General features: G+C 51.7%; 2 protein-coding genes across 2 annotated transcripts; both read right to left on the bottom strand.

Annotated features, from left to right (window-relative positions):
- Positions 1-9,289: 9,289 nt before the first annotated feature.
- C4H5orf15 (chromosome 4 C5orf15 homolog) lies at positions 9,290-27,765 on the bottom strand. Its single transcript, XM_062189165.1, has 3 exons — positions 27,591-27,765; positions 14,475-14,986; positions 9,290-10,738 (listed from the first exon to the last, which is right to left on the bottom strand). The coding sequence occupies exons 1-3, from the start codon at positions 27,724-27,726 to the stop codon at positions 10,607-10,609; spliced, it is 780 nt and encodes a 259-aa protein (XP_062045149.1). The 5' UTR covers positions 27,727-27,765; the 3' UTR covers positions 9,290-10,606.
- Positions 27,766-31,054: 3,289 nt separating this feature from the next.
- VDAC1 (voltage dependent anion channel 1) lies at positions 31,055-58,966 on the bottom strand. The gene is made up of 9 exons (XM_062189164.1): positions 58,882-58,966; positions 48,533-48,605; positions 47,702-47,751; positions 46,060-46,212; positions 45,917-45,969; positions 39,642-39,869; positions 33,963-34,113; positions 32,762-32,819; positions 31,055-31,943 (listed from the first exon to the last, which is right to left on the bottom strand). Exons 2-9 carry the CDS (start codon positions 48,597-48,599, stop codon positions 31,852-31,854), a joined length of 852 nt encoding a protein of 283 aa, XP_062045148.1. The 5' UTR covers positions 48,600-48,605; positions 58,882-58,966; the 3' UTR covers positions 31,055-31,851.
- Positions 58,967-70,646: the final 11,680 nt, after the last annotated feature.

The raw sequence follows: 70,646 nt of genomic DNA, 5'->3' as shown, positions 1-70,646 counted from the left end.
AAGACTCCATACACACAACCTCAAATACACATGCAAAATTTTCCAGGTGAGACCACATGTCAGATCACAAACGAGGCTCATTATATCTTTAAAAATTTAAATCTTACAAAATATCTCCTCCAACCACAATTGAATTCAACTAGAGATAAAGAGAAATCAGAAATTTCACAAAAATATGGAAATTAAACAAACACTCTAACCAGTGGGGTCAAAGAAAAAATATCACAAGGGAAAGAAGAGAATACCAAAGGAGGAGTAAACACAACATAATATACGAAAGTTATGGCTTGCAGAGAAGGCCATACTCAAGTGGAAATTTATGACTGTAAGTGCCTGTATTAAAAAGAAATATCTTGGGGCCAGAGCTGTGGCATAGTGGGTAAAGCCACTGCCTGTGGCACCAGCTTCCCATATGGCTGCCAGGTCAAGTCCTGGGTGCTCCTCTTCCGATCCAGTTCTCTGATATAACCTGGAAAAGCAGTAGAAGATGGCCCAAGTGCTTGGGCCCCTGCACCTGCATGGGAGACCCAGAGGAAGCTGCTGGCTCCTGGCTTCAGATCAGCCCATGGCTGTTTGGTGAGTCTATCAGTGGATGGAAGACTTTCTCTCTCTCTCTGCCTCTCTGTAACTCTGCATTTCAAATAAATAAGTAAATCTTAAAAAAAAAAAACAAATCTTAAAAAAAAATCTTAAATCAATACCCCAACTTTACACTTTGAGGAACCAGAATAACAAAGAGCAAACTAAAGCCACCAGAAAGAAGAAAATAATACAGATTGAAGAAACGAGAAATAAAATAGAAAAATAACATAGTCAATAAAACCAAAAGTTTGGATCGTTGAAAAGATAAGAAAGTGAACATCAAGGGTGCCACCTGTCACCACTTCTCCGCGCGTGACTCAGGCCTAGCCAGGCGACCAGTCAGGACAGAGAAACAAAAGGCATCTAACAGGAAAGGAAGAAAGTAGATGGCTCCTGTTTGCAGACAACATGATCTTATACACAGAAAACCTAAAGGTTCTACCATAACAAATGGTTAGAACTAAAAAAATAAATTCAACAAAGTCATGGGAGGTAAAATCAACATACAAAAACCAATAGCATTTTTTTATCTTTTTTTTTTTAATTTATTTGACAGGCAGAGTTATAGACAGTCAAAGAGACAGACAGAGAGACAGGTCTTCCTTCCGTTGGTTCACCCCCAAAATGGCCGCTACGGCTAGTGCTGCGCCAATCCGAAGCCAGGAGCTGGGTGCTTCCTCCCAGTCTCCCACTTGGGTGCAGGACCCAAGCACTTGGGCCATCCTCCACTGCCCTCCCGGGCCACAGCAGAGAGCTGGACCGGAAGAGGAGCAACCGGGACTAGAACCCGGTGCCAATATGGGATGCTGGCGCTGCAGGCAGAGGATTAACCAAGTGAGCCATGGCTCCGGTCCCACTAATAGCATTTTTATAAACTAGCAATGAACTGTATGAAAATGAAACCAGGAAAACAATTCCATTTACAATAGCTACAAAAAAAAAAAAAAAAAAACAACTTAGGAATACATATAACCAAGAAGAGTAAAGACCTATGCATTGAAAACAATAAAACACTGATAAAATAAATTGACAAATACACAAATAAATGGAAAGATACTTCATGTTCATAGATAAATATTGTTTAGATGTCCATATGACCCAAAGTGACCTGCAGATTCAATGCAATACCTATCAAAACTCCAATAGCATTTTTAAACAAAAAAAAAGAATTAAATTTATATGGGACCACAAAATAATGCTAAATGATGAAAATAATTTTGAACAAAAAGAACAAAGCTGACTTCAAACTATGATGCAAAGTTACAGCAATCAGAGCAGCACGGGGTGGGTGTTTGGCTTCACATGGCACTTGGAATGCCCACATCGCATGGTGGAGGGCCTGGATCTGTTACGGCACCAGCGACCATTCCAGCCCTGTGCATGCACAGTCTGGGAGGCGGCAGATGCTGGGCCAAGCAGTAGGTCCCTGCCACCCAATGGGAGACCCAGAGTGAGTTCCAGACTCCAGGCTTCAACTCGGTAGTGTGGGGCACCTGGGGAGTGACCCAGTAGATGAGAGGTTTATCACTGCTGCCTTCTCTCTGCCTTTCAAGTAAGTGAAACACAAATAAGGAAGGAAGGAAGGAAGGAAGGAAGGAAGGAAGGAAGGAAGGAAGGAAGGAAGGAAGGAAGGAAGGAAGGAAGGAAGGAAGGAAGGAAAACCACAGGGGCCCCGCACTGTGGTGCAGCCTAAGCCTCCACCTGAGGCACTGGCATCTCATACGGGCACCAGTTCATGTCCTGGCTGCTCCTCTTCTGATCCAGTTCTATGCTTATGGCCTGGGAAAGCAGTGGAAGATGGCCCAAGTGCTTGGGCCCCTGCACCCACGTGGGAAACCCAGAAGAAGCTCCTGGCTTCGAATCAGATCAGCTCCAGCCATTGCAGCCATTTGGGGAGTGAACCAGTGGATAGAAGACCTTTCTCTCCATCTCTCCTTCTATCTGTCTGTAACTCTACCTCTCAAATAAATAAACGCAATCTTTAAAAAAGAAAAAAAGACACGGGTGTGCGCTGTGGCACAGCAGTTTAAGTCACCTCTTGGGTTACTCCCATCCCATACGGGAGTGTCTGGGACTGACTGGCCTCTGCTCCTGACCCAGCTGCCTGCTAATACACCTGAGAGGCATTAATGACGGCTCAAGGACTGAGTCCCTGTCACCCAATCAGAGTCCCAGATGGAATTCTGGGCTCCTGGCTTCAGCCTGGCTGAGCCAAAGCTATTGTGACCATCTGTGGAGTGAACCAGTGGATGGAAGCTCGCTCTCTCTCTCTCTCTGTCGCTCTGCCTTTCAAATAAATAAAAGTGAATAAAAAAAAAAAAAAACATGGGGCTGGTGCTGTGGCGAAGCAGGTTAAGCCGCCAGCATCCCATATGGGCGCCAGTTTGAGTCCCTGCTGCTCCACTTCCAATCCAGCTCCCTACTACGGCCTGGGAAAGCAGTGGAAGATGGCTCAAGTCCTTGGACCCCTGCACCCATGTGGGAGACCCAGAAGAAGCTCCTGATCAGTGTAGCTCCAGCCATTGCAGCTAATTGGGGAGTGAACTAGCTGATGGAAGGTATCTCTCTCTCTCTCTCTCTCTCTCTCTCTCTCTCTGCCTCTCCTTCTCTATGTAACTCTGACTTTCAAATAAATAAATAAATAAATCTAAAAGGAAAAAAAAAAAAAAAAAGCCAGCATAGTCCTGGCGTGAAAACACATCGCCCATCGAATGTACTGGGACACAGAGCTCAGAAGCAAAGCCTCCCACCTGCAGTCAGTTCATCTTCCACAAAGGAGCCCAGAGCAGACAAACAGAATGCAGACAGCACAGCGGGCCATCGCCTCGCACCTGTTAGGCTAATTCCAAAAAGAGAAAAGCTAACAAGAGTTAGTGCGGCTGTGGAGAAAAGGGAACTCCTCCACACAGCTGGTGGTGTTGTAAGTCAGACCTGCTGTTTCGAAAAACAGCACGAAGTTTCCACCAAAAACTACAAAGGCTGTCAGTGCACAGCTCTCCAGCCCCACTCCTGGCTGTGTGCCCAGAGGCAGCCGAACCGCTGGCCCACACGTCGGCGGCTGAGCGCTCACAGCAGCGGTATTCACAAAGGCCGAGAGGTTCACAAAGATCCTCCACGGCCACCAGCGGATGAATGGATTTGTAACACGTGGTACAGTTTTATACACGGCCTTAAAAAAAAAAAAAGGCAAAAGAAATGCTGTCACCTGTGGCGAGGAGGATGAAGCTGGAGGACATGGTGCAAAGTCAAATAAACCAGGCACTGGGAGATGAACACTATGTAACGGCAGGGCTACGCGGAACCTTAGAGAGCTGCACATCTACAGGTGGCGAGTAGAAACCAGAGGCCCCGAGGGTGTGCAGGGAGAGAGACCCCGATCGGAGGGTGCAAAGCTCCCCCAGACTGCAAGAACACATCCCAGTGTCTCACTCGCCGCGTGGGACTATAGTGTCGTTGTCTACTTTAAAATACCTCATCGGACTTCAGTTGTTCTCACCACAAAGAATGATAAATATTTGAGGCGACAGATATGCTAATTACCTTCCTTTCATGATTCCATAATGTATGCAAGTGTTGAAACAGCACACTGTTCCCCATAAATATATAAAGTTACCCTCTGCCTATCAAAATAAAAGTTAATGATTAAAGGGCAATAAAGCTCACAAGGCGGCACTGTTCCCGGCTTCCTGCCTCTTTGTTGAGATCCCTGGTTCAGGAAGTTTGACCTCCCCCAGGCTCCTCGCAAAACAGATAAGCGGCATGGGGGCAGCTTGTGAAACAGAGAAGAGCCAAGTTCCCAGCAGCTCCTCAGAAACCCCCTGCTCCCCCCGCAGCAAGCCCAGCCCCACACACGCCCTGTGCACCCAGTTCAGAATGCGAACTCCCTGCTTCGGCAACACAACCTGCATCCGCTGAGGTCGGTCTCCATCTCCTTCCGTCTCCTTTCTGGGGGCTACAGAAGGCCAGAACCTCAAGATATTCCAAACCTAACAATGACAATATCATCACCAACCAAGGGCCCATATCCAAGCAGAGAACTCCCACAAACCAGCAAGAAGGCAGACAGAGAGACAGACAACAAAACCAAAGATCGGAGCCAGCATTCACAAAGAGAAGTCCAAGAGACAAATGAAGAACCATGAGCACGGTTCATCACGTGGCAGGAAGTCCAGCCACAGCTACAGCCACAGCCACAGCTACAGCCACAGCCACAGCCACCCGGAGAAGACGGACCACGCGAGCTTCAGCAGGGACAAGCGGCAGCAGGAAGCTCACGGCGAGAAGCTGGCTCGCCCACTCTAGAAAACCGGCATTAGCTACTCAAGTGGGATACACGCTAAGTAGAGACACGAGCCAGAAATGCAAGCAAGAAAGGACACCTGAGAGAATATACTGGGAACTTGAAACAACTCAAACGCCCACCACCAGCAACCTGAGTCTACAGCAGCACTGTAACAGAACCCAGCCACACCCTGACCTCACGTGCTGCGTCTCACCAGCCAACACACTGAATGCAAAGAAGCCAGCCACGAAACTGTACAACGCATACTACAGGAGCCAACTTTATGTACAGTTCTAGAACTTAGGAAATGATCCAGTGTGAGGGAAATACGATAAAACATTACAAGAAAAACAAGAGCAAGCACCGTGGTATGGCAGGTTAAACTGCCCCCTTGGATGTCCGGACCCCACTTCAGTGTGCCCAAGATTCAGCCCCAGCTCTGCTTCCAATCCAGCTTCCTGCTACTGCACCTGGGAGGCAGCAGGTGCTGGCTCAAATATTTGGGCCCCTGCCACCCACAAAGAAGACACTGACAGATCTCTCTCTCTCTCTCTGCCTTTCAAATAAATTAGTAATCTTTTTTAAAAATCTATTTATTAATTTGAAAGGTGAAGCTACAGAGAGGCAGAGAGAGACAGAGAGAGAGAGAGAGGGAGGAAGGGAGGGAGGGAGGGAAGTCTTCCATCCACTGGTTCACTCCTCAAATAGCCACAACAGCAGGAGCCGGGCCGATCCGAAGCCAGGAGCTTCATCCGGGTCTCCCATGTGGGTGCAGGGGCCCAAGAGCTTGGGCCATCCTCTACTGCTTCCCAGGCCACAGCAGAGAGCTGGATCAGAAGTGGAGCAGCCAGGACTCGAACCAGCACCCACATGAGATGCCGGCACGGCAGATGGCAGCTTTACCCACTATGCCACAGCACCGGCCCCATAAATAAATCATAAAAATATAAAATATACTTTAAAGAAAATAAAAAAACAAGAGAGTGATTGCCATAAAGGTCAAAGTGGCAGCCCCTGTGGCGGGGTGGGGGAGGGGGAGTATGGGGGAGAGGGGCTGGAGTACTGACGAGGTTCTATTTCTCTCCCAGGGCAGCAGCTACACAAGGCCTGGTTTTGTACTCATGTGTTAGGCTGTACATTGGTTTCCTGTGTTTTCTCGAGAGCGCTGTTATATTCATAATTAAGAGAATTTTAAAGGGAAGAAACAGATCACCTTCAAACGCTGAAGACCGATGGGGCAGAGGAACGCTGGGTAATCATTTTCCTTCTTACCTTTTTGTAGCCGTCTGGTTGCCACAGCAGCAGGGAGCCTGGAGTCACATGGGGTCTTCATTCAAATCCCGGTTCTCTCACCAGCCACATGACCTTGGGCAAGCTGCTTCAGCTCTCTCCACTCTCTGTCCTGCTCTGTGACATGAGCGTCACCATAGTTGGTTGCTGTCCATGTAGGATCTGAAGGAAGCTCTACTGGAGTGAATCCAAATTGCCTTTCTCATGCAGGCAGACAACGGCGGGACAGGGCCGACGCTGTGGCGTCACAGGTTCGGCTACCACACCAGCATCCCAAACTGCAGTGCTGCTCCAAGTCCCAGCAATTCTGCTTCTGACCCAGCTCCCTGCCAATGGGCCTCGGAAGCCAGCAGATGAGGCTCAAATCCTTGGGCCGCTGCCATCCGTGTGGAAGACCAGAATGGGCTTCCTGGCTCCTGGCTGCAGCCTGGCCTGAACCTGCACGTTGCAGCTCCCTCCCTCTCTCTCTTTCCCTGGCCCCCCTGCCTTGCAAATAAGACAAACCTTTAAAAAAAAACAAAGACGAAATGCTGTTTTCAGCTCCGTCTCTCTCAGTGAACTTTGGTGACTGTGGCCAAGCAGCAGGCACCTCATGCAAAGCCAGCGTCCTCCTTGCGAGCTCTGACGCGCAGGCTGCGCGGCGCCTGGGTGTGAGACGTCCAGGTGTTGGGCTTTAACGCTGTTCCACCACAGCAGACTGTGTGCACCTGGGAGTGAGGCCGTGGCTGAGCCCCGCCTCCATCCTCCCGCCCTCAGAGGGGAGCCCCAGGCCTGCCTCACAGCCTCAGAGGGGCTCTGTCTCCTTCTCAGCCCTGGTCCCAGTGCCTCTTGCCTTTTCAGTTCTTGGGCACAGCCCAGGGCATGATGGGAAGGGCCTTCTTGGCCTTGTTTCAGGAAAAGGATGAGGATGGAGAACAAAATGGAGTTGGGAAGCTCCAAAGAAGCCCCGTCTGTCACCTGGCGGGGCCGTGTACACCCAGATGGCTCAGGGTGGACCCAGCTCTGACCGGCTACATACAAGGGAGCCCCAGGGGAAGCAGGGAAGGCACCCCCAGCAGCTTCGCAGCCAGCCCTCTGGTCAGTGACACGCTGGGAGCTCCTCCCGGCACACTGCTTTCACAAGCACCGATCCACTTCCTCTTTGTAACTTGTAGGAGGGGGAAACAGACACCAAGAGCTCAGACCCGCCCCCCACCTCACCCTCCTCCAGTGCCTCCATCTCCCCCCGCCCTCATCTGTCTTCCCTGGAGACAGAAAAGGGCAGCACAGACCAGAAGGACCTCGGCCCCAGCAAGGCCCGGGACCAGTCCTCGTGCCCAAGGAACAGTCAGGAAATGCGTTGGGCTCCTCCCAGAGCAGGCCCAGAGCAGGAATCCAGAGGAGATGCGTGTGACGCCAGGGCCCAGCACAGCTCTCACGCCTGCAAGGTTCAGCCTCCTCGGAGAGGCCTCGGGTGAGGCCAGCGCACCAGGCGGAGGCCTGGGAGACAAGCTCACGGGCCCGGCGAGGGCACCCAGAACACAGCATCTCCAGGTTTCCCAGCACAGAAATGAGGTTTGCGGGCTGGGAGAGAAAGCAGCAGAGGCTTCCAAAGTAGGAAGCAGGGGCTGTAGCCATCCAGGGCCTCGTTAACGGCAACAGCTGGGTCTGGGACTCGGTGGCGGAGCCGGGAGAGAGGTGACTAGCGCACCCGGCGGGAACTGCTGCTGACTCAGCCAAAATCAGGCTGGGGCGAGTCACTGAAGTGGCCGGTCAGCAGGCCAGCGCCACTGCTGGAACTGTCTGTCCCAGCTACTTCCCGCCCAGTGTCCCAGGGAAAACGCCGCTGAACAGAATCCAGCTGATTGGAGAGAAACATATATTCTGGCTGAGACACAGCTGGGTCGCGTCAGACCGCCCTGACCCGCAGAACAGCCCTCTGCTCTGTTGCTTTCAAAGACCTGTGGCGCTCTGAAGACCTCAAACCTCTTTCAGCCTGTGCAGCCTGTGCAGTGCTGAACCCAGAGGGAGGTGAACTTGCACACCAAGCCAGGCTGAGCGCAAAAGGGCAAAGCCGCTCCCCCGCCCCCGACACACACACACACACACACACACAGAGTGGGGCAGAACTGGAAGACAGGCAGGTGCCCGCCGTGACCTTCTGCACCTCGACAGGCAGCCGCTGCTCAGAGAAGCCGGCGTTCGGAGGAAAGGGTGATACCTGCAGCCAGTGTGGGCCCCACGTCGGGGTGTGGATGCGCTGGTGAGGACACTACACGCTGGCCCAGCCTCCACGTGCGCTTGTGTCCAGGACGCCACAGTTGTGCAGAGCTTGGGCTGTCACTGTTTCTCCTCGCCTCATCTCGCATGTTCGTCATTCAATAACAACTTAAAGGGTCCATGGGGGCCGGCCGAGTGCTGAGTGGGCGGCCAAGGCGGAAGAGCCAGCACTCAGTCCGTGCAGCCAGCACACTCCACACCTTCTACACAGGGCTCGAGCCCACCCGCATCAGTTCACACCTCACATGAAGAAACCCCCGTCAGGACACGCCTGCCTGGCTGCTTCGGCCCCCTCCCAAGATTCTACCCGGGCTCCTCTGCAGCTGAGACAGCGAAGTGGAAGAAGGGCAGGCTACCATGCCTGCAGTGCCGACGCTGTGTGTGGAGCCCAGTCACGCGGAAGGCAAGCGTGGCAGAGGGCAGACATCACCACAAGAGGCCCGGACGCGCCGTGAGACCGCGCAAAGCAGGGCCAGCACCTTGCCAGGCCCCAGCAGCGTTTTTAACCAACGTAAGAGCGGAAGCCCCGACATCGGAAGCTGCCTCGCTGCAGCCCTGGAACTAGGAGGGCAAACGCACCCCTGGGAAAACCAGGCCGCCTGGGCTCACTTCGGAGGACCCTCCTCCAGGCTGGAGAAGCCCAGACCACAGGGAGCCCCTCCCCCGCCCAGTTTTCAGGGACCTTCAGCACCCAGCAGTAAACTGGACCTGAAGAATGGACCTAGAGAAGGACTGGGACTAGGAGACCCTGGAGGCGAGCTCCACCGCTGAGGGGGACAGCTGTGGCCGGCCAGGTGGGCTCCCTCAAAGACCCAGCACCCTGCCCCTGGCACCACCCAGATGTCCCCACTGGAATGAAGCACACTTAGAAAATCATGGATTTATATCTTTGCCATTTATTTTTTTAAAATCTTATTCAAAATATTAAATAATACAATTTCCGATATGAAAAACCCTCCTGCAATAGGACAGTTGCGGTGTTTCCATTGTGCTTCCCTCCTCGTCGGGACAGCAGGTCGTCCACCCCGGAGGAGGACGTCGGCCCTGCTGCCGCCGCTGCTACACAGAGCGCACACGCCCACCGGCTCACCTGGGCTTTGCTTAATGGACACTGGGGGATGTGTTTTCTGAGAAGTTGTGGTGACACCTGTCAGTCAACCGTGGTTCAAATCACATATTTACATATTGATCAATTTTTAAATGAAAAGATAGGCTAAAATATAGTAACTATTTCCCAGTTGCTGTTACCAAAAATAAAAAAAGAAAATAAAACAAGCATTGGGGTAAAGTCATGGTACATGTTTATCCTTGATGTACACAAACACTTCATTCAAGTATAATTTTAATTTCAAAGAGTTGGAGACAACATTAAGTGCTAGCAGCCCCTGCGGTCCATTCCAATTTCCATATAGTAACCCAGTGAACACGGCTGAGAGAACTTCAGTACCTGCCCACTGCTTGAAACCGTGGAGGAACACATGCTATCACGGCTGCCCAGCAAAGTCCACGTACTGCCTTGTTTACCTCAGTTTCTGTCTCTGAATTCAACTCAGTAATTCAAACCAACAACTGGCATCTATGGACCACGACACCCACTGCAAACTGCAGAGTCCTAGTGCCAGAATCCCTAGACACACTTAATGGCCTCTCCAAAAATGGGGTCAGATTGAACAACATCATTGTCTTAAGTCATGTTTAAACTACCTAAAAATATCCAAAGCAGTTTTCTTGAAAGAAAAAAAGGTTACTTAAATGCAAAGCATTATCACATATGTCCTAATTCATTATAGTTAGGGGCCACAGAGAAATGTGCACTTAAAACTTAGTACTTGGATGGCACAGAGTGACTGAGTCAGCAGTACCAGATACGCTAGAATTCCATTACAAGTCTGGGATCTTTTACAAGTAGCATTACTTTTAGAAAAAAGTACAATAAATCTAAAACAATAAAAACAGCATAAATATAAGGGAATGCTTAACTCACATTGTGAACACCTGATTGATCTCAGCTCTACAGGTGAGGAAAAAATTATACACCCTTCGCTTGTGACATTTAATTTCCAAAGCACCAAGGGAAAAGAGAGATCCATTTCTCATTTCAGTACCAATTCCTATGGCAAACATCTACACAATATCATATAAAAAAGTCAAGCAAATAAAATTACATAATAAGCAAACTCAAGTCACAGTGCTTTAAAAAATATAATCATTGGTAATCTTCAGAGAGGGCATTGCCTCGTTAACATTCTGGTCTAGACGATGGTATTCCACTGTTTTGGAACAAAGGCCGTCACGCCATTTCCTGCTTTGCACTAGAAGGAAAATCTGGAATAAAGCAAAATGAATGAGATACACAAAAGAGAAAACAGAAGACACGGCAGAAGTTTTTATGACAAATGAAATCTCAATCAGGCTCCCAAAAACAAAAAGTGATTATCAAAAACACAAAGGTTATTTCGCTTCCCCTCTCGCACACAAGGTTAGGCAGTGCTTTAATTACTAAAGACTGAGGTTCCGGAGCTCCCTCTGCAGAGACTGAGTCACTCAGCAGCGTGAGGCAGAGCCCAGGACCCTGCGTGCTCACGTCCCTCAGTTGTTCATGACAAAGCCGAACACATCCCAAACCCTCTCCCCTACAAATACGCACAGAGCCAGTGCCAGATCAGTCACCACAAATAACCGGAAGAGTTTGTTTACCATTCTCTATTATTAGATTCACTGATTCTCAAAGAAGGAAGACATTTTGAAATGATGGGGTCCAGTTTTGCCATTTCTCAGGTAAGAAAATCAAGGCCCCAAATAAGAGTACCTTGCAGGGAATCCCAAAGGAAGTTACAATAAAATCAAGAATTGAGATTTCCCAACCGCTAAGTATTAAAAAACAGACTGTGCTGTCTCTCTACCTTTCTGCACTGGAAAGGCATACCCACTCCGTCTGGGACTACACACTCCAGGCACACTACACAACCCATTCACAACTCCTTGGCCTCACAGAATCCAGCAAACTAATTCCAGCATAGAAATGGTCATCACAATACCATTTCTGAACCAAAAATTAGAAACCATTTCAATGTCCAATAGGAAAATAACTGAATCAACTATGCAGCTATCCAATCACGTTTTAAAGAATATTAATAATATTAATTTAAAAAAATTAATGATATGGAAATTGCTCATGATTTGTTTCTATGAAATAGAATCCACTTAAGGCTGGCACTGCGGCTCACTAGGCTTATCCTCCGCCTGTGGCGCCGGCACACCAGGTTCTAGTCCCAGTCGGGGCGCCAGATTCTGTCTCGGTTGCCCCTCTTCCAGGGCAGCTCCCTGCTGTGGCCCGGGAGTACAGTGGAGGATGGCCCAAGTGCTTGGGCCCTGCACCCCATGGGAGACCAGGAGAGGCACCTGGCTCCTGCCTTCGGATCAGCGTGGTGCACTGGCTACAGCGCGCCGGCCACGGTTGCCATTGGAGGGTGAACCAACGGCAAAAGGAAGACCTTTCTCTCTTTCTCTCTCTCTCACTGTCCACTCTGCCTGTCAAAAAAAAAAAAGAAAGAAAGAAAGAAAGAGAGAGAAAGAAAGAAAGAAATAGAATCCACTTAAAGATTTTTTTTTTAAAGATTTACATATTTATTTGAAAGGCAGAGTTACAGAGGCAGAAGCAGAGGCAAAAAGAGAGATAGGTCCTCCATCCTCTGGTTCACTCCCCAAACGGCCACAACAGCCAGAGCTGGGCTGATCCAAACCCAGGAGCCAGGAGCTTCTTCTGGGTCTCCCACGTGGTTCCCCACTGGGCTCCAGCATTGGCCCCTGGATGAATATATTCTTATTTATAGATCAAATCTACACCAAAGTGTTCATAATGTTCTGAGGAGTAGTTTTCAATCTTCTAAACTCTCCTGTTTTCTGAATTTCCTAAAATAAAAGTGTAATACTTTGATAACCAGAGAAAAATTTACCAGAAAATCTTCTAAGTTCAAGCTTAATTGAAATCCAAACTGATTAAATGAACATTTTTCTGCATGAGTGCTTCCACTGAAGCAGCAACACTAAATTAAAACATAAAACCTCGGGGCCGGTGCTGTGGCACAGTGGGTTAACGCCCTGGCCTGAAGCACCAGCATCCCATACGGGAGCCAGTTGGTGTCCCGGCTGCTCCACTTCCGATCCAGCTCTCTGCTATGGCCTGGGAAAGCAATAGAAGATGGCCCAAGTCCTTGGACCCCTGCACCCGCATGGAAGACCCAGAAGAAGCTCCTGGCTCCTGGCTTTGGATCGGCACAGCTCCAGCCATTGCAGCCAATTAAGGAGTGAATCAGTGGATGGAAGACCTCTCTCTCTCTCTCTGCCTCTCCTCTCTCTGTGTAACTCTTTCAAATAAATAAATCTTTAAAAAAAAATAAATAAAAAAAAAAAACCTTAATTAAAAAAACATCACCGGGCTTTGGGGGTCAGCGCTGTGGCTCAGTGGGTTAAGGTTTGGGACTGGCTGCCCACATCTCGTATCCAACTGCAAGTTCAAGTCCCAGCTACTCCACTCTGTCCCAGCTTCCTGCTAATGAACGCCCTGGGAGGTAGCAGATGACGGCTCAAGCACTTGAGTCCCTGCCTTCCCTAGAGGAGACCTGGTTGGAGTTCCTAGCTCCTGACTTCAGTCTGGCCCAGCAACAGCTATTGCAGACATCTGGGGACCAAACCAGAGGATGGAAGATGTCAATCTCTTTCTCTGAATCTCTCTTCTCTCTTCTTTTGTCATTCTGCCTTTCAAATAAATTAAAATAAGCTTTTTTAAAAAAAACCAATGGACTTTGGTTTTGCCCACTAAGAAATCATCGAATTAACTATATTTTAGATGTATATATAAGGCCGGCGCTGTGGCTCAATAGGCTAACCCTCCGCCTTGCAGCGCCAGCACACCGGGTTCTAGTGCCGGTCGGGGCACCGGATTCTGTCCCGATTGCCCCTCTTCCAGGCCAGCTCTCTGCTGTGGCCAGGGAGTGCAGTGGAGGATGGCCCAAGTGCTTGGGCCCTGCACCCACATGGGAGACCAGGATAAGCACCTGGCTCCTGGCTTCGGATCAGCGAGATGCGCCGGCCGTGGTTGCCATTGGAGGGTGAACCAACGACAAAGGAAGACCTTTCTCTCTGTCTCTCTCTCTCTCTCACTGTCCACTCTGCCTGTCAAAAAAAAAAAAAAAAAAAGAAAGAAATATATATAGTCAAACTTTCTGTCTGTAAAAGTTGTTAAAATATACCACAGGTTTATAAAGTTATTAAACATCTCAATATTTTACCATTAATTTAAACCTAGCTAAAAATGGAAAAATCCTGAATCAAAAGCATTGATAAGAAACATGACTGACTGGGGCTGGCGCTGTGGCACTGGCATCCCATACGGTGCCAGTTTGTGTCCTGGCTGATCCTCTTCTAAACCAGCTCTCTGCTATGGCCTGGGAAAGCAGTAGAAGATGGCCCAAGCACTGGGCCCCTGTGCCCACGTGAGTGACTAGGAAGAAGCTCCTGGTTCCTGGCTTCAGATTGGCCCAGCTCCAGCTGCTGGGGCCATTTGGGGAGTGAACCAGTAGGTGGAAAACCTTTCTCTCTGTCTGTAACTTTGCCTCTCAAAGAAATAAATAAAATCTTTTAAAAAAAGAAACATGACTGAGGGGTAGGCATTTGGCCTGGCAGTTAAGATGCCTGCATCTCTACTGGGATTCCTGGGTCCACTCTCAATTCCAACTTCCTGCTAATGCACACCTAGGAGGCAGCAGGAATGGTTCAAGTGCTGGTGTCTCTGCCTCCCACTTGAGAGACCTGGATTAAGTTCCTGCTCTTGGTCTCAGCCTGGATCAGCCCTGGCCACTGCGGGCATTTGGGAATAAACCAGCAGACGGGAGCATGCACTCACACACACACTCTCTCTCTCTCCTCCCCTCTCCCCTCTCCCTTTCTCCCTCTCTCCCTCTCTTTCTCTGTAGGTATACAAGTCTCCCTGCCTCTCAAATAAATATTTTTTATAAGATAATAAAGAGCAAGTGGAGGCACTGAAAGACCCCAAACTTACCTTCCTCTTATTGTGATATGTAACGTAAACAACAGCGACACAAAAAGCGAAGATAATAAGATGGAAAAAGAAATGGCTATCTTCCTCTTCCATATTTGAGGACGGGGTCTTAAAAGACTTCACTGACTGTTCAATTTCCATGTAACCCCTGTTTTCTTCCAAGCTCTCGTCAGCCTCGTCGTCCCTGGGGCTGGTGGTCCAGTCGTAGTCTGGCTCCCCGTAGTCACCATTGTCCGGAGAGTCTCTGGCGGTGGACGGTGAACTGTTGAGTGTGAGAAGATCCTCGTCCTCTATGCGAGGGTCCTCATTGCTCTCAGGATCTTCTCGGGACAGAGAAGTGGTGGGGGAGGCATGGGGGGCCGCAGAGGCTCCTCTGCTCTGCTCAGCACTGGTTGTGGGGGGCAGCATGGTACTGACATGGGCAACAGGCTCGCTTTGGTTTCCAGGTGCTGAGTCACGGAGGTCCAGAGTAGAAGCATCTGAGAGGGGTCCAGGTTGGCTCTGTGACACAGCTGAAATAAATGAATAATAACAATACACCCCAGACCTAGCTAGATGCCTTCTTACCTACATTTTTGCCATGCACTTTTCTCTCTGCTAAATTTCTGTAACTCTCTCTTGAGAACTCGTTACCAAGTCTCCACAGCTAGCCATCAGTTCCAGTTCTCAGCCAATTATTCACCAAACAGCAGTGTGCCAGACAGTGACAACTTCAGCAGCATAAAGGACCGACTGTGCTACACAGCCTGAAACCCAGAACACAGGGAGGGAGCTGACTGTAGGTCACAGTGGCCAAGTCCACGCACAGCCCCGCCCCAGCCCCGCCCCAGCCCTGCGGCTGCGCTTTCACAGCAGGCATCATCATTCAGACTCCACCCCAAACCCACAACACAAAGACCAGTGGCTGCTCCTGGCTACAAGTGTGTGTGTGTGTGTGTGTGTATATATATATATATATCTCCATCCTTAGGAAGACGAAAGGGAACATCCCAAAGAACAAGAATCAGAACTGGAACTTGGAAGCTCAATGACAGACTATTTTACGGATTGAGGAAGCCAATCCTAGGTATTGGAAAGTAGGTATCACAAAGAGAAGTTCTTACTTCCCTATGCTATCACCTACCCTGTAACACTTACTTAAGTGAAAGTTTCCTATTTGCATAAGAAGCTCTATAAACCAAGAAGAATGAACAGAGGAAGATCCCACAGAGGAACACCTGTTGAATTTAATGATCCTTCTCAGCTATAAGCCAAAAGAGGAGCTGTTGAAGAACCTCAAGGTAAAGCCCAGAAAACACTGTCCTGGGAGGTCCGAACCCCTCCACTGAGACCATCCGAATCTATCAAACTACACGAAAGGGCTTTCTAAGTACAAGACTGCATCAGCTCCCTGCAGGGCTCTCACAGCCTGGTGTGGCACACCAGGTGCCAGCCTAACAGACAGCTCTCTGCTGATGTGAATACTCTGGTTTATGGATCACAGTTGACAACCTATACATAAAAAACAAATAGCTGACCTCAACTGCACTGAATATGAGAAAAAGTAATTTAACAAACTAGTAAAACTCTCCTGAAACAGGTTCAATAGTTGCATTCATTGACATTTTAATAAATACAACTTTCATGGAGTATATTACTCAGAAGACTTTTTTTTTAAGATTTATTCAACTCTTTACTAAGTAAAGATTTTAACAGTCTGCACTCACACGAAGTATAAAGTACCGTTTGAAGACAAGTTTCACCGTTAAATCAACGGTCCCTAGAATGAAAAGCATTTTTCCTCTCATTTGCCACATGAGTTTGGGAGACAGCCATCCTCCTCACTGTAGAACCATTAAGGACAGAGGTCCTACATAGGGAGTAAGTGCACAGTGACTCCTGCTGTTGACTTAACAACTGACACTCTTATTTATGACATCAGTGATCACCTGAGGCTCTTGTCATGAGCTGCCAAGGCTATGGAAGTCTTTGGAGTCCACAAGCTCTGTCTGTATTTAGACAGGGCCGTAAGCAAAGAGGAAGTCCTCTCCTCCCTTCAGAGAAAAGTACATCCTTCAGAAAACTCTTAACGGGAACTTCTGAAAAGAATTTTTACAAGGCCAGCGCTGTGGCGCAGCACATTAAAGCCCCAGCCTGCAGCGCCAGTACCCTGGCTGTTCCACTTCCTATCCAGCTCCCTGCTAATGTGCCTGGGAAAGTGGTGGAGGATGGTCCAAGTGCTTGGGTCCCTGCACCCACATGGGAGACCTGGAAGAAGCTCCTGGCTCCTGGCATCAGATCGGCTCAGCTCCAGTGGGTGTGGCCATTTGGGGAGTAAATCAGTGGATGGAAGATCTCCCTCTCTCCCTCTCCCTCTCTCCCTCCCTCCCTCCCTCCTTCACTCTGTAACTCTCTTTCAAATAAGTAAAATAAATCTTTTAAAAAAATTTTACATTTATTACTTCAACTTTGTTATGACTCAGGAATTTAAAAATTACTATTTCTCTCATAAATTTAATTTTCTGTCAAGGTGGACGAAAACACATTTAAAATAAAAGTTAAAAAAACTGGGAATCAACCAACCAATCTTGACTTTTAAAAGAACTGTTGGCATAGTGGGTAAAGCCACTGCCTGCAGTGCTGGCAGGCAGCATCCCATATGTGCCCATTTTTGCTCCTCTTCTGATCCAGCTCTCTGCTATGGCCTGGGAAAGCAGTAGAAGATGGCCCAAGTCCTTGGACCCCTGCATCCGTGTGGGAGACCTGGAAGAAGCTCCTGGATCCTGGCTCTGGATACATTCAGCTCTGAACGCTGCAGCCTTCTGGGGAGTGAACTAGCGAATGGAAGACCTCGCTCTCTCTCTTTGCCTCTGCCTCTCTGTAGCTTGCCTTTCGAATAAATAAATAAATCTTTAAAAATAAATAAAAAGAATTGTTTCTCTGCATCTGAGTGCTGGGATAAAATGTCATGTGAATGTAAAACAGAGGTGGAAATGAAACCTAAAATGGACAGTCAACAAGTGTCCCTTGGTCTCTTTTCACTTCCCTGTTCTGACGGAAGCCGGCTCTCCCTGCAGGACACACTTTCCCCACAGTCCCTAGAATGAAAAGCATTTTTCCTCTCATTTGCCACACGAGTCTGGGAGACAGCCATCCTCCTCGCTGCCTTCCACACTGTGCTCCCATTCCTCTGCCCAGATGCCTCCCGCTTTCATTTCTTATCTTTAGCCATCATCCACTTTCATCCACCAACTCCAAAGTCATGTCCCTAGTTCTTAACAGTTACAGCTCCCTTTTTTAGAGCTTCCTGAGTCCAAGACAAGGATCCCCATCCTGACTTGAAAATCCTTGACCCCTGTCTTCTGATGAACTAGTTTGCTCCTTCCACAGTCACTGCTCCCACGGTCACTGACTATCACACACTTCCATAATCCCACTTCATGCATCCTGCTGGCCAATGTGAACTAGTCTTCCACTTCATTCCCTGGTATTCTCAATCCATCAAGACCCTCAACCATTTGGGCCTACCACCTTTTCACCCTCACCACCACAACCAAATCCTGACCAATACACTCTACCCAGGCTCAGTTCTGTGGCTCACCAATATAATCCCTCACATTCGCCATCAATTCTCTTCCCCTCATTCTGCCCATTCAATTGGCTCAGCTACAGTAAATGCTGGTTTAATCAAACCCGTACTCCTCTTCTGCACCAAGCAGCTGAACATGGCTGGAAAGAAATATACAACCATGTCACTGGTTCCACTCCATTTTAAATTTAGTTCTGGGGCCGCCACTGTCAGGTAGCAGGTTAAGCAGTTGCCTGTGATGCCGTGATACTTGTATCACATATGCATGCCAGTTGGAGTTCTGGCTACTCCACTTCCAATCCAGCCACCTGCTAATGGCCGTGAAAAACAGAAGATGGGCCAAGTGTTCGGGCCCTGCCACCAGTGTGAGAGAGATGGATAAAGCTCCTGGCTACTGGTTTCAGCCTGGCCCAGCCTTGGCCACTGCAACCATTTGAGGATTGAACCAGCAGATCAAAGATCATTCTCTGTCTCTCCCTTTCTAAAACTCTGCCTTTCAAATAAATAATGTTTTTTTTAATTAATGACAAAGATTCAATCATATGTTTAATGCTAGCATTGATACTGTATTTTCCTAGTCCACTTAACCCTTCTCAATTCACATTCTCCTGACCTCAAAATTCCAACATGGTCTCTAATATCCTCAATTTCAACTGAAGACATCACTTCCTAACTTGTCTCAGAAAAAGGAAGAAATCAGAGAGAATTTCCACAAACTATCAAAACTCTAGACTCATGAATCCAACTGCCTCCTTGCAGAATGATGGAATACCATGAATGAGTCTACAAATTCAATGTGACAACTCAGATGAAATGCACAAATTTCTCGGAAAACACAAACTACCACAACTCACACGATATGAAATAAATCATCTGAATAGCCACCTAACTACTGAGGGAACTGAACTCTTAGGTTTTAAAATTCCAAAGAAATAAATCACCAAGCTCATATGGTTTCACTGGAGAATTTTACCAAATGCTGAAACAAGAATACCAATTATACACTCTGTCCAAGAGAATAAAAAGGAGAAACTTCCCAATTCATTTTATGAAGCTAGTATGACCCATGTACCCAAACCAAAGACCACACAGAAAAACTACATATCAGTATTTCCCATGCATATAGATGCTAAAATTCTTAATAAACGAGCAAACAGAAATCAGCAATACATAAAAAGTTACATACCATGAACAGTGAGGTGTATTCAGGGCAGGTGCTGGGAACAACAGGCTAAGCCACTGTTTGGGATGTGCACTCCCCAGAGGAGAGCACAGCAGAGTCCCAGCCTGGTTCTGACCTGGCCCCAGCTGATGCACATGGGAAGCGCCGGATGATGGCTCAAGTTTCTGCCACCCACGTGAGACTCCCAGACAAGTTCCTGGCTCCTGGATTTGGCCTAACCCAGTCCTAGTTGTTGCAGCTATTTGGGGAATGAACCAGCAGACAGAAAACCGTTCTCTCTCTCACTTTCTATTTGTGTGTGTATTTTAAATAAATGAATCTTGTCTTAAAATTACATTCACTTTGATCTCAATTTGTTAAAAAAATATATACCATATACGGTACTTCCAAAAGTTCATGGAAGGCCGGCGCCGCGGCTCACTAGGCTAATCCTCTGCCTGCGGTGCCAGCACACTGGGTTCTAGTCCTGGTCAGGGCGCTGGATTCTGTCCCGGTCGCCCCTCTTCCAGGCCAGCTCTCTGCTGTGGCCCAGGAGTGCAGTGGAGGATGGCCCAAGTCCTTGGGCCCTGCACCCGCATGGGAGACCAGGATAAGCACCTGGCTCCTGCCTTTGGATCAGTGCGATGCACCAGCCACAGAGCGCCGGCCGCGGTTGCCATTGGAGGGTGAACCAACGACAAAGGAAGACCTTTCTCTCTGTCTCTCTCTCTCTCACTGTCCACTCTGCCTGTGGGAAAAAAAAAAAAAAAAGTTCATGGAAAAGTGATTAAAGGGAAGTTTATTTGGGTGCAAAAAATTTTGGATATCTATGCACATTTTTTCATAGTATACATTCCATGAGATTTCTGAAGACTCCTCCTATTAACAAACCAAATGAACACCAATTGAAGTCTTACATTCTATACAAAAGTTAACTAAAACTGGATTACATATATAAATGTAAAACAAAGCTATCAGAAAAAAAAAAAAAAGACTGAAAAAATCTTTGACCTGGCCAGCGTCGTGGCTTAACAGGCTAATCCTCCACCTTGCGGCACCGGCACACCAGGTTCTAGTCCTGGTTGGGGCGCCGGATTCTATCCCGGTTGCCTCTCTTCCAGGCCAGCTCTCTGCTATGGCCCGGGAGTGCAGTGGATGATGGCCCAAGTGCTTGGGCCCTGTACCCATATGGGAGGCCAGGATAAGCACCTGGCTCCTGGCTTCGGATCAGCGAGATGCGCCGGCCGCGGTTGCCATTGGAGGGTGAACCAACAGCAAAAAGGAAGACCTTTCTCTCTGTCTCTCTCTCTCTCTCACTATCCACTCTGCCTGTCAAAAAAAAAAAAAAAAAATCTTTGACCTATGGCTAGGCAAAAAAGTTCTTACACTTGACAGTAAGAGCAATCTGCATGGAGCCGGTGCTGTAGTGGAGCGGGCTAAGTCTCTGCTTGCAGCACCAGCATCCCATGCAGGCACCAGTTCTAGTCCCAGCTGCTCCTCTTTTGATCCAGCTCTATGTCATGGCCTGGGAACACAGTAGAAGATGGCCCAAGTGCTTGGGCCCCTGCATCCATGTGGAAGATGCAGAAGAAGCTTCTGGCTCCTAGCTTCGGATTGGCTCAGCACCAGCCGTTGCAGCCATTTTTAAAGCCATTTGGGGGGTGAACAAGCAGATGGAAGACCTTTATCTCTGTCTCTCCCTCCCTCTGTCTATAACTCTGCCTCTCAAATAATTGAATAAAATCTTAGAAAAAAAAAAAGCAATATATGTAACAGAAAAAAACTGGACATCTTCAAAATGAAACTTTTTGCTCTATGGTGGAAAATATAATTCCCAACAAAGACTATTTCTAGAAATATAAAGAATTCTCAAAACTCAAAAGTAAAAAACCAAATAATCTAATGAGAAAATGGGCAAAAGACATGAAGTGACATTTCACCCAAGATGACAAACAGATGGCAAACGAGCACGTGATAAGGTCATTAGCCAGAGTGGAATGCAACTTAAAACCACAATTCAGACTTCTACACACCACTCAGAATGACTAAAATAAAATATAAAAAAGGCATTAAATGTTAGCAAAGACACAGAAAAACTGGATCACATGCATATTGCTGATAAGAATGTAAAACAAGACAGCCACTCCAGAAAACAGGCTGGCAATGCCTCTAAAAACCTAAATATGCAACTACCATAGAACCCAGAAACTGCACTCCTGGGCATCTATCCCAGAAAAAAACGGACACCTATGCTCACACAGAAATCTGTACACAAATGTCTACAGCGGCTTTATTTACAATAGCCAAAAGGTAGAAACAACCAGACTGCCTTCCGCAGATGAATAAGGTGTGGTGCACCCACACCACAGAATCCTATTCAGCAGCAGAATGGAACCAAGTACTGGCACACAGGAGACCCTGGACAAATCTCCGAGAACTGTGCTGAGCGGAAAAGTCAGCCCCAAAAGTCACACACTGCATGATTCCATGCACAGGAGATTCTAACTGGAAAACCAATCAGTGGTTGCCAGGAGTGCAGGAGGAAGTTGGGCAGGAAGTGGGGGTGTCCTCAGAAGGGAACACAGACGTCCCTGTGGTGACGGAAACACCTGGAACATGACTGTATCAATGGCAATGTGCTGGCTGTGATACTGCATGCAGGGGCTTCAAAAAGATCCTGGAAAACCTGAATTAGAAGTTTATTTTGGTACGAAAACAAACTTTGAAGTGCACGCATAGCTTCCTCATCACACGCGTTTTCCCCAAAGGTTCTGAAGCTCCCTCACGTTAGAGTTTCACAAGATGCTACTGCTGGTTCTCACTGAGGGAAACTGGGAAAAGGACACAGAGGAGCTCCACATTATTTCTTACGACTGCAAGCAAATCTATAATTATCCCAAAACAAAAGCTTAAAAATTAATTTCTACATCCCACTTTAAAAAAAAAAAAAAAAAAAGCTTTGTTCTTTCCTCAACACTCTGCACCCATCTGTGGTTACTCTACCTTCAAAACCGATGCAGAATTTGAACACTTGTCACTCCTCTGCTGCTGCCATCCCGTCCAGGCCACCATCGTCTGACCTGCCTGCCTCACCTTAACCCCTACTGCCTGCACTCCACACGGCAGCCAGGCCGGCCTGTAAAAACTGAAACCACACGATGCCATTCCACTCAAAGCTCTCCAGGGGCTCTCCACTTCTCTCAGAATTCAAAGCCTTTGTAAGAGTCTGCAGGATCCCACGTGTTCTGGCCCCCATTACCTCACTCCCGTGATCTCTTACTCATCTCCCTACCTGCTCCACCCACTGCCTACTTCAGAGAAAGCAGGTATGCGGTAAAGTCACTCCGTGCTCTCTACCCAGCTCTCTCCACAAATTCACAGTCCACCCCAAGTGGTGTCTTGGCCCAAACTGCAGCCCCTGAAAAGCCCTTCCCTTCGATCGCAGACAGGCAAGACCCCACTATTTTTTTTTTTTACAATTTATTTATTGGGGGCTGGTGCTATGGCACAGTGGGTTAATCTGTCTGCAGTGTCCGCATCCCATAGAGGCACCAGGTCAAGTCCTGGATGCTCCACTTCCAATCCAGCTCCCTGCTAGTGCTCCTGGAAAGCAGAGGAGGATGGCCGAAGTCCTTTGGCCCCTGCACCCACATGGGAGACCCGGAGGAAGCCGTGGAGACCTAGCCCAGTCATAATGGCCATCTGAGGAGTGAACCAGCAGATGGAAGATCTCTCTCTCTCCCTCCCTCCCTCTCTTTCTTCTCTCTGTAACTATGACTCTCAAATAAATTAATTAAAAAGAAAATATTTATTTATTTACTTATTTGAAGTCAAATTTAAAGAGAACGGGAGAGACAGAGAGATCTTCTGTTGGTTCAGTCCCTAAATGGCCACAACAACTGGGGCTGAGCCAGGCTGACTCCATCAAGGGCCCAGGAAACTGGGCCACCTTCTGCTGCTTTCCCAGGGCATCAGCAGAGAACTGGATGGAAGTAGAGCAGCTGGCACTCGAACTGACACCTTTAGGGGACACTGGTGCTGCAGACAGCGGCTTAACCCACTGTGCCACAGCACCAGCCCATAACTCATTCTTCTAGGGAATCCCTCCACCACATTCATTCTTCAACTGCTCTATCTAGTATTAAGTAGGAGCAAAATAAGTATTATTCAAGGAGCACAAACTTGAAAGTAATCCACGAATACAGCACAGGAAAATAAGATTCATCTGAAACATTTGACACAAAGCAGGTCAACCTCCCAGATTTCCTCTCCTTCAAATCAAAGAAACTGACCCAAATATGAAGAGTATTTCCAACAACTGAAGTGACAAGTCTGCCTTTATGAAACTGACTGTTGGGGCCGGTGCTGTAGCACAGTGGGTTAAGGCCCTGACCTGCAGCGCTGGCATCCCTTATTGGTGCCGGTTCAAGTCCCGGCTGCTCCACTTCCAATCCAACTCCCTGCTAATGTGCCTAGGAAAGCAGCAGAGGATGGCTCAAGTCCTTGGGCCCCTCACCCACATGGGAGGCCCAGAAGTTCCAGGCTCCTGGCTTCAGATCGGCTCAGCTCCGGCTGTTGCAGCCATTTGGGGAGTGAACCAGCAGATGGAAGACCTCTCTCTCTGTCTCTACTTCTCCCTGTAACTCTGACTTTCAAATAAATAAGAGAAATCTTAAAGCAACACTTAAAAAAAAAAAAAAAGAAGGCCGGCGCCGTGGCTCAACAGGCTAATCCTCCGCCTTGCGGCGCCGGCACACCGGGTTCTAGTCCCGGTCGGGGCACCGATCCTGTCCCGGTTGCCCCTCTTCCAGGCCAGCTCTCTGCTGTGGCCAGGGAGTGCAGTGGAGGATGGCCCAAGTGCTTTGGGCTCTGCACCCCATGGGAGACCAGGAGCAGCACCTGGCTCCTGTCATCGGAACAGCGCGGTGCGCCGGCCGCAGCGCGCTACCGCGGCGGCCATTGGAGGGTGAACCAACGGCAAAAAAGGAAGACCTTTCTCTCTGTCTCTCTCTCACTGTCCACTCTGCCTGTCAAAAAAAAAAAAAAAAAGGCCGGCGCCGTGGCTCAACAGGCTAATCCTCCGCCTTGCGGCGCCGGCACACCGGGTTCTAGTCCCGGTTGGGGCACCGATCCTGTCCCGGTTGCCCCTCTTCCAGGCCAGCTCTCTGCTGTGGCTAGGGAGTGCAGTGGAGGATGGCCCAAGTGCTTGTGCCCTGCACCCCATGGGAGACCAGGAGAAGCACCTGGCTCCTGCCATCGGAACAGCGCGGTGCGCCGGCCGCAGCGCGCTACCGCGGCGGCCATTGGAGGGTGAACCAACGGCAAAAGGAAGACCTTTCTCTCTGTCTCTCTCTCTCACTGTCCACTCTGCCTGTCCAAAAAAAAAAAAAAAAAAAAAAGACCTATAAAAATTGACTGTTGGGCTTCTATAAAGTATATATATGTGTGTGTGTGTATATATATATATGTGTGTGTGTATGTATGTACACACACACACACACTACAGTAGGGACTGGCATTCCAGCATAGCTGGGTAAACCCACTGCCTGCGATGCCGGCTTCCTATGTGAGCTTCCCGTAAGGGCATCGGTTCATATCCCAGCTGCATCACTGATGATCCAGCTCTCTGCTAATGGCCTATGAAAAGCAGCAGAAGATGCCCCATGTGTTTGGGCCCCTGCCACCCACATGAGAGACCCAGACGAAGCTCATGACTCCTGGCCCCGGCCTGGCTAAGCGCTGGCTTACTGCAGCCATCTGAGGCGTAAACCTGAGGACAGAAGTTCTCCCTGTCTCTGTCTCTCGCTTGTAACTCTGCCTTCCAAGTAAATAAAGAGAGAAATCTTTTTCAAAAACCACATAGGCTACATTCGACTCTAAAGCTTTCATTTGTACACCTCACTAACTGATACTATCTCTCTAATTAAAAGTTAGCATTCCCAAACTGAATGTAAGTCTCCTCTCCTACTGGTCTCATTTTCAAAATTGCCTTAACATAAAATTACACTGGCACTTCTCAAACCTGAGAACGCGGAGGAGCCTGAGAACTCACTCGGACATGGGCATGAGAAACCGTGCCTTCAGGTTAAACATGTTGCACATTAAATGCCGGCCATCACATGGGAACCCTATGATGGCCAATGCTGGGAAGCAGGCACTTGAACGGTACGGCAAAACCTGGTTAGGAGGTAGCCACCTAGTGCTCCAAACATTTACACTCATCTTTTTAGACTCCATCAAAATAAAAACATAAAACTTAACATTCTTACAAACAAGAACACAGTCCAGTACTGAAATCTTAAGAAACCTGTTATAGAATAAACTAAATAAACCTAGTGTGCTCACTTTCTACACTTGTTTCAAATTTACATGGCTGATTATCCAGGAATCAGTCCACCAGCAGGCAGGCTTACAGAATACACTTGTATTACCCCCAGCTTTGCAAACCCTACACAACTGCCACCAAGCTGCCCCCTGTGAAAAGCATGTATGGGGGCGGCGCTGTGGCACAGCAGTAGGATGCATTGTTGCTGCCACTTCCCTTCCTGGAAGGAGCATTCACTGTATAAAACATTTTAAAAGTGGGGGGCTGGCGCTGTGGTGTAGTAGGTTACGCATCTGCCTGCAGTGCCAGCATCCCATATGGGTGCTGATTCATGTCCTGGCTGCTCCTCCTCCAACCCAGCTCTCTGCTATGGCCTGGGAAAGCAGTAGAAGATGGCCCAAGTCCTTGGGCCCCTGCACCCGCACAGGAGACCCAGAAGAAGCTCCTGAATCCTGGCTTCGGATCAGCTCAGTTTCGGCTATTGCAGCCACGTGGGGAGTGAACCAAAGGATGGAAGACCTCTCTCTCACTCACTCGCTCTCTCTCTCTCTCTCTCAAATAAACACATAAAATCTTTAAAACAAAAAAGAAAGAAAAGCTTGTATGTTCACTTTCATTTACTTGCTGTAGAGAACAATGTGAACACAACACATTTAAAATCGGAATACAGAGAGACTTGACTACAAAGATAAAGATTCCCCAAAATAGGCAGGTATTATTTAGGGGCTCTTAAAAAAGGAGACAAAGGACACGACACCTTAGTATGCCCCACTCCCCCTTGCTTGCCTCCCAGCCCCATCACAAAATGTTCAATCGTCTCTTAGGGGGAAAAGTTGTTTCTGAAGTTAGCTAGCAGACATACATGCCGCTGAATGGTCTTTTTAAGCATTCCAGCAGGCAATGTGCTTCTCATTTCTTTCCTAGAAGTCTGAATGACCAGAACACACGTTTGACGCTACTGAGCAACTTCAGCGGCCAGAAGAGTTGCATCCCCCAGGGAAATCCTCACTGGGGTTTCCCTCTGGGGAAGGGGTTTAGTTAATTCCCTGAGACCCGCAGGCACCTTGGGGAGGGCAGTCCGGCTGCCCTGCCCTGCCCTGGGCGTCCCTGACCACACACCGGGCAGGCTCCCACGGCCAGGGAGCAGGAAAACACTACCTCAGCTCGCACTGTTTTACATCTAAATACAAAAATAAATAAATAAATAAATAAATAAATAAATAAATAAATAGCTTAGGAAGAAAAGCAGGGTTGTGTCTTGGCTGGAAGGAAAAACGGAACTACGAAACACGATACTGCTTAATCATTCTAAGTTCTTCTGAGTGACTGTCTCCCACGAAGCCTCAGGCCTTTGTTTCTAGATCTCCAAATGTCTCCGTAAATCCTGCAGTTACCGTGATCTACACCGTAACACCGGTACGAAAAGAAATCTGAGTTAAATCCTGCAAAGGAGGCAGGGGTGTCCTGGTTAACGCAAGGCCCGGGGAAGGGGCTGCCAAACGCCTCCCTGCTCCTAAGCCCTCCCGGAGCCCAGCAGCCCAGCGCCAACCACGAGAACCTCGCGGACCTCAGAGCCGCCGAGGCCAGCCACGGGGGCTGGCCCCCGCCCACCTCGCTCCGGACACCCTCACCCTGCCTCGCGCTCGGGAGACGCCACACCCCCTACCCCGGGCCATCCCCTCAGCCCTGTCTCCTGCGCCCCTTCCCCTGGACCGTCCTAACCTCCCACTCCAAAGACCCTCGGGGCCCCACGCCGCTATTCCGCGGGGCAGCCCCTCGTGCAGCCCCCCTGGACCCCACCGCCACAGGCACTCCTCCCACCCCGCCCATCCACACGCTGTGCGCCCCACGTCTCCAAGCCGCGCTGCCCGGGCTCGGGGACACCCCGCCACCTCGGCCTCCTTCAGACCCCACGCTCCCTCCTCGGACCCGCGACGACCACGCTCCAGCCAAACGTCGCCGCCGGCTCGGGGGGCTCGGAAACGCCCTTTCCCGCGGCCCGGCCCGCGCCTGGGCCCTCCCCGCCTCCCCGGGCCCGCCGTACCGCCGCGCCCCCTTTACCACTGGACTCGGCGGATGCAAGCAGGAGCGCCAGGACGAGCGGCGGCATCAGCCCCCCGGGGGCCTGGATGCAGGGTCTGGGGAGCAGCTTCGTTAGCGCGGTCCCCCTCATCCTTCCCAGGGCGGCAGCTGCCATAACGGATCCGGCCGGGAGCCTGCGCTGTTGCTAGGCGCTACGTCATGACGTCAAAATGCGTCATGCGCCGCGACCCTAGAAATAGACGTCCCGGAGCGATGACGTCGCAGCCGGGGGCGGGGCGCTGGCAAGGGGACCAAGGAAGGGGAACGAGAGGGAGCCCCTCGCCGCTGGGGCGGGTCCGGGGTGGGGAGCGAGCCCCCTTCAGAGCCCCCGCATCTTGGGGTATCGTACAGCCAATAGAAACTGAGTTGAGCTTTTTTAAAAAGGAGATCCGACTGCTGTGGGCTCCGCGAACTGCCCGGTCCCCAGAGGCTAGGAGTGAGCCTGTCAGGGTGGCGGGGTCCGAACCGCCTTTGCGGGTCCTCGCCCACCATCAGGTGTTATTTCCAACAACGCCTTAGCACCTCTGCGTGCTGCAGGATGCAACAGTGCGCAGAGCCCCCTCCCCTGCCCCGCGTGTCCGTGAGGGAACTCTAGCCTAAGACACACGAGGGCGTGGTCGGAAGCTCGGGGAAATGTGTATTGCGAAGAGGGGGGGAACTATTTATAGATTTCAAAACGGCACCAAGAGAAACTTAGCTTGTGATTCCGTTTGCCACCAGTTTTTTTGAAGTTCTGTCGGGCGACACTCCTACGTGACGGCAAAGCGAGTTGAGGCGAGGCATGGGGTTGCCCTGATAAATAGTCCCACATTTCAAAAACAAGCTTCTGTGACTTTTTCATGTTGTAAATGCAAACTTAGAACCTTGCAGAAGTCCCTCAGGGGCCAGGCACAATGCTTCGGTCTGTGTGCGCATTCTGGCAGTGTGCAGGAGAACCAGTGTGGCACAAAGCAAGACCTCTGTTGGGTCCACACCTTCGCCAGGGTGGGCTCTTCCCCGCTCACAGCTAAGGCTCTGTGTTCACTCCTCATTCTGGGTTCCCCGAAGCATGGATCTGGCCCCAGTGACAGCTCAGAAACACAGACTCTGTGTTTTAAAAAACTAAGCATTCATTCATCTGCTCATTTCTCACGGTCCACCCAAAGCCCAGACTGAATGGTGCCCTTATTGCAAACCTTCCAGGTTAGCCAAGGTACAAAGTCTCAGTGCCCCCAGGCGGTTTTCCCTTCTGTGAGCACAGAAACCACCACCCCGCCTCACGAATAAGGCTCTCAATCCCGGCTTCTGGTCGACTGGACTTTGCTTTTTTTTTTTTTTTTTGCAATAACACTTCAGTCCTCTTTCCTGAGTCTTTGTGCACTTGAACTTCAGCCACTTGAACTCCTGCCAGATTGCCTCCTTCTCTTTACTAGTGAGATGTTATTTGGCAAGATGGGATTCCAACATGCTGCCCAACAGTGGCTGGCGAGGGAAACACTCCGTGTTCAGAGGGCCCTTGATACAGAATACATTGACCAGGACTGGGCTCCCCACACTCGCAGATCTCAGACTGAAGTCCTATGTTAACAGCTCTGGGAGTAAGAGTGGAAACTCGATGTAATTACAGCACTGAAGGGCTGGGCCTTCAGGTCGCTGGGGGCTGGCCTTCAGAAGGGAGCTCTCCACAGACGGCTCAGTGTAGCAGCTCAGTTTGGCCTGTCTCTGCTTCCTAGCTCACCATGTGATCACTGCTGTGCACACGCTCAACCACAGCCAGCCTCCAACAGAGGCCGGACTCCTGGGGCTGCCCCATCTTGAACTGTGAACTCCAATTGTAACCTGAGCTAAACCTTTTCTCCCCCAATATAACAAAAAGATAGACTCATACAATACTGGGCCTGGCACCAGACTGACTATACCCAGCCACCACTACGTGCCAGAACCTCTGCACAAACTCTTAACATCCACTTAGAAATAGCTACATTCCAGCCGGCGCCACGGCTCAACAGGCTAATCCTCCGGCTTGCGGTGCTGGCACACCGGGTTCTAGTCCCAGTTGGGGCGCCGATTCTGTCCCGGTTGCTGCTTTTCCAGGCCAGCTCTCTGCTATGGCCCGGGAAGGCAGTGGAGGATGGCCCAAGTGCTTGGGCCCTGCACCCCATGGGAGACCAGGAGAAGTACCTGGCTCCTGCCTTCGGATCAGCACGGTGCGCCAGCCGCAGCGGCCATTGGAGGGTGAACCAACAACAAAGGAAGACCTTTCTCTCTGTCTGTCTCTCTCATTATCCACTCTGCCTGTCAAAGAAAGAAAGAAATAGCTGCATTCCCATAAAACTGTAACAGTAGGACAGATCCTGAGGGCCACAGTTTGGGAAGATCAGTTATACCAAATGCAAAAACAAATCTGATATCTGCTTTGAATGTCACTTCCAACATCAAGAAACAGGAATTATGAGTAGAAAAATTCCTATTTGCTGAAGCTGGATAAAGTATGGAGTTCCTTACTAGTCTCTGTATTAGAAATTTCAACAATTATTAAAACTATATGGAGGTGCTGGCACTAAGGTGTAGCATATTAATAAACTGCCTGCAGTGACATACCATATGGGTACCCGTTCAAGTCCTGGCTGAGCCATCCAGCTCGCTGCTAATGTGCTTGGGAGAGCAGGAAAAGATGGCCCAAGTTCTAGGACCCAGCACCCATGTGGGAGACCTGGATGAAGCTCCTGGCCACTTTGTGGCTGTTTAAGGAGTGAACCATCAGACTAAGACCTCTCTCTCTCCGTAACACCACCTTTCAAATAAATAAATAAATCTTTAAATATATATATATATGGATAAATGGCAGAATTCCAAAATGACCCCTTCAATGACCCAGTGAGGGACCTGTGAAGACAATGGGATCGTATGCCTGCAACTAGGTTTTTTTTGTTTTTTTTTTTTTTTCCAGTGGTTTACTCTGAGAAAGGGAGATGGCATTCAGTGGGAAGACCTGGAGGGGGCAGGGCTCTTCTTGGAGGAGCTTCAAACTGTAAGGCATCAACACCAGGAAACCTTTCTGTCGCTGGCTTTGGAGATGGAAGGGACCACATGGCAAGGAGTGCCAGTGGCTTCGAGGTGCCAGGAGCGGCTCCTAGCTGACAACCAGCAGGGAAGCAGGGACCTCCATCCCACAACTGCAACAAGTGAATTCTGCCACAATCACGTGAACCTTGAAGAGGACCCCATTCCTCTCGATGAGACACCAGACGAGCCTGACACCTTGATGTCGGTGCAGTGAGAACAGAGAGCCCAGACATGCTTGTATAGGGCACTGGTTGAAGCAGTAAGTTTATGGCAACGTGTTATGCAGCAAGAGTATATACACACATACACACACACACTCACACAGTGTAAGGGGACAAAGAACCCATCTAAACAAATGCCCTGTTCTTGTTTTCTTAATAAAGACAACAGAAGGAAGATGAGGTTTCAATATTTTATTCAAGTTTTATTTTACGTGATGTTAATTACAGCATTTGAAGGGGAGGAATCTAATTCCACACAAAATGAAAGACTCTAAAATGTACCCATTAAACTGCTAAAAAATAAACTGAGTGGTGAGAATACAACAGAAGTCCAATTTAGATTCCGGGTGTTGTCACCCCAGGATCACAACCACACCGGCTCTGCCCCACGCTTCGCCTGAGCTAGAGAAGTGATTTCATGCTCTGAGCAACACGGGAAAGAACTGAGTCTGAATTGTTGGCTTCGTCACATCCACCCTCTCCACCCCAGAATGGCACGAAGGACACAGCTACCACACCCAGCAAACTACTCTTGGTGTAAAAGAGGAGATGATGGACTGGGGTGGGGCAAGGTCATGAAGATCTGTCTAAAAAGTCCCTTTCGGATGAGTCTGTACACCCCATCAAGCAATAAGCCTCTCATCCGCAAGGCTAGGAGGCCACGGTTCCATTCACTCAATGTGGATTTATAAAGTGTCCACACAGTATCAGCTTCCATTGCATCCATTTGTAGATAAAAAAGAAACCTGGCATCTCTGGGAGTCACTAAGTCCCCCAAGTCTGCAGCTGCAAGGATCTCTCCTTGGACTGGGGTTTCTTCTGTACCTCTGTAGGGTAACACCTGTAACCTGAAGCTCTAACGTGATACTGAGCAACACTTCCATCCCAGACAGACAACATCAAAAGGTACACTAAATTCTGAAGGTAGCTATGCTGCAAAATAGTTTAAAATTATACGCTTGTACAGTATTCATTTATGCTTGAAACTCCAGTCCTAGACCAAGCTTGTGGCCGCCAGCGTTGACATTCTTGCCATCCAGCAGAGCTGAGAGTGTCAGTTTGATACCTGCAGAGGGGGCACCGGGGAACGGGAGAGGGGAGGGGTGGAGGAAAGAAGAGAGGTGGTGAACCCCAGACTCAGAACTGGTTCCAGCTGTCACCACTGGGGCCAAACTACGTGGGCCTTGGGTCCTCATGAAATGACCCCAATTATTCCAAGAACGCCTGCCTGAATTCAGTTCTGGAATCACACACTGTTTCCCTCCCATCCTCCCCCACTACAGTGAGTCTTTTCCCCTGCTGGCACCACACCATCAACGTCCAAGCTCCCACTATGAGTGAGACCTGCGGGCATGCATTCACACTCACAGCGTACACACATGCACAGGCAATTAACTGCCTCTCCCTGCAGTAGCCTGAATCCAGGGAGCACCCTGGAATCTTAAGACTTTTTGCAGCTTGATTCTGAATTTCAGATATTGGGGTTCAAAGGTAGTATTATCTCCTGAAGCTCTAATACAACATAAACTGGTGTACCCAGCCATACAGAGGAAACCTGCAAACCCCTTTTCCTATTCCTTTGTCTTAAATGGGGATGCTTTCCAGGTCGGTCCTGAAAACTCGCACTGGATACACAATGGAAAAGGGATGGAAGAAAATATCCAAAAATGTAACAGATGTCTGCCGGGCCATCTTTTTCTCTAGGTTCCTATTTCTCATATTCTCTCAATGCTTTATGGTGGCCCCGCACCGTTTTGCAAACGTTCAATTATAAAACCTCACATATACTCATTAACAATATACTACACAGGCACTGGAGAAGCAAAAAGATCAAGCAGCGAGCTAGCACCACAGTAAGTGATTTCACACACAACCAAGACGTACCTGGCTTTAGGGTCTGAGTGTATCCTAATCCTATCAGGCTGGAGTTGTTCACTTTCGCCTAGACAGAAAGATCAGACAGCTAAAACGTTAAGTTCTTCCCATTTCCATCTCCAAAACCAACCCCAGGGGCCGGCACTACGGCACAGTAGGTAAAGCCACTGCCTGAGATACAGGCGTCCTGTATGAGCACCCTGCTAATAACCTGAGAAAAACAGCAGAACGTTGCCCAAGTGACTGGGCCCCTGCCACCCACATGGGAGACCAGGAAGAAGCTCCTGGCTTCTGGCTTCAGCCTGGCACAGCCTTAGACACTGGCCATTGGGGAGTGAGCCAGCAGATAGAAGATCTCTCACTGTCTCTCCCTCTCCCTTTAAATAAATAAACAAACAAATCTTAAAAAAAAAAAAAAAAGAAAAAAACCTGTGGATTTCAGAATCAAATTATCTTTCCAATGACCCCTTCAATCAAATATTCATTAAATTCAATAAAAGATACATCAAACCTAGGTGTGCGCTCTCCTGCTCAAATGGTGCTTTGCAGCCTGACATGCCTCCCCAGAACAAAGCCTCTTGGCCGACCCTTTGTGCTAATTGAGGCCCCCTTTCCCTTATGTCCATGCACCGAACATTAAGGGAGCCAAATCCAGCTCCCAGCTCAACAGGGCTGTCCATAAATTATGCCCCCAAGAAGAGAAACCTCTCTGCAACACGAGACTTCCTCATTCTCCCCTGGACAGATGTGGCCTGCAGTGCCGTGAGCCAACATGACTTACTGCAGAGCCGTGCCAGCATCCAAAGGCCCGTGAGCAACTCCAGGGGGCTTACTAGGTAAGACGCCAACTGACCGCTGATATCTCAGTATGCAATGCAAGACAGCTTAAAACCCGGCGGGTCAGGCGGAACGGGCCAGGTTACAGGATAGGGCCCAACGGCCTGCCCATCTGCCTCAAACCTCGGGCCTGCACTTGCTGCTGCACGCCCGGAGGAAGCCACTCACCTCCCAAAACAGGAATGATTCTTACACATCTATTCAGATGGGATGAGGTGTAAAGGCTGCCCATGGTGCCTGGCACCCACGGTAATCACTATCCCCACTGCACAGCAGGAAAATCTCCAAGCCAAAGCACAGAACTCCAGCAATCCTGAGGGTTCCAGCCTCCGGAACAGGCAGGCCTGAGAGGCGTGATCGCACAGGTACCCACCGAGAAGCAGGCGTCAGGGTCGATCTGATACTTGGCTGCTATTCCGAAGCGAGTGTTACTGTTTCCTGCTGTCCAGGCAAGATTGACGGCCGTCTCCAGCTTCTTGTTCACCTTCTGGTAAATGGAGCCGCCAAACTCCGTTCCATCGTTCCTGCAAACACACACAGCACCGATGCCCATCTGCCCAGGCTGGTGGGCTGGCCCTGGCAGAGACGCCGGAGTCACCCAGAACACAGGGACGCTGGAGACGGATGGAACCAATCGCTGGTACTGAGAGAGGCAGAAGTTCACCGAGTTTCACAGAACAGGTAGCACGTTACAGAAGGCCTACTGAGGACGAATGGAGTCTGGAAGGTTCGGAAGAATGGAAAAGCTATTTCAGCCCTCTGCTGGGAACACCCAAAGGCACCCAGCCAACTATTCAAGCTGCAGGGAGCTTCAAATCTGCTTCCAAACACTCGATAAAGTAGAAGCAGCAGCTGGGGCACCAGGGTTTGGGGTGGTTTCTCTTTTCTACTGCTATAGGTTATTACTTTTATCAATGATTCCATCATAAAAATGCTAGGGGAGAAGCAAGAATGAGAAGAGACCACCACCAGGGAAGGCAGGAAAGGCCGGGCCACTCGAGTCCCTCACAAGGCAGCCGAAAGCACTCGGTGCCATCTGCTGCAGCCACGGCGGGGGACACAGCTGGAAACGGCACAGCCACGGCCGGGGACACAGCTGGAAACGGCACAGCCACGGCCGGGGACACATAGCCACAGCTGGGGACACAGTTGGAAACAGCACAGCCACAGGGACACAGCTGGAAGCACAGCCCCGCCCTACAGCTCAGACCACCCACCACACACCTGGGCACTCCGCTGACCCCCGCTGCATCCTACGTCCCGGGAGACTTCAGAAGGAGCCTCCTGCTGTGGTGAAGGAGACCCCGTGGGCCACACCTCCTCCCCTCTCCCACACACAGGACACTGCCTCCACTACTGGGATTATCCGCTTCCCATCCCTGCTCCACTCCTCCTCCTGACCGAGCTCTCAGAACCGAGAAGCCTGCCCAGATCAGCAGAGCTGCAGAACAGCCTTGTACACACAGGTGTGCCATCGCCACCCCCACCCCAGAGCGGTACATGACAAACTCCGAGAGGCTGCAGTCTGTCCTTGCCTGCGGGCCGAGGGCTGCACACACATCACCTATTACTACTGCTTGTGCTGTTCACAGGCACAGTGCACACGGATGCTGGCCAGAAGCACCTATCTCCACAGGGAACCAGGGACACCAATACAGACAACATGCCTGCCACCGGGGAGCTGGGATGAGCAGGCTGAGGCGGGTCAGACTGTTCCTTTAGCACCGAGTTTCTAACCACAGGCTCGGGCTCCTTTGATAAAAATACAAGGAAGATTTTAATTTCAAAATTTCAAGACTTAATTTCAAAAAAGGAATAACCATGCTCCTGGCACCAGCTGGCCTTCAAGCTTGCCTGGACTCTCTCCAACATTTTTTTTTTAAGATTTATTTACCAAGGGCTGCCTTTGTGGCACTGTGGATAAGGCTACCACCTGCGACACCGGCATCCCATATTGGTGCCGGTTCATGTCCTAACTGCTCCCCTTCTGATTCAGCTCTCTGCTAACAACCCAGGAAAAGCTGTGGAAGATGAACCAAGTATTTGGACCCATGCATCCATCCCACCTGGGAGACCCAGAGGAAGCTCCCAGTTCCTGGCATCGACCTGACCCAGTACTGGCCACTACGGCCATTTGAGGAGTGACCCAGAGGATGGAAGATCTGTCTCTCCCCCTCTCTTTCCAAGCTGCAATGGCCAGGGCTGGAACTCCATCTGTGTCTCCCACATTGGTGGCAGGAGCCCAAGGACCAGGGCCTCCATCCACTGCCTTCTCAGGCACATTAGCTGAGAGCTGGATAGGAAGTGGAGCAGCCGGACTCAAACTCAGGCTCTGTCATAGAAGGCTGTGGACGCAGCGGAGGCTTAACCCGCTGCACCACAGTGCCAGCCCCTCTCCCACACCTTTAACCACAAAGCCAGCGTCACAGTTCTGCCTCATCGTTTGGAGTATTTCCAGTGGGAATGGCACTGGTAACCGTGAAGTCAGAATGTATGTGCTGTGGAATACAACACAGTGCCTAAGGATACCAGAACAAATTATTGCTGTTTCAGTACAAACTCTCTGCTCTTCACACATATTCTCCCTGACGCAGACGCATGAATACATTCTGAATCCTCGGTTTCCACCTGACGTTGCCAGGCAGCCACCGTGCGCCCACGGGGCATCACCTGCTTCTCAGGGAACGCCGTCTCCCTCAGACAGCAAGCACACTCCCAAAGGGCAGCTTTTGAAAAGGATAAGATTTTTGAGTGACTTTAGTCTAACATTTGAGAGGGGAAATTTTCTTGAGCTTATAAATGTACCTTTTTTAAAAGGTCAGCTTTTACAGAATATCATAAAACCAAGAACGCAATGCTGCCTCCCCATGCTGGGTGTGTGCAGCCATAAACAGGGGCCAGCACTGTGGTGCTGTCGGTTAAGCCACTGCTGGTGAAGAGCATCCCATATCCGAGCTCCAGTTCAAGTCCTGGCTGCTCCACTTCTGATCCAGCTCCCTTCCAATGCACCTGAGTACCGGTGGCAAGTACTCCCTGCCACCCCCATGAAAAGCCTGGTTGTTCTGGGCTCCTGGCTTCAGCCTGGCCCAGCCTCACCACTGAAGCCATTTGGAGAATGAACCAGCAGATGGAAGACAGATCGATCGATCGATCCATCTCTGTCACTCCACCTTTCAAACATATACATAAATCTTTTAAAAACTGCAAACACAGTGAATCTCTCATTCAAGTTCATCTCTATGGCACCAAGACCAGGTGCACAACTCTGGACTACTGCAGGGCAACCCCAGTGAGCTGCCAGCTGCCCCCGCTCCAGAACCAACCCACGCCCACGTGTTTCTATAAATGGTGGCGCTCAGGCGTCTGCAGGAGACGGCTAACAGCCCCCGTTCCTCCTAGAATCAGTGCCAGTTCCCAATTCCAAGCCAAGCTACTGCTTCCCATTCCAGACCAAAATCTAAATTAAAAAACGCTTCTGGAGCGGGCACCTGGCCTTGTGGCTAAGACGCCTGCATCCCGTGTGGAAGTGCCCAGGTTCAAGTCCTGACTCTGCACCCTACTCTAGCCTCCTGCTACTGTGTACCCTGGGAGGTAGCAGATGATGGCTCAGGAAGGCAGGTCCCTGCCACACAGGAGACCTGCATCAAGTTCCTGACTTCCAGCTTTCGCCTGACCCAGCCCTGGCCAGTGCAGGCATCTGAGTTCATTTTCTCTGACTCTCTGTCCCTCCTCTCACTTAAATAAATTAAATTTAAAAAAAAAAAAAAAAGGAAAGAAAAAGAAGTAGTCTGGGGCCTGCGTTGTGGCACAGAAGGTAAGGCTGCCACCTGCAGTGCCAGGTGTCAGCATCCCATACGGATGTCGGATGTCGACTGAAGTTCCAGCTGCTCCACCAGTGACCTCTAGTGGAAAGAAAGAAACTTGGTAACTGGTGCTGTAGGTTTCTCCTCTAGAACTAAAACAGGACTTTTATGGGTGAAAATGTTGCTTCCCTTAACCAAAATCCAATGCAACTCTCAGGCTCAACTACAAACTTCGCGCCCATCAGCAGTCTTCCCTTCCCTTCGCCGGACTGCCAGAGTCTGACTTCCAAACGCCCCAGCCTGCAGAGAAGATGCTGCGTATGATGGAGACAGAAGCCACATCTACACCCCACAGATAACTGAGAGGACCCCAGGGCCCAGCAAACATCAGGGCAGGCACCCTCCTGATGGACACTGCTCCTGCTGTGATAATCAGTCATTCTGTGCATACCAGCAGCGACACTAGTGTTCACAGAATAGGAAGCACGTAAGCAGGTACAGGTTTGGTGCACCAAGACAAGACACCATCTGAGGCACCTGCTTCCCGACTGCATAATATCAAGTCACAGCTGCTCTGCTTCCAATCCGGCTTCCTGCTGATGCACCTGGGAGTCAGCAGATGACAGCCCAAGTGCTTGGTTTCTTGCCACACTCACGGGAGACCAGGATGGAGTTTCTGGCTCCTGGCTTCAGCCTGGTCCAGCCCTAGCGACTGCAGGTATTTGGGGAATGAACCAGCAGATGGAAGATCTCTTTGTCTCTATTATCATGCCTTTCAAATGAGTAATAAACTTTTTTAAGGAAGAAAACCTAAGACACTTCAGGAAATGGATAGGTGGGAAACACACAAATACTAGCAAGCCATCTGGTTCATGGAATGCCAACAAACTAATTTTGCAGTGATTAAAAGTTGGACTTGGAGGGCTGGCGCTGTAGCACAGAGGATTGAGCTACTGCTTGTGACACCAGGTCCCACATCAGAGTGCTGGTTCGAGTCCCAACTGCTGTGCTATGATCCAGCTCTCTGCTAATGCACCTAGGAAAGCAGGGCTTGGGCCCTGACGCTAACAGGGGAGACCCTGGTGGAGTTCCTGGGTCCTAACTTCAGCCTGGCCCAGCCTCGGTAGTTGTGGACATTGGGGGAGTGAAGCAGCAGATGAAAGAGTTCTCTCTTCTCTGTGTAACTCTGCCTTTCAAATAAACAAATAAGGGTCAGCGCGGTGGCTCACTTGGCTCATCCTCCGCCTGCAGTGCCAGCCTCCCATATGGGTGCTGGGTTCTAGTCCCGGTTGCTCCTTTTCCAGTCCAGCTCTCTGCTGTGGCCTGGGAGTGCAGTGGAGGATGGCCCAAGTCCTTGGGCCCTGTACCCGTGTGGGAGACCAGGAGAAGCACCTGGCTCCTGGCGTCGGATTGGCACAGTGCCGGCCATTACAGCCATTTGGGGGGTGAACCAACGGAAGGAAGACCTTTCTCTCTGTCTCTCTCTCTCTCTCTCTCTCTGTCTATATCTGTCCAAATAAATAAATAAATAAATAAATCTGCAAAGAGAAAAGGGGGGGGGGGCAGTACTTTGGCACAGTAGATTAAAGCCATGGCCTACAGTGCTGGCATTCCACATGGGCACTGGTTTGACACCCAGCTGCTCCACTTCCAATCCAGTTCCCTGCTAATGTGTCTGGGAAAGCAAAGGAAAACGGCTCAAGTGCCGGGGCCCCTGCACCCAAGTGGGAGACCCAGAAGAATCTCCTGGTCCAGCCAGATCATTGCAGCCATTTGAGGAGTGAACCAGCAGTTGGAAAATATTTCTGTCTTCTAAAAAAAAAAGATGAATTCATTTTAAAAACAGACTTTAAAACAATGGAAACTGGCACTGTGGCACAGCAGGGTAAGCCACTGCTTGGAACACCCAATTATCGTATCGGAGTGTCCAGGATCAACTCACAGCTACCCTGCTTCCACTCCTGCTTCCTGATAACATGTCTGGGAGGCAGCAGATGATGGCTCAAACACTGAGTCCCTGCCACCCGCATGGGAGACCAGGATGGAGCTCCTGGCCCCTGGTTTTGGCCTGGCCCAGCTCTGCCTTGTTACAGGTGTTTGGGGAGTGACCCAGTGGAAGGAAATCTCTCCCTCTGTCTATCCCTCTCTGTGTCACTCCACCTTTCCAATAAATAATAAATCTTTTAAAAGCTAGCAATACAAAGCACTTCCCCACCACACTCACTCGAACCCCACACATATACACTTACACATTAGTGTGGAGCTGGAATTCGTCGGTCTTGTAGCCGACGGCAAAGTTGCTCTGGGTGACTCGGGACTTGGCAGTCTCAAAGTTCATCTGGTAGCCAGCCAGCCAGCCCTCGTACCCCAGCACCAGAGCACCCCGGATGGAGGGCCCAGCGATGTCGAAATCCACGTCACAGCCCAGGTTGATGTGCTCCCGCTTGTACCCTGTCTTGATTTTAGCATTTTTTTTCCTGAAAGAAAAGAAACTGTATTAAAATCAAAACAAACTCATCTAGGGAGAATCATTCCAAGAAATCCAAATTTAGGGAATCCTAAATTTTTGTTTTAATCTCAGTTTAGGGGGCCAGCACTGTGACAGACTGGGTAAAACCTCCACCTGCAGTGCCGGCATCCCATATGGGCACTAGTTTGAGTCCCAGCTGCTCCTCTTCTGATCCAACTCCCTATTAACGGCCTGGGAAAGCAGGGAAGATGGTCCAAGTCCTTGGGCTACCGCATCCATGTGGGAGACCCAGAAGAAGCTCCAGACTGTCCCAGCTTCCGTCACTGCAGTCGTTTGGTGAGTGAACCAGCAGATGGAAGGCCTCTCTCTCTGACTCTCCCTCTCCCTAACTCTGACTTTCAAATAAATAAATAAAGAAAAAAATCGTGGGGCTTGGCACTGTGGTGTAGTAGGTCAAGCATCAGCCTGTAGTGCCAGCATTCCATATGAGTGCCGGTTTGAGTCCTGGCTGCTCCACTTCTGATCCAGCTCTCTGCTATGGATGGCCTGGGAAGGCAGTAAAGTCCTTGGGCCCTGCACCCGTGTGGAAGACCGGGAAGAAGCCTTAGGCTCCTGGCTTTGCATTGGCCCCGTTCTGGCTGTTGCAGCCATTTGGGAAGTGAACCAGCAGAGGGAAGATGTCTCTCTCTCTCTCTCTCTGTCTCAGCCTCTGTAACTCTGCCTTTCAAATAAATAAATAAACCTTTAAAAAATTATTTAAATAAAAACAATATTAGCAGTAGACTGAAACATGTCAAATAGGCTTATCTGGGAATTCACAACACATATACTCATCACCTTTAGAGAACCAATTGGTCACTCCCAAAAATGTAAATTAAAAAACAATTAGGGCCCAGCGATGTGGCATAGAGGGTAAAGCCACTGCCTGCAGTGCCAGCATCCCGTATGGGTGCTGGTTCGAGACCTTGCTGCTCCACTTCCAATCCAGCTCTCTGCTATGACCTAGGAAAGTGGTAGAAGATGGCCCAAGTCCTTGGGCCCCTGCACCCATGTAGGAGACCCGGAAGAAGCTCCTGGCTCATCTTGGTAGAATCCGCCACTGCGGCCAATGGGGGAGTGAACCAGTGGATGGAAGACCTCTCTCTCTCTCTCTCTCTCTGTCTCTGCCTCTCTGTAACTCTTTCAAACAAATAAATAAATAAATATTTTTTAAAAGGATTAAACATTCATTGTACCTTTCTTACAGTAATAACTATACTTCAAAGTAACCACAGTTAAGCAGTAGGTTCTCTTTATTGAAAGACTCAAGCTGGCTGGCACCGTGGCTCACTAGGCTAATCCTCCACCTGCGGCACCAGCAACCCGGGTTCTAGTCCCGGTTGGGGAGCCGGTTCTGTCCTGGTTGCTCCTCTTCCAGTCCAGCTCTCTGCTGTGGCCCGGGAGGGCAGTGGAGGATGGCCCAAGTGCTTGGGCCCTGCACCTACATGGGAGACCAGGAGGAAGCACCTGGCTCTTGGCTTTGGATTGGCACGGCGCATTGGCTGTAGCAGGCATTTGGGAGGTGAACCAACAGCAAAGGAAGACCTTTCTCTCTGTCTTTCTCTCTCTCCGTCTAACTCTGCCTGCCCCCCTCCCCCTCAAAAAAAAAAAGAAAGAAAGAAAGACTCAAGCTGAAAGTGAAGAGGGAATTATGAAAGTGGAAGTGTCCCTCTCACACACTCTCCAAGGAGTTACTGAATGTTGATCGGCACCAGCACCCCATGGGAAGCACACGGAGCCCGCAGGTTTTAGCCCATCCCTACAGGAGTCTCAATGAGATGAGGCCCCTGGACCTGCAGATTTCCAGAAAACATGGCGGGGGGGAGGGGGCAGGGAAACAAGTTAAATGACACCACACAGTCACACAAGGAAACCCCACAGGAACCACGACCTTGTGTCAACAAGTCAAGGACAAGGTAGAAGAGGAGAGCCGGAAGCAGGGGCACCTGCAGCTTCCCATGACAACTCTGATCTGTGAAAGTCACGAAAACCCGAGCAGACTAGAGATCTGACAGCATCGAGGAACTAAGACTAGTGTTTTCCCACGCAATACTGGGATGATGGTTATGCTTCTTTATAAAGGATCCTTACCATTTAGAAATGCACACTAAAGTACTTACAGGTGAAATTATGGGCTGTTTTCACTTAAAATAATGTAAGGGTGGAGGGGATTTGTATTTCTGGCCATCTAAATACAATATGATCAGCCTCGAGTTGGCAATCACAAAACCAGCAGACAGGAACAAGTCGAGGACTTAACACTTTATGTTTGAGACTTTCCATAGTAAAATATTAAATGTTAAATATTCTAAGTTCTCAATGAGACAAGACTTTTAGCAGTCACAGTTGAAAAACCAGCTAACACACTTCCCAAGCAACAATGAAATTTGTGCCTCAGGACCTCAGTTTTAAGTTTGGAAAGCTTCAAAGGGAAGAAGGAACAGCCAACTAGGGTCTCTCTCGGTAAGAAAAATTTTAAATAAATCCACCTTGGTCTCCCCGTTCTTGGGGGGAGAGAGCTTGGGTTTTGGTTAAGTGTCCACTGGGTACCCAGCTGGGCAGTGTGACTGGTGAGACAGTTGTTGAGGTGCTGACATTTAAAAAGAGAGGGAAGGGGCTGGCATTGTGGTGTGTTAGGCTGGACCACCACCACGAAGATGGCCCAAGTACCCTGCCACCCATGTGGAAGATCTGAAAGGAGCTCCAGACTCCTGACTTCAGCCTGGACCAGCACCGACCACTGCAGAGTGAACCTGCAAATACAATCTCAATCTCTCTCTCTCTCTCTCCACACCCCAACTCTTCCTTTCAAAAATAATAAACAAATCTTTTACAAAGGAAAAGAAAGAAATCCAATGTTTTTTTAAAGGGGGTGGTGGTGGCAAGAAACATACCCATCAGGCATCCTCCAAGCGCCAGATAAAAGTCGCTGCACCCACAAGCTGTGAGGCCTATGGCAGGGTCTCTGCTCACCAACTGCACCACCCACTGTCTCCCTGGATTCCAGCCAGTAGCTCAAGATCCTCAAAGGAAGGGGCAGTGCCGGGGCCAGGGCTCAGGCCTATCCACAGGGCTCTACTCTTTCTGTCGCTGCGTACCACAGCTGTGGAGTCTTTACTCTGTCCACATTAAGGGGATTTTTTTTTAAGCTATTTAAACAGTGGTGCTAATCTGACAAGCACCTGAGAGATGTATGAATCTGCTCTGTGACTACCAAGCAGGCTTCAGCTGGGGCAGACATGCAGGGTAGGTGCCAGTTGCTAATGAGGTTGCAGCGTCACCCAGGAGTGGTCCACACTCCGCAACCTGCAAGCACCAGATGTTTCCCGAGCTGCACCCTCAGTCACTGTGCAAGCCACCATTCCTTTCCAATCCCCAACAGCAGTCGGCAAAACCAGCCCTGAACACCCAGGGCCAGCAAGACACACACCGGGCACCCTCAAGCTGAGCATCCCCGCATCGTTCTCCAAGGGATCATTCTCCAGGGCTTCTTGGAGATACAGCTGACAGCAGCGGCGGGAGGAACACGTCTGACGTAAGTCCAGGACAACTTCTGAACCCAGAAATAAAGAACTAACCAAAAGAACAAGGAGGCTTGGGCAAAGCACACAGGATGCAAGCTGAAAGAGCACCCAATGGCCACAGGCAGGGCAACTGGAGCAACAAAATAAATAATAATAGGATTTAACCCTGAGGATAAAATCCACATCCGTGAACCCACGCGAATACAGACATTCACAAGGGGCAGAAGGGACAGCGCTTCCCTAAATTAGATTCCAATTAATTAATAAGCGAAACATGACAGGAACATAAATTCATCAATTGCCAAACCTAACTGTTGCTTGCAAGACTTCACCAGTGGATGCTACTATCTTGTGAGACAAAACAAAAAGAACACACAAGACACTTGTTCATCACAAAGAAGAAACAGTAGCTTTACAGTGGAAAGACCAGGCAGGCATCACCGTACCCAAGCGACAGAAGTTGTATTACCAGGGGCCAGTGCTGTGACTCAGTGGGTTAAGCCACCTCTCGCACCACCAACAGCCCATACCAAAGTGCCAATTCAAGCCCTGGCTATTCCACTTCCAATCCAGATTTCCGCTAACACGTCTGGACAAGCAGCAGATGATGCCAAGTACCCGGACCCATGCTACCCACTGGGAGTCCTGGATGGAGCTCCTGGCTCCTGGCTGCATTTTTATTTGGAAAATAAACCAGCAGATGAAAGATCTCTGTCTCTCCCTCTCTCTGCTACTATGACTTTTCAATAAATAAAATTTTAAAAAATAAAGAAAAAGAGCAAAGCTGAAGTGGGCAGGGCCAGCACTGGGGCGTGTCACCACGGTCTTCCTGAGTCGGTGCACCGAGGACCCACTGGTGCATCGCATCTGCAGCTCCCGAAGACGCACAACCTGAACCTACACACGAGGAAGCGTCACACAAATCCAAACTGAAGGACATTCTGCAAAACTGGCCACTCTTCTTCAAAAGCATCAAGGTCATGAAAACCAAAAAAAAAAAAAATCACAAATATGCCCCAGATTAGAGGAGACAAGGAGACCAGACCCCTAAGTGCAATGCAGGATCCAGAGCAGGATCGCGATCAGCAAGGCATCGGGAGACACATTAATTTGTTCTATGTCAATATAAGGCTGAGAGAAGGACATAACAGAATTCGACATACTGACATACTATTTTTACTGCATTTTTATAAGTATGAAATTATCTCAAAATAAAAAAAACTTTCCTGTGTTTCTTACTGCAGGGTCTGGAGCCTTCTCTGCAAACCTCTCAAAACTAATGGGAAATCCCTTACAAATCCCAAGTGTGCCAACAGGACAGCTGGCACAGCCTCTGGGCGTGTCATGCAGCCCCTGAGCCTACCGGAAACCCCATGGGTAACGACCATGACCGTGATCACCGCACAGTGCCGGGGGCAAAGGGACAAGCAAGAAGGCATAGCCCTGGCAGGAGCAGCTGCAGCAGAGAGAACAAGAGAAGAGCCTGGACTTGGTAGATCCTCCTGCGAGCAAACTTTTTTGGAAGGTGAAAAAAAAGGCAAGAGGAAGGGAAGAAAACAACACAGGGTGGCAAGAAATGAACCTCATCATGCCACTGAACTGCACACTCAGAGATGGCTGAGATGGTAGGTTTTATATGTTCATTTTAATTTTCACTAATTAAAAAAATTAAAGATTAAAATTCAGTACATGCCCCGATCCCTCATCAGTGGATAATTCCCCCAGGGTTAGCAGACGACCACTTGGAGCAGGAAAAAGCGAGCTTGTACAGGGGACAAGAACGGCTCCTTCGGCCACTTAGACAAGCGCCTGGGAACTGGGGCCCCAATAACAAATAAGCCTGCTCTGCTTGTGTCCAAGGGCCTGGGGCAGAAAAGCACAGCCCCAGAAGCAACCCTGCAGTCAGACCTTCACTGTCTCAGGGTCCCTGAGCAAGAAGCCAGCCTGACAGAGGGGGGCTGGGAACAGGGACCAGTTAGCCTGGCTTCCAAACGTCACCTGCTATCCCTCAGCGTCAACCACTCACAGTAGCAGCAGCCTCAGCACATAAAATACAGCATTACTCAAGCGGAAATCCTACAGCCTCCACGGCCAAGGCCAGGCAAACACAAACAGGGCAGAATCTTTATTATGAAACATGGCTGACTGATGAGCCAAAGAAAGGAAGGTGGGGCAGCAAGGTGGGGTGTGGATTAACACCCAAGGCCTGGATACCCTCAGATCCCTAGAGGGGCCTGGAACAAGTGCGGGAGGCACTGGAAAACACGTCTGTCCAGGAAACATCATTCCTGAACCAAGCAGTGCCTGTCACAGCACAGTCCATTCATGAATGGGCATGAGTATGTCCTGGGACTATATCGAAACCACGGAACTCAAACTCACAGGTCCCAGAGGATGTCAGCCCCGTCCCCAAAACCCTTTGTCACAAACAGCTCCCAGTGCCTGCAACATCACAGAAGGTCCTTGTGGAGAGAGGAGATGAGACTCTTACCCAGTGTTAGGCGAGAAGGAGGAATCGAAGGTCAGCTTCAGTCCACGTGCAAGCTGAACGGAAAAGAAAACCGGCAGCAAGTTTAGTGACAAGGCAGGCTAGCAGGTGTGCGTGAATCCACGTCTCGTCACAGGCTCCAGTACCTGGTCTTCCACGGTGATCTCGGTGCCCAGTGTGTTGTCGGTGTTCCATTTCTCCGTAAACGTCAGCCCGTACTCGGTCCACCTGTACTTGGTTTCCAGACTGCCCGTCACTTTGGTGGTCTCAGTGTTGGCTGAGCCTGAGCTTGTAAATTCCTACAAACAAGAGATATATTGGCCGGCGCCGTGGCTCAACAGGCTAATCCTCCGCCTTGCGGCGCCGGCACACCGGGTTCTAGTCCCGGTCGGGGCACCGATCCTGTCCCGGTTGCCCCTCTTCCAGGCCAGCTCTCTGCTGTGGCCAGGGAGTGCAGTGGAGGATAGCCCAAGTGTTTGGGCTCTGCACCCCATGGGAGACCAGGATAAGCACCTGGCTCCTGCCATCGGAACAGCGCGGTGTGCCGGCCGCAGCGCGCTACCGCGGCGGCCATTGGAGGGTGAACCAACGGCAAAAGGAAGACCTTTCTCTCTGTCTCTCTCTCTCACTGTCCACTCTGCCTGTCAAAAATTAAAAAAAAAAAAGAGATATATGGAGCCACAGCCTGCATCCCGGGACCAACTCACAACAACGAGACACCGGCAATGGGGGGCAACAGATGCCTCCCTCCCCTGTAACTCGGCACTCCCATTCCATCCCGCCTCCAGCCAAGGACAGAGAAGCAGCACCAGGCTAAGGCTGACAGAGCAGTAATTCAAGCCCAAAACTCCTTCCTTCCAACAGTGACTCCATGCACAACCTAAGGGGAACCATAGGCTGGCGCTGTGGCATAGCAGGTTGACCGTCACCTGCAAAGCCAGCAGCCAATACGGACACCTGTACAATACTCTGCTTCTGCCGGCGCCATGGCTCAACAGGCTAATCCTCTGCCTTGCGGCGCTGGCACACTGGGTTCTAATCCCGGTTGGGGTGCCAGATTCTGTCCCAGTTGCCCCTCTTCCAGGCCAGCTCTCTGCTGTGGCCCGGGAAGGCAGTGGAGGATGGCCCAAGTGCTTGGGCCCTGCACCCCATGGGAGACCAGGAGAAGCACCTGGCTGGCTCCTGGCTTCGGATCGGCGAGATGCGCCGGCCGCAGCAGCCATTGGAGAGTGAACCAACGGCAAAAAGGAAGAGCTTTCTCTCTGTCTCTCTCTCACTATCCACTCTGCCTGTCAAAAAAAAAATACTCTGGTTCTGATTCAGCTTCCTATTAACACGTCTGAGAAAGCAGCAGAAGATGGCCCAAGTGTTTGCACCCCAACCACTGAAGTGAGATCCAGACGGAGTTCCTGGCTCCTGGCTTCAGCCTAGCTGTTGCAGCCATCTGGGGAGTGAACCAGCAGATGGAAGATCTCTCTTTGTCTCTCACTGTCATTCTGCCTTTGAAATAAATAAAGGGGACCAGTGAGTTTTCTTAATAATTATGTAGTTAGGCACAGGTCAATTTTATAACAAGAAATCCAAGGAAAACTGGAACTACATGAGGTCTGCTGTGATGTTCTGAGTGCTAGCACCTGCTGAGTTGGGGACCGCCAGTGTGGACCCCATGACTGTGATGACCACAAACCTCCCCAGTCTCAGCGCATTGTTTTGGCTTTGCCAGGCACACCTGGGCAGTTATGTGGTTAACAATAAGCACACACGTTCTGTGCGAGTAAGACAACTTACCAATCCATTTTCGGACTTTGTTTTCAAATCAAGCTTTATTAAGCCAAATCCTACAGAAAGAAGACCGCAGTTAACAGGTGAAATAATGAAACCAAAAACAGCATCTCCGCCCTTCAGCCCTTTCCAAACACTCTGGGTGCTGACCCCACCTGGGCCCCACGTGGGCGTCACCTGCACTCCCCGCGGGGCTGAGAGGAAGGTGTCCCACAGCCAGCAGAGACACACCCATCGGCTTCGTGCACACAGTGGGCTAAATTTAGAATCTGCACCCACAGAGCTGCTGCACCTGTGGAAGGGAAGACGCTAGGGTCCACTCATCGGCAGCAATCCATGGGCCTGCCCCGAAAGGGGCACAACCAGCAGAGCTCATCTCCCTCCCTGGCACAGAAGTGCCCAAGAGGCCAGCGCCTGCAGTACCAGCATCCCATATGGGCACGGGTTTGAGTCCTGGCTGCTCCACTTCCAATCCAGCTCTCTGCTATGGCCTGGGAAAACAGCAGAAGATGGCCCAAATCCTTGGGGTCCTGCACCTCCATGGGAGACATGGAGGAAGCTCATGGCTTCGGACTGGTGCAGCTCCAGCTGTTGTAACCAACTAGGGAGTGAACTAGTGGATGGAAGACCTGTCTCTCTCTCTCTCTCTGCCTTTCCTTCTCTCTCTGTGTAACTCTGACTTTCAAATAAATAAATCTTCTTAAAAAAAAAGAAGAAGAAGAAGAAGAAGCGCCCAACAGCTGACCAACCGGGGCCTCCCAAACTGTTATGGGTAAAATCGCAAACATGCCCACCCAGCCTGTGAGCTGAAGAGGGTCCCCTCCCGGCTCCACTCACCGTAGCCCTTGGTGAAGACATCCCTGGCAGATTTGCCAAGATCGGCATATGTGGGAGGTACAGCCATCTTCTACTGCAATAAAAGAACCGCCAGAATAAATATGCTGGTAATTATGGAAATTAGTTTACAATCAATAAAAATTATTAGCTACAATTAACAGCCAATTAAAAAAGACGTTCCAGGTGCCTCACGTTCCCAGATACAAGCAGCAGTGTGCGTTGTCTTGTACCTGTTTGCAGCTAGGGCTTGAGGCCCCAGTAAGCCCCTGCTGTCGGAGGTTCAGCCTCCTCTGCTCGGCTTCTCCAGGGCTAAGGCAGGCCCGGGGCACAGTAGGAGCCAGGAAATATTTGCTGAATGAATTAACTGCCAAAGACGCACTCCCGAGTCAGCTTCTCTACTGAATTGCAGCACTCTTGCCAATAAAACCGATCTTTAAGGATGCTGGCCGCTAGGACATTAAAGGTGTAGAGGAGAAATAGAGCCTTTCGTGGCAGCAGGTCTTCTGCATGGGTCTGATTCTACAGCTCAACAGACACAGCCACAAGGTGCCAGACAAACCCAACTTCTCACACAGCTTCTGCCCTGGAGGGGAGCCCACAGGGAGGGAGCCACATTCCTCACCAAGCCGGCCATGCTCATGGCCAGAAATCCAGCCGCAACCTCCAGGAAATGTAACTTCAATTTGTGCTGAGGGAGAGCGAGATGGGCACTTCACCCACTTGGGGCAGAGGCTACGTGCCCCTGAGGATGCCCACATCCCATGAAGGAGTGTCCCAGGTCGAGTCCCACCTCCGCTTCTAATCCAGCTTCCTGTTAATGAGCCTGGGAGACAGCACATGATGGCTCAAATACTCAGGTTCCTGTCACACACATGGGAGGCCCGGATGGAGTTCCAAGCTCCTGGCTCTAGCCTAGCCCAGGTGTGACTGGGAAGTCAAATAACAGATGGAAGATATTTCTCTGTCTCTGTCCCTGTCTTTCCCTCCCCCTGTCACTCTGCCTTTCAAATAAATAAGTTAAAAAAAAAAAAAAAAAGAATGATTCAAATAGTCCTTGTCCACACAGAACCCCTAGAAGGCAATATTCTGAAACTGTGCACACAGAATTAAAATCCCAATCCTGAAGAATGTCCTGTGTGCTCTGTCCAGAAGGAGAGAGTTATTCATGAGAACAGTGCCACCTGTCACCCTTTTCCATCTGCAGAATCATTCCTCTCAATGAACCCAAAGGACACTTCCATGCATTTTTAAAATACAGTATGCTGAAATGACCACAGTGGACGTCATACACCCAAGTACGCGTGCACAAACACACTGCAGTCACTGGTGACCAGCATCCCGCTGTAAAGCAGCTCAGATGACCCCAGGGGTCAGTATCACAACCGGAAGCTGTGACCCAGGCCTTCACTTCAGAGACATTGCAGGGAGCCCACAGGGCACCGGGTCTGCTGTACAACAAACCAGAGAGCACCACAATTTCAGATCACAAAATCACGGTCTGGGCCCTATCTCGTTCTTTCAGAGCTTTGCTCATTGTTCCCAGCTCATGTCAGTGTGAGAGCAGAGAAGTGCAGTGAGCTGTTTACTCCGTCCTATTTTTGTTGCTGCTGCTGTTGTTATTTCTTGCACATGACCAGGCTGGAACCATAGGCGGCTCAGCCCACATTAGGATCAGAGCAGAGAAGATGGGCTGCCTCGCTGGTATTTAAGTCTGAGCTATCCCAGCTTGTTCCTTCCTCCCAAACCCACAGGCTCCAAGTCCTTGACAGATACCCCCTGCCTCATGGTGGCAATGCCTCAGCCACCACACCTGGCCCTCTTTGGGAAGAAGCCAGCACAAAACCACCAGGAAGCCCTCTTTGGTGCTGCGCCCTGGGGGCAGAGGAGGAGAATCCTGGGCCATGGGCTGCATCACCAAAGACTTGCTCCTGGCCCTGGCCCCATAGAAGATCCACCCCAGAAACTGCGCCCATACAGTAGCCTTCACACATGCACTGGTTCACTGCCCAGGGAAAAGGCAGCACACCCATCATTTAATATACCCCAAATGCCCTCTCTTATCACTAATCCTCAAAACCCAGCAAGCAAAACCACCTGTCAAAATACACTCCAGCTGCAGCAAACATCAGCCACTAAGGAGATTACTGCCAAGGTCAAGGGAGTAGGGAGGGCAGAGCCCAGATACAGCCAGGCTCTCCTGGGGCTGGAGACTTCCCTCCTTCAGGTGCCACAACTGCCCATTCACTGGTACGAGCTGCTGGCAGGTGAACTGCCCATGAGCCAGAACACTTTCTTATGTGCCCTTCATGTTAGCAATTCCAGATGCTGTTTTCTCACATCTGTGTCACATCCCTTCTTCACCTGCTTAGCCAGAGACCCTCAGGGAGGCGTGTGCTTGCCCAAGTAGCATCCCCTCCCCCCCCGCCCAGTACAGCACCTTGCAGAGGAAAGTCACACAGGAGCCCCAACTGCATGGAGTCAACGGCCCTTGAAGCACAGAAAGATGCCTGACTCTTCACAAAAGGCCCAAGTGCTGTGCACCCCCTGCTTCCTCCTCCCCACCCCACACACACCAGACCCTCGCTGCATTTATCTGACCAGACTCAGGAAAAGCCTGACACAGCACAGCCTTTCCCTAAAAGCCTCAGTTTCCTGACAACTCAACAGCACCCAGAAAACACCCATTTTCATGGTTCTCAGAATCCACTGCAGAAGTAATTGTCTGGCAGGAATAATGATCACCCAGGACCTGCGGGAAAGAGAACTAGGCACAGAACCCTGCCGGGTGCTGACTCGGGGGCGGAACCCTAGCCCTGGCCCCTCCCAGTCCCTCCTTCCATCTGATCTGCTCCAATCACTCAGGTCTGTGCAGCTCCCAGAGCCCATCTGTCTCTGCAGTACCCAGCCTACAGGCCTTCCAAACCCAGCCTCCAGAGACCAACCATGAAGTGGGGCGGCCTGACATGCAGACACAAACCAGAAGATGGCCTGGGGAAGACAGTCCAGGTCTCTCTGCCTGCTGAAGGCTCCAAGCAGAGCCAAGGACTCGGTTCCCAAGGATGAGTGGGGTAAAAGGGAGGAGCAGGACCAGGATGAGCAGCCTGCAGGCAATCACTGATGGCTTTGAGAAGGACAAGCCAGCTACACCAAGAGACACGAGTCCCAGTTTCCTCTACAGGCTGCCTGCTCACCTACCCAACCTTCTTCTGGCTGACCTTGAGAAGTTATTCAAGCTCCACTCCAGCTAAGGAATGAAAATCCAGCCCACAGTGTACACTCAGAGGCCAGGGATAGTGTATCAGCCGGCACGGTCTGCATAACACACTTACGTAACCTCCATCTGGGGGCACACACCCTCCCTGACGCACCAGCTGCTTGACAGTCACAGCTGCTCTGCTTAGTGTCCCCACCCCTCGCACACACCTACCCCCAAGTCACATCCTTGAACTCAAAGCACTCCAGAACCTGCCATGCAAAAATGTATCCCAAATATGGCAAACACAGTGGGTGTTTGGCACAGTGGCTTCATCTGTACCCCATGGCAGGATGCCTGGTTTGAATCCCAGCTACTCTACTTCCAATCCAGCTTCCTACACACGGACACCTAGGAGGCAGCAGAGGACAGCTCAAGCCCTGTCACTAGGAAGGTCTCCACAGGGGACCTGGGTGATGTGCTGGGCTACTGGCTTCAGTTTGGCTCAGCTCCAGCTGTGATACATATTTGGGGAGTGAACCAGCAGATGAAGATCTCCAACTGCCCCTCCGCCTCTCACATAATACATAATTTTCAAAAACTCAAAAGCTACATGTGTTGATGCCAAAGCATGAGTAAGCATTGTGGCGCAGGTTATGCTACTGCCTGCAGTGCAGATATCCTGTACAAGCAAGCATGAGTGCCAGTTCAAGTCCCAGCTGCTACACTTCTGATCCAGTTCCCTGCTAGTGCATGTGGGAAGACAGCAGATGATGGCTTAAGTACTTGGGTCCCTGCCACCCATAGGTGAGGCCTGGATGGAGTTCTAAAGCTCCTGGCTTCAGCCTGTCCAAGGCCTGGTTGTTGAAGCCATTTGAAGAGTGAACCAGCAGATGGAAGATCTCTCGGTCTCTTCACCTCTCTCTGTAACTCTGCCTTTCAAATAAATAAACAAATAATGGCTGGTACTGTGGCATAGCCGGTAAATCCACAGCCTGCACTTCCGGCATCTAAAATGTCACTGGTTCAAGTCCTGGCTACTCCACTTCTGATCCAGATCTCTGCTATGGCCTGGGAAAGCAGAAGATGGCCCAACTGCTTGGGTCCCTGCACCCACATGGGAGACTCGGAGGAAGCTCCTGGCTTCGGATTGGCTCAGCTCCCACCATTGCGGCCATTTCGGGAGTGAACCAGCAGACCGCCTCTGCCTCTCCATAACTCTGGTTTTCAAATAAATAAATCTTTTAAAAATAAACAAATAAAGGATGCCAAGGCTCCATAAATAACAGGCATTTGATACAAACTGCTATTTGATGAGTTAATGAGCATCAAAGTATCACTGTAATGGGTGGGTAGAAACTTTGTATCTGACAACAGGGACTACTAAGCACATTACAATGTAACCAGGAAGGAGGCACCTGTAGTACCAGCACTGCTAGAGGAGGGAGACTCCCACTGCCCACTCCAGCCTCCACCTTGGGGTAGGGAGCTGAGCTTCAGCTGGAGTCTGACCAACTCTGGAAGGGGGCTCTATGTCTGACCTCAAACCAAGACTGGACTTTACTCCCAGGGTCCCTGGGAGCCACTGTGGGGTGCCTGTCACATCTGTTTGGGAAGCTCACTTAACGAGCAGATTGGCAAAAATACAAAGGTCAATATCCAGTGTCAGTGAGCGTGTAGAAACCAGTGACTCTCCTTCATGCCAAGTGAGAACACAACAGGTGCACTTCTCAAAGGACAATCACCCAGCAATAACCCTAGTGGCAATTCCACTCCCAGGAATCCACCCCACAGTAGTAAACAAGGCACCCAAGGAGGTGTTATGTGCACACTTCCAGCCCCAGCACTTGTAACACAATGCTCAGGAGTAACCTAAACACCATCAGCAGGGCGGTGGATGACCACAATTTGAGGTACCTGCAAAGTAAAGAAACTACACGAAAATAAAAAAAAATGAGGTGGGGGCAAGCAATTGGCACAGCGGCTAGGACGCCAGCTGAGATTCCAGCACCTGTATCAGGGTGCTTGGGTTTGAAGTCTGGTTCCAACTCCTGGCTCCAACTCCTAACTCCAGTTTCCTGCTCATGCAGACCTTAGAAGACAGCAGATGAGGCTCCAGACTCCAGGCTCCTGGCTTCAATCTGGCCCAGTCCAGCTACTGCATGCACTTGGAGACTGAAGTAGCACACTGAAGACAGCCCTCTGTATCCCTCCCTCCTTCAAGTAAAAATAAAACAAATACGATGCCCATTTATTTTACTTCATTATTTAAGCCACATCTATTTGTATTTTTAAGGATTCAGACAGAAAACTTGAAAAGTTAGCCAGGGTCTGAAATTCAGCCATGCTGTGCCATGTCGCTTCCAACAGGCAGTCACAACAGAAACACCACAAGGAAAAGTTACCCAGAGTCTATACTGGTTCCAAGAACAGATTCCAACCACACTGGGATGGCAGGGTCATCTGGCAAGGCCTACGGAAGCAGGTCCACCTGCAGGTGACCCCCAACAGGTGGCAAACCCTGCCCAGGAGGCAGGACCAGGCAGAACTCCCAGACCAGCCCAGGGCCTGGGTCAGGAGGACACAGCAAGCCTGCTGCCCCATCTCAGTCTGAAGCTGCCCAACAGCTAGGACAGCCCCCAGGGCAAGCAGGCACCAAGCACCCACAGAGACCCACCCTGATATACGCCCTTTTCTCTGCAGAGGCTCCCTCAGAAGGACCCAAGGGCCAAGGGCAAGCCACCACTGCAATGGCTGACATGGAGAGTAGAGTGGTGTGGGTCCTCCACGCTCAGCCACTAACAGCTAGGAGAGCTCCTAAACATGAAAACCCCTCCAAGGGCAAGGGTGTGGCAGGTCTGGGAGCCTCCCTGCCACGGCACTTCCCAGTCCATCCAGGGACCAGGTGGCAGGGCAGCAACTCCAGGCAGTGCTTCTGGCCTTCACCACCTGTGTGGCCTTGTACAAGGTACTTGCATGCTCATCTCACCTACAAAATGTGGCTAACAGCGCCTTCCCAAGGGAGATGATACAAGCAGTTAGGGAAATGGCTGGAACACTTAGGAGGCCTGGCACAGGGCAAGTGCTCGAACCACAACCCATTACATTGGAAGCTCTTTTCTTGCACCTCCAGATCAACAGCCTCTTCCATGCCCTGGAGCTATTGGGCAATGGGCTTATGCTTGGGTGCAACCAACAGGAGGCACTTGCAGAAGACGGAAGTTTGGAGAAGGAGGTCTGAGGATCCACTGCCAGGCTCCCTTCAGACAGGGCCTCAGGTGGACAGTGACTATTTCCCTCTACCGATGGCCACAGCTCCTGTCAGAGAGCCCCCTGCCCCTGTTCCATCTCCCTCCCAGCTTCTCTAACTGCTGTGCCCCCTCTCCCAAGGCCACACTCCTAGCTGGGTACCACACACCCCGCCCACATTTTTACAAATGCTTGAACTCTGTTGGATGACCCCATGAAAGCATAACCCTGATTCCTTCAAGGGCTCTGAGCACTGAGCACCCAAACCACAGCTATCAGTCCTCACGGTCTCCATCAACACACTACCCCAGGATTCCCCTGGGGGAGACAGAGTTAGGGAAAAGCCTTTGGCACTGCTGTTTCTCCAACATCATGCTAGTGGCTTGGCCAGTCTGCAGAAGGGACATCAGACCAGCCAGGGATTAGAGCCAAAGGAAAGGCAACTTCCCCAGCACGGCCAGCTCACCCTCACAGACACACAGCCACACCTTCTTGCAGGGAAGGGGCCGTCCAGGGGAACAGTCCCTGGTCCACCTCCAGGATGCTGGTAAAGACCATGGCCCTGTGCTCTGGCAGCAGGTTTGCGTTTGCAAAACATCTCTCCTCCCCTCCTCCCTCCCGCAACAGTCTCACAGGGGCAGCCCAGCTTTCCAGCATTGCTTCTATTTTAAACCGCCCTGGCAGCTGGGCCAGCACCAGCACGGCCTTCGGCGAGACTCAGGAGAATGCAGCTGACTGGGGGCAGCCCATGTGCCCACCTGCCCACCTGCCCACCCGCCCATGGAGGGGAGAAAGCCCAGGCTGTGGCCAACACCCATGGTCTGGGTCCTGCCTGACCTCTGGCACCTCACGTTCCTACAGCCCCACTGCCTGGCTTGACCCAGAGGGGCTAACACAGACAGCACTTGGGCAGGCAAGCCTCAGGGCTGGAATGGGCCCGAGTTCTGACCCTAGACCACTTTCTAGGTGTATGACCTTGGGCAAGTCAGAGCCTCTCCACCTGTCATTTTTCTACAGCTCCAACATGGAGAACACACACCCAGCCTGGCACCATGGGGAGGACTGAGGAGCTGGTTCAGACGAAGCACAGAGCACAGGGGCTGGTGCTCAGCCAGCACCCAGCAAGCTCATCTCTTATGCTAACGAAGACTGTTGAGCAGGTTGCCAAAGGTAACCATCAACCCCAGGGTCCAGAGTCCTCCCTGTCCACAACAAGGTGTTGTTTAACTGAGCGACTCCCACCTCATCCCAGGGAAAACTGACCCTTTTAATGAACACACAGCAATGCTGTCCTTAAGATCCACAGCGGGGGCTCCAGAGACCCCCGTCCACTGCCCATGGGCTTATAAACAATCTGCCCGGTGTACAAGGGTAACGGCTCCCATCTGAACAGCCACTTCCACTTCTTAAACCATATTCACATCCATCAGCTCCTCAAAACGGCCCACGGAGTGACAAACACAGTGCTGACAGCACAGGCGCTGGCCCCGGCCAAACCAGGCCTGGAATCCAACTCCATTCGGCTGACCGGTGTGACCTTGGAGTAGTTCCCTCACCTCTCTGTGTTCCCCTACCTGTACAATGGCAACCGAACCTCTCCCTGAGGGCTCGCAGGCGATGGACTCGGGGTTACAGAACATACCGCAAGCCCCCAGGAGGGTGACCACAAGGACTGTGACGATGATCACCACGCTTTTACAGCAGAGAAACTAAGGCACAGCAAAGTGACCTGGCCTGTACCAGAACTGGTGGCTCATACCAAACCGCCCCTGGGAACCCTGCTCTGCAGGCCTCTTCCCAGCAGTGCTGGGAGCAGAGCTCGGCCATCCACTCACCCCGGTCCTCTCTGAGAAGCAGCTATAGGGCGGAAGATCCAGTTGGCCCACCTTTCTCAGCTGCTACCACTGCAGTGAGCCCCCTGCGGGCTTCCTGCAGGTTTAGGCTGGCTCTCAGCCACACTGGTGCTTCGTCCAGTCACCAGCACCAAAGACAGCACATGTGGGAGGTCTCACCGAGGGCAAAGCGGGCTTCAGTGCTGCAAGGACACTAACGGCTAGAAGCAGAGGTGAGTGACCCTCCTCACCACCCGCTTGAAGTCCTTTGTCCACATGTGCTTGGAGTCCAGCAGGCATCTCCTTGCTGCGTGGTCCCCCTGAGCCCCAGCTTTCTCTGCCTGCCTGCAGCCCCATCTGGAAGCACACAAGTGAAACCAAGCAATGGCTGAGAGCGGTCCCCACTCGCAGGGGCCAGGTGCCCATCACACCCTTCCCCTCACCACCAGTGGAAGAAAGCGCCTTTGGGAGAACTGGATTCACCCACAGCCCCCCACTTGCAAGCCCAGAGCTTCCTATGGGGACGGAAAAGGAAGGACACAAAGCAGCTAGCTCACATCAGGAAACAGTCAGCTTCTCACTGCTCCAGGGTTGCACCTCCCATTCCAGTCTAAATATTTATGACTCTGCTAGGCAGGGCTGTGTTCAGGCAGGGACTAGGAGAACTGGGTCCCTCCAGGGATGCTCAGGTCCAGGGCATACAGCTCCCACATGTGCCCATTCAAGAATGCCACCAACACTCAACATGCACCTGCTCCATGCCGCTGCTGGAACAGGAAGCCAACCCTCTGTCCTCAGGGGTGGATACAAGAGTGTTTGCCCCACACACCCTTCTATTGCGTGCCAGAGGCCCCACCGCAGGTGCTGAGAACATGCAGACCACAGAGGAGCTCCCTGGCCAGGGCTACAGCAGGCAGGCCCCAGGGGGAGTCCACACAGGCCCTGCCAGGACCACAACGGGAGCCCCCTCCCCTGGGGCCTGGGGTGGAACAGGCTCAGGGTAAGGTGGAGCCGCCCTGCATTCAAGGCCTGCGTGAGCAAGCTGGATCCTCACCCTTTACCCGGAAAATCCCTCAATATCCGCTAGACACATGCCTGCTAACAATCCAGCCATCAGAACATTGAAAGCTACTGGAGCTAAGTTCGCTGAATCCCACGTGGAGCAAAATGGCCTGCGGGGACCGCGGCCGGCCCCGCCCTCCCCTGACCTCAAGGGTGAGAGTCGGGTTCCAGTTGAGGCCTTCTCCCGGCAGGGCACGGCTCCGAAGGCTTCGTGTTCACCGTCCCGGCTTACTCTTCCCCAAAACCAATCGGGGGTGACATACGCCGTCGCCCCCACTCCACGAGCGAGCAGGCCGAGGCTCGGCGCCCTCCCAGCTGTGTGACCTTGGGCACGCGCCTAGGACTGCAGGCCTCACATCCCAGGTCAGGAGCCAGCTTCCGGGCCGCACAGCCTCAGGGGGCGAATGAATGAGCGACCGAAGGCCGCGGGGGCCACAGCGCTCCCCGCGGGGGTCTCCTTCGCTGGGGCCAAACGCCTGCCCTGGCCTAAGCCGACTCTGGCCGCTGGCACGCACGGGAGGTGCCGGCCGCCAGCGTCCCCAGGCCTGCGCGGGGCCGGGCGCTCGCGGGCACGAAGCCCCAGGCGCTCGCCCAGCGGCGGCAGCGCAGCCCGCACAGGCCCGTGGTCCCGACTCGGCAAGCGTGGGTGGCGGGGGTCTCTGCTGGGCCGGGGCGTTAGGGCCGAGGAAGAGAGGGCGCGCCGGAGAAGGTCACCCGGACCCGCGGGGCCGGACCTCCACGCGGCCCCTCCGCCCCGACGGCCTCCCGTCCCCGGCAGCAGGCGCCTCCGCACACCCAGCGTCGCGCCCCAAGCCCGGGCCCGCCCAGGCCCGCCCGCGCGGCCTCCTCTGCGCGCCGCTGATCCTCGAGGCCCGCGCCAGCCGCTCCGTTCCCTCCCCGGGCCCGGCTCCGAGCCGCGTCGCCCTCGCCCGGCCCTCCCGCTTTCCACCCCCGGGAGCCCGGCCCGCGGCCCAGGACGCACGCAGAGACCCGGCCGAGGCCGCAGCGCCTACCTCAGCGGCGGTGGCGGCGGGAGCGGCGGCGGCTGCGGCGGAGGCTGCGGCGCCGAGGAGCGGGGCGCAGCGAGCGGCGGGCCGAGGGCGGGGCGGCGCGGACGGCGGCGGCGCGGACCCGCCCAGGCCCTGCGCGCCCGGCCAGGCGAGCTCCGCCCCTGGGCCCCGCCCGGGCCTGCGCGCGGCCGGGGCCTGGTCTGGGTGCCCCTGTCCCGCCGGCGCGCTCCCCTGGGTCCCCAGCGCCCGCGCCGACGCGGGAGCCTGCAGCCCGGTGCGGCGCGCGACGACTGCGTGCGTCCGGGCACGGGGCGGCCAGGGGCGCGGGCGGGCGTGCGCACGGTGTGTGCGTGCGCGGGGACACGCGGGTCACTGCGGGCACCTCCGGCCCGGAGGAAGCAGTGGGAAGGGGGAGGGGCTCTTCCGCTGGCTGGGCGGCGGCCTGGGAGTCACCGCGCTCAGCTCTTGGGCCGCCTGCCGGGGTCGGCCTCGGAGCGGCGAGACCCTCCCTGAGTTGGTGCAGCGGCGCTACGGTGACTATGGGTTCCGGGCCCTGTACCCTGAGCGTACCCTGCGAATCAGCAGCCAGATTCACCCGTGGCGAAGCTACCAGTACTGACACGTTTTTAGCAAGTGAGATTTTCCAGATTCCTGTTGGACCTCAGGGCGCGAGTATCTCCCGGGGGTTCTGCCCGCCAGCCGAGGGCGACCTGGGGAAGACGCGGGGCCCGGGTCTGCGTTGGGTAAACGATCGCCTTCTTGCTGGGCTAAGCAAGTGACCTTGCTCACCACCGAGTGTCCCCAGCGTCCTGCGCGAGGCCGCCTGATCCAGGCCTCCCGAGTTAATGACCTGGGGGGTGGATGAAGATGGCCCACACCTTTTGCCTTCCACCTACACAAGTCCTCGAAGGCTCTGGGGTCGTGGAGAAGGCGCCAGACAAGTCCAGACACCCACATCCAGCCGGTGTGGCAGAGGCTAAATCAGGGACTCGTGTGGAGTATGGAGGCTGAGGCACGTGACTCAGGGGTGCTCCAGTGGGCGGGTGTTGGGAAGGCAGGGGGCCCTGGGGATAGGCTCTACGGGGAGGGGCTCTGAGCAAGTGAAGAAGAGCTCTCTTCAAGACCCTGGGGAGCAGAGGGCAGACACCTCCCAGCCCAGGCCCATGAATTGCCCTTTCCTGAAGGGGACTCCCAACCTGCCTGTCCCCACCCTAGGCACAAAGGCCCAGACCACTCCCAGAGACTGGCCAGCAGGGAGAGCTGCTAAGTCACCCGCCCACATGCCTGGGGCAGAGTCTGGGAGGACAGGACCTTAGGAAGGTGGGGCGATGGCAGGTGCCCTGCCTGGTGGTGCAGCCCAGCTGTGAGGTGGGAGCCAGGGTCCCAGGTCCTCCCTCCCTGCCCCCTGTCAGGACCCTCAGCCTAGGGAGAATCCCCCCCCCCCCCCGCACCTCACACTGGACCCCGTGGGCTGTTTCGGAATGAATCAGCCCCAGCCCTGTGAGGCTCTTACCAGCTGCGCAGGAAGTCTGGCCTCCGAGAGCCTCAAGTTCAGAGTGCCGAGTTTAACAAGAGACAAAGAGTAAGCACTCAGTAAGCGGTGCAGAGAATTAGCTGGGATGAACAGAGGACCTGCAAGCCTTGGGCTAGAATCTGGAAGCACTAGAAAGGTGACTCACAGACCCTCCCTGCTACATCCCTGAGCGAGCGTGAGCAAAGCAGCCTGTTGGGTTGTTTTCATGAGGGAGAGAGTTCCTGGGCACTGGTTCACTCCCCAACTGCCCACAGTCGACAAGTGAGCCAGAGACTCAAGCTGGGTCTCCCCTGTGGGTTCCAGGGATTCAGCTTCTTGAACCATCACCTACTACCCCCCAAGGTGGACATTCCTAGGAAGCTGGAAGCTGCGGCCAGCTAACCCCCAGGATAAACTCCTGCCCCGAGGCAAGCTCACACCAGCTCTACCACCTCCACCTGCCCTGTCCACCTCCACTGGGCGCTGATGGGGCTGGGGTTGGCACCTGACCAAGCTGGGCCAATCATGTCCTCTCACAAATCTGAACTAAGACCGAGCCTGGGTGGGGCAGGGGGAGAAAGCTGGAGCTGCCCAGTCCCTCCTCTGGGAGATTGGAGCCAACGCCCCACACTTACAGCTGTCTGAGCCAACAGATTCCATTCTCACCTAATCTGCTTTGCATCAGGCTTTCTTCCAAGAGGAGATGAGAATTTTAGTGGCGTTGGCTACCAGGGTGAGAAAGTTTCATTTCAGAGACGCTCTGTTGATAATTACCAAGGTGGAATGCACCCAATGCCATTGCTAGGAACACAGGTTGGGACACTTCCCACCCTTCTCTTTCCAGGGCCAGATGCCCTGACCTCAGCAGGATTCTTGTCACTAGCAGAAGTGAATATGAGGTCTGTGATGGCAGAAACAAAATACAATTTACTCAAATTAATTTTTTAAAATATTCTATTTATTTGAGAGAGAGTTAAAGACAGTGAGAGGGAGAGACAGAGAGAAAAGGCTTCCTTCCGTTGGTTCACTCCCCAAATGTCTGTGACAGCCAGAGCCTTGCTGATCCAAAGACAGGAGCCAGGAGCTTCTTCCCGGTCTCCCATGTGGGAGCAGGGACCCAAGGACTTGAGCCATCTTCTACTGCTTTCCCAGGCCATAGCAGAGAGCTGGATGGAAAGAAGAGCAGCTGGGACTAGAACCGGCGCCCATATGGACAGCTGGAGCACCGGGAAGTAGGTCCAGACTTGAGGGAAGATGGTTACAAACACTTGCCCTGGGGAAGGGAGTTCTGTTACAATGTTCACAGACTCCATGTTACTATAACCAACACCAGAGAAAAAACCTGGCAGACAGAATAATCCATCCAATAAAGAAGCCCACACCGGGGCCAGTGCTGTGGTGTAGCGGGTAAAGCCACTGCCTGCAGTGCCAGCAATCCATATGGGCGCCGGTTCTAGTCCCAGCTGCTCCACTTAGGATCCAGCTCCCCGCCATGGCCTGGGAAAGCAGTATAAGATGACTGAAATCCTTGGCCCCTGCACCCGCTTGGGAGAACCGGAAGATGCTCCTGGCTCCTGGCTTCAGATCTTCCCAGCTCTGGCCATTGGGACTATTTGGGGACTGAGCCAGCACATGGAAGACCTCTCTCTCTCTCTCTCTCTCTCACTCTCACTCTCTCTCTCTCTGATTCTCTGTAACTCTGCCCTTCAAATAAATAAATAAATAAATAAATCATAAAAAAAAGTCCACACCAATTGATCAGAACCTGTGGGTTTATTTCTTTAAATGTCAGAGGAACTTAATGGGTAATGATCATGTTAAGAATTTTTTTTTTTCAATTTTATTTGAAACAGAGATCTACTCACTCCCCAAGTGCCTGCCAAAGCCAAAGCTAGGCCAGCGCTAAGCCAAGAGCCAAGGATTCAATCCAGGTCTCCCACAGGTGGCAGGAACCCAGATACTTGAACCACCTGCTGCTGCCTTCCAGGGTCTGCATTAGCAGGAAGCTGGATTGCAAGCAGAGGAGCTGGGACTCAGGCCAAGCACTCAGATAGGCATGTGCACATCCCAAGCAGCCACGTAACTGCTGCACCAAACGCCCACCCCAAAGATATTTTCTTTATTTTTTTAAATGTTTATTTATTTATTTGAAAGTCAGAGTTACATAGAGCGAGAAGAGAGAGAGAGAGGTCTTCCATCTGATGGTTCACTCCCCAGATGGCCACAATGGCTGGAGCTGAGCAGATCCAAAGTCAGGAACCAGGAGCTTCTTCTGGGTCTCCCATGCGGGTGCAGGGGCCTAAGGACTTGGGCCATCTGCTGCTGCTTTCCCAGGCCATAGCAGAGAGCTGGGTTGGTAGTGAAGCAGCCAGGTCTTGAACTGGCACCCATATGGGATGCTGGCGCTTCAGGCCAGGGCATTAACCCACCACGCCACAGTGCCGGCTCCTATAATCTTTTTTTTAAAAACAAAAAATCTGGGGGCCAGTGTTGTGGCACAGTGGCATCTCATATGGGTGCCAGTTCAAGTCTCAGCTGCTCCACTTCTGATCCAGCTCCTAGGAATGTAGCAGAAGATGGCCTGCATGCTTGGGCTCCTGCACCCATGTGGGAGACATGAAAGAAGCTCCTGGCTCCTGGCTTCCGTGACCAATGTGGCCATTTGAGAGTGAGCCAGCACATGGAAGATTGATCTCTCTCTCTAAGAGCTCCATCTGGGTTTCCAACATGAGTGGCAGGGGCCCAAGTACTTGGTGCATTAGCCTGAAGCTAGATCAGAAGTAGAGCAGGGGCCAGCACTGTGGCACAGCAGTTTAACGCCCTGGCCTGAAGCACTGGCATCCCATATGGGCACCGGTTCGAAACCCGGCTGCTCCTCTTCTGATCCAGCTGTCTGCTATGGCCTGGGAAAGCAGTAGAAGATGACCCAAGTCCTTGGGCTCCTGAACCCATGTGGGAAACCCAGAGGAAGCTCCTGGCTCCTGGCTTCAGATTGGCACAGCTCTGGCCATTGCAGCCAATTGGGGAGTGAACCAGCAGATGGAGGACCTCTCTCTCTCTCTCTCTCTCTGCCTCTCCTCTCTCTGTGTAACTCTGACTTTCAAATAGCAAGTGCATCACAATGCCAGCCCCACGGTATTCCAACTTTCAAGTAACGTGGTGAATGTATTAAATCCCACCAATCATGCAAAGAGGCAGAGGCTCTTGCCGAGTGCAACTTGGAGTGAGCACAGGTGTCCCTGCCGCTGCACTGCACCCACCGGCCTCCCTCGAGCCTGGCGAAGGTCGCTGCGGGCAGGTCAGAGACGGGCGTGGTGTGCTCAGCAGAGCCAACAGCCTCCTGCTAGAGACTCCCTCAGAAAGGCTGAAGTGAAGAGGGAAAAGTCTGGCTGGAATCCTGTCTTGTTGCAAGGCCCAGGACCATTCTCACAGCCCCAGCCGTGAGTGGACACGTGCAGTTTGCCCTGAACGCAAGGTGAAGCCACCTCTTCCCCCCTGACCTTTAACCACTGCTCTGGTGCCGTGGTGTCTGCACTGCCTTGCTTTTTATTATATAAAATGTGGACACGGTCAGAGGTAGTTAAAATAACCCCGAGTCTTGGTGGCAGCCTGGTACACCTGCTCAGCAGGACTGGCTTTCAGACAATGACTGTCCAAGTCTGCCATGGAGGGTTGTGTGACTTACACACTGCACAAGCACAGGCTAAGGGGACGTCCCATCCATGCACAGCTCATGAAGATGGGGTCCCAACAAGACTGGGTCAGCCACAAGGAAGGGGGCAGGTTTCTGCTCTCACAGTCAGTATGGAGGTATCTCTTGCTCTGTGTCGTCTGACTGCCCCCTGAGCCAGCCTGCCTTCCCTGTTCTGTGTCCTCCCAGGGTGCCCATACCATCCTCAGTGTGCAGTCGAAGTGAGTAAATGAATGACAGACTGGTGGGTGAATGACTCGACCTGTAAGGCAGCTGACGGGCTTAGAGCAGTTTACCAGCCCTCTGCGCAGGAGGCTTGCCTGGGGTCCCCAAGCAGTCATGCCCCATGGGTCACCAGTCCTCCAGGATGGACACACTCATGGCCTGTGTGGGCTGGGCACTGCTATATCTGCGGTGTCATAGATTCTGGTCTTCTTCCCCAGCCTGTGGAAGGCAATCTCTCACCCTGCAATGTCACACTGGATGGGAGTGTCGTTACGCAGGGTGGGAGCCGGCCACGCCACATAAACCAACAGTGTGATTTAGGGTGGGGACTGGCTGCACCAGATAAGCCACCAGTGTGACTTAGGTGCGAGCTTTGAGCCAAGCAGGACTGGGAGGGCCCTGGAGGATGGAGCTCAGCCACCTTGGCAGTCGGCCTGGGAGCACCAAGGAGCGCTCTGGCCACTAACACCCTGGTAAAGAATGCTGGTTGGCAAAGTTCCATGTGTGCTGCCACACATGGCTGCCAGCAGGCAATGCACCTTCCGTGGCACCACCAGAAGGCGACAACCGGACACTCGGTGTCAGGGGCCCCCGTGGCCTCTGCCTGGACAGTCACCACCCCTTGGCTGATCTGAATCCTCTCCTTTTCTCTTTAAAATAATCCATAACTGTGGAGCTGGCATGTGGCACTGCTGGTTAGGCCTCTGCCTGTGACACTGGCACCCCATATGGCTGCCAGTTTGAGTCCTGGCTGCCCCATTTCCAATCCAACTCCTTGCTACTGCACCTAGGAAAGCAGCAGACCAAAGCCCAGGTGTTTGGGCCCCTGCACCCACATGGGAGTCCTGGAAGAAGCTCCTGCCTCCAGGTTGTGGCCATCTGGGGAGTGAACCCAGATAGAAGACCTCTGTCTGTCTGAACCTCTCTGTCTCTCTCTATAGCTCTGCCCATCAAATCTCTTTTTTTAAAGATTTATTTCTTTATTTGAAAGTCAGAGTTCCATGGAGAGAAGGAGAGGCAGAGAGAAAGAGAGAGACAGAGACAGAGACAGAGAGACAGAGAGACAGAGAGAGAGGTCTTCCATCCACTGGTTCACTCCCCAATTGGCCTCAATGGCTGGAGCTGTGTGATCCGAAACCAGGAGCCAGGAGCTTCTTCCAGATCTCCCATGCAGGTGCAGGGGCCCAAGGACTTGGGTCATCTTCCACTGCTTTCCCAGGCCATAGCAGAGAGCTGGATTAGAAGTGTAGCAGTGGGGACTAGAACCAGCATCCATGTGGGATGCTGGCACTGCAGGTGGTGGCTTTAGCTGCGCTACGCCACAGTGCTGGCCTCTCACATAAATCTTTAAAAAAATGAAAAACTGTAGCCATGGCTATGACACAGACCTGGGGGAGGGCTGGTGTCTTTCTAGTGAGTGCTCAAATGTAAGGGTGGCCTTGGGGACCCTCAGACTTGCTGTTAGTGTCGGCAGTGAGGGGACCTTACGGACTGCTCCCTCCCCAGGTACTGACATCTGACGATGGTCTTGTAAACTGCATTGCTTGTCATGCACACTGCCCACGGCTCACACACACACATACTTGTGTGCACATGTGCATAAACACACAATACACATGAATGCACAGACACATTGCACATTCACTGACACACATATGCAAACACATGGACACATTCAGCCATGCATGTGCAGGCACACACGTGTGGACACACAGATACACGCACACATATGCAAGCATGGGCACACATGCACATATAGAGGCAAACATGGACACGCATGCACACATATGCAGGCACACGTGCAAGCATGCACACACATACACAGAAACACACACACATGCATGTGTGTGCACAGATATGTGGAGTTTCTACAGCTGACTGAAATCTGCTGTCAGATCAGGCACCTGCCCTGGCTGAGGCCACTTTGCCCACAAGTTCAAGTTCTCATCCCACCACGGTGGCCTCCAGGAGCTGGGGAGGGCTCGCCTCTTCTGTCCAGCTTCAGAGGAGGGCTTTGTTTCAGACATGGCAATGGGAGCCCTGAGTGTCCCTGCCTTGTCCCCGTCCTCTCCTGCCCCCATGACCTCCTCAGGAGACTGTAGGGAGTGAGTGGACCATGAACATTTTCTCTGGAGATGCCCAAGCCTTCCCAAAACGTGCCAGGTCCCTCCTTGCTCAAACACCACTGTGTCCCCAGCCGCCCACCCAGAGACGGCGGAGCCAGCACGGCTGAGGCAGGGGCAGCCTCAGTTGCCTCTGCAAGGTCCAAAGTTTCAGGTTCAAATCCAAGCTTAGCAGCTCTGCTCCCTGAGGGTACAAAACAAGTTCTTCCAGACTCTTAGGTAAGGTGATTAGGCCCCTCCTCACCCCTGGGAGACTCTGGCTTCCTCCTCATCCTCCCCTGCAAACCAGGGGCCCCCAACACAAACCCCACAGCACCACCCACAGTGCATCTGCAGGAGAAGAGAGCCCAGCGTGGCTTCCTCCCCACCTGCTGTGACTTTCTCATCCGACCCCACCCACCCGGCCACAGGGGACTGTGCTCTATGGCCTTGCTGTCAGCCTTGACAGCCAGGTGAGCACAACTCCTACCAGAGGTCATGGGACAGGCTGCTTGGTTACAAAACATCCCAGGAAAATCAACAAAGCTAGGGAGACCTTAAGAGACACAAGGTGTCCTCCAGGGACACCAACGCCCAAAACCCGAATTGAGGACATAGGACTGGCAAGTGGATGCTTCTGAAAGTGGGGTGCACATGGGCGTCACCTGGTACATGGGGAACATGCAGGTAGTGGTGAGCACCCAGAGCCTGGGCTGGGGCTGGCACTTGCACGTGTGACGAGTGAGCCTGGAGCAGCAGGCTCGGGCGGAGGCTGCCATCTTGTCTAATATCCTGGACAGCAGTCCAGGGTGGGGCTGCCATAACCACCCGCCCCCTGGAGGTCTGAAAGAATCAGCTCAGAAAATGGGGCTTGACACCTCTTAGGCCACTTTCTAAAAACACAATACCGCAGACGGGGCAATAGATGAGGAACAGAAACACTGGCTCACGGTTCAGAGGAGAGAAGTCCAATACCATGGTGCCAGCATCTGGCGAGGACCACTTTGCTGTGTCACCCACGGCGGACAGAAGATGAAGGGAAGGTGAGAGGAAGAAGAGGAGGAGACGAGAGGAGGGGGTGACTCCACTCCTGAGATCCGGGCATGGGTCCATTCCTGAAGGCGGGGCCCTCGTGAGTCATACAGCTTCCTATGGTACATATTTATTTGAAAGGCAGAGTGACAGAGAGGGAGAGACACAGAGGAAGATTTTCCAGGCACTGGTTCACTCCCCTCAAATGCCTGCAGCAGCCAGGGCTGGGCCAGGCTGACACTAGGAGCCAGGAACCCCATGTGGGATTCCTCCATGGGTGGAAGAGACCCAAGAACACGCACCAAATTCCACTGCCTCCCCAGGGACAGTACCTGGGAGCTGGATCCAAACAGAGCAGGCAGAGGGGATATGGGCCTCCTGAGAGGTGGCCTGCCACATGCCAGGCCCTGAAGCTGCTCTTTGAAGACCCACCTCCCTATGGTTAAACGGCAGTCACAGTTCAACATGGGTTTCAGGGGAATGAGTACTGAAGCCTTAGCAACCCATCTTCAGCATCTAACATCTGCAGGTGCCTCTGCAGGGGGTGGGGCTTCACTTCTGACCTCATCCTGCCCCTGCCACTCAAAGGCCATTCATTCTATCAGTATTTGCCATATGCTGTGTTTTTCAAACCCTGCACTAAGCATGGGGACAAAACAGAGGCGGGGGCACCATGGCACAGTAGGTTAATCCTCCACCTGCGGCACCAGCATCCCATATGGACGCCAGTTCTTGTCCTGGCTGCTCCTTTTCCAATCCAGCTCTCTGCTATGGCCTGGGAAAGCAGTAGAGGATGACCCAAGTCCTTGGGCCCCTGCACCCACATGGGAGACCCGGAAGAGGCTCCTGGCTCCTGGCTCCTAGCTCCTGGCTTTGGATCTGCGCAGCTCCGGCAGTTGTGGACACCTGGGGAGTGAACCAACAGAAGACCTTTCTCTCTGTCTCTCCCTCTCATTGTCTCTAACTCTACCTCTCAAATAAATAAATAAAATCTTAAAAAAAAAATACAGAGTAGTGGGGACAGACAGACCCCCAGCCCTGTCCATGTGCAGCTTACGGTCACAGGGGAAGAGAGACTGCCCACACTGCCATTCATGGACACTGCGGACACTGATACCTGCTATGGAAGAAAGGTTCTTAAGAGCATTCATGCATTTATTCAACAAACGTTTACTGAGCTCACGCCATGGGCCAGGACCTCTGCTAGGTGCAGTGGACTCAGGTGAACAGCCTCCCCTGCTGGCAACACCCGGTCTAGTGGGCAAAGGGGAGGTGTTGGGCACAGGGTTAACACATCAGAGTGTCTAGGCCTGAGTCCTGGCTCCAGTTCTAATTCCAGCTTCCTGGTAATGGGCACCCTGGGTCGCAGGAGGGGATGACCCAAAGATTTAGGACACGCCACCCCTACAGCAACCAATACTGGGTGCTGGGCTCCTGCTTTCAGCCTGGCCCAGCCCTAGCCCACATTTGAGGAATGGACAGAAGCTGGAAGAGCTCTGTCTGTCTCTGTGCCTTCCAAGTAAATAAAAGTAAATAAATAAAGCCTATTTTATGGGGCCAGCGCTGAGGCACAGTGGGTTACCGTGCACCTGTCACGCTGGTATCCCATACTGGAGCAGGGGTTAAAGTCCTGTCTGCTCCTCTTCTGAACTAGCTCTCTGCTAATGTACCTAGGAACAAAGCAGAAGATGACCCAAGTGCTTGGGTCCCTGCACCCATGTAGGATACCCAGATGGAGCTCCTGGCTCCTGGCTTTAGCCTGGCCCAGCCCCTGTCATTGAGGCCATTTGGGCAGTGAACCAGCAGATGGAAGATCTCTTTCGATCTGGCTCTCTCCCTCTGTCTCTGCTGCTCTGCCTTTGAAATAAACAGATAAGTCTTTTAAAAATCAAATATATTCTTAAAAGGCTGGTGGGCCAGACTGTCAGTTGGTGAATGAACTCGGAACACGACGTAGAGGGCTGAGACAGTACACAGGAGGCTGAGGCAGGTGGGCTTGGGGCGGGGGAGCACCTCGGGATGGTCAGGAACGGCCTCTGAAAGGTTGCTTTGGGGCACAAACGAATGAAATGGGCAAGCATCCGATGGAGAGCCCCGAGGCAGCCCAAAGGCAGCGAGTGTGGTGTGTTTTCTGGAAGATGGCAGCTGGTTCCTCCCACCCTCTGCCTTGTGAAGAGGTGGAGTGTGGGCTGGGGCTGTGGTACAGCAGCTTAAGCTGCCCCTTGGCACGCCCGCATCCCATACCAGTGCACCAGGAATCCCGGCTGCTCTGCTTCTGATCCAGCTTCCTGCTGATCATCCTGGGAGGCAGCAGATGGTGGTCCAAGTACTAGTGTCCCTGCCACCCATATGGTGGCACCTGGTGGTGGCAATATGGTGGCAAATATGGGAGACCCAGATGGATTTCCAGGTTCTTGGCTCCAGCTTGGCCCAACCATGAATGTTGCAGGTATTTGGGGAATGAACTGTAAATAGAAGAACTCTGTCTCTGTCTCTCCCTCCCTGTCACTCTGCCTTTCAGATAAATAGGTATTATAAAGAAAAAAAAGAAAGTGGAGTCGACTTGCTCTCCTACTGAAATGGGGCTGTCCTTGAACACGGTAAAAGGGACCCTGTGCCAGCTCTGGGTCCTGACCACAGAGGCCAGACAGCTTCCCCTCTCTGCTCCTGCAGTCTTGAGCCCACCACCTGCGTCCGACCACATGCAGCAGAGAGAGCCCCAGCTGCCACCCATCCCCACCCCTGCCCCAGCCAGCTAAACCAGCAGACACGTGACAGAAGCCTGGCCAAGCTCCAGCTGAACACCAACACACGTGGCCCCAGGCAGCACCACACAGAAGGGAAGAGCAGTCCAGGTGGGCCCTGCAGTAGCCCGGGCTTAGCACAAGGGCAACAGCAGGTGTAGGGAGACGTGGATGAGTCAGACTTACCTGGGAAGTATGACTTGTAGGGCTCCACGGTGGGGTGACACATCCTGCTGTGTAACCCAGCAGCTCCTGATTTGAAAGCACGGGGACGGGGGGGATTCAGTAGAGAGGGTGAGTGTGGGTCTGGGGCAGTGGGTTCGGGAGGTATGGTGAATGTGGGTCTGACCACTGGTACCGCCAGCCTGCTGCCTTTTCCACTAAGCTGAGCGCGAGGGTGAGGGTCACCTCTGGAATCGCCACCAGTCTGCCCAGAGGCAGTTGTCGCAAGGCAAGAAGTC

Source organism: Lepus europaeus, chromosome 4, assembly GCF_033115175.1.
Source record: "Lepus europaeus isolate LE1 chromosome 4, mLepTim1.pri, whole genome shotgun sequence".
NCBI lineage: Eukaryota > Metazoa > Chordata > Mammalia > Lagomorpha > Leporidae > Lepus > Lepus europaeus.
The sequence above is the reverse complement of the archived record's forward strand: the minus strand, read 5'-3'. Positions and strand labels throughout refer to the sequence as shown.

Excerpts from the sequence above, each read along its gene's own strand:
- VDAC1 (XM_062189164.1), bottom strand. The coding sequence starts at position 48,599 with ATGGCTGTACCTCCCACATATGCCGATCTTGGCAAATCTGCCAGGGAT. Across the intron at positions 39,870-45,916 it reads TCCTTCTCGCCTAACACTGG|GAAAAAAAATGCTAAAATCA; the intron begins GTAAGAGTCTCA and ends CTTTTCTTTCAG. Across the intron at positions 32,820-33,962 it reads ACCCTGACGCCTGCTTCTCG|GCGAAAGTGAACAACTCCAG; the intron begins GTGGGTACCTGT and ends CTTTCTGTCTAG.
- C4H5orf15 (XM_062189165.1), bottom strand. The coding sequence starts at position 27,726 with ATGGCAGCTGCCGCCCTGGGAAGGATGAGGGGGACCGCGCTAACGAAG. Across the intron at positions 14,987-27,590 it reads TGCATCCGCCGAGTCCAGTG|CTGTGTCACAGAGCCAACCT; the intron begins GTAAAGGGGGCG and ends CATTTATTTCAG. Across the intron at positions 10,739-14,474 it reads CATATCACAATAAGAGGAAG|ATTTTCCTTCTAGTGCAAAG; the intron begins GTAAGTTTGGGG and ends GCTTTATTCCAG.